A 72,089-nucleotide genomic window follows, 5' to 3' on the forward strand; every position below is an offset into this window, starting at 1 on the left:
CATTCAACTAACAGAGTTCAACCTTACTTTTGATTGAGCCGTTCTGAAACCCTCTTTCTGTAGAAACTGCAATTGCACATTCTGAGCGCTTAGAGGCCTATATTGGGAAAAAGAATATCTTCAAATAAAAACTACACAGAAGCATTCTGTGAAACTTCTTTCTGATCTGTGCATTCAGCTAACAGATTTAAACCATACTTTTGAATGAGCAGTTCTGAACACTATTTCTGTACAAAATGCAAGTGGACATTCGGAGCGCTAAGAGGGTAATAGTGGAAAAAGAAATATATTCAAATATAAACTACACAGAAGCATTCTGTGAAACTTCTTTCTGTTCTGTGCATTCAACTAACAGAGTTGAACCATACTTTTCATTGAGCTGTTCTGAAACACTCTTTCTGTAGAAACAGCAATTGGACATTCTGAGCGATAAGAGGCCTATATTGGGAAAAAGAATATCTTCAAATAAAAACTACACAGAAGCATTCTGTGAAACTTCTTTCTGATCTGTGCATTCGGCTAACAGAGTTAAACCATACTTTTGATTGAGCAGTTCAGAAACCCTTTTTCTGTAGAAAATGCAAGTAGACATTCGGAGCGGTAAGTTTGTAATACTGGAAAAAGGAATATCTCCAAATAAAAACTACACAGAAGTATTCTCTGAAACTTCTTTCTGTTCTCTGCGTTCAACTAACAGAGTTGAGCCTTACTTTTGAAGGAGCAGTTCTGAAACACTCTTTCTGTAGAAACTGCAAGTGGACATTCGGGGCGCTAAGAGGGTAATAGTGGAAAAAGGAATATCTTCAAATATAAACTACACAGAAGCATTCTCTGAAACTTCTTTCTGTTCCATGCATTCAACTAACAGAGTTGAACCTTACTTTTGATTGAGCAGTTCTGAAACACTCTTTCTGTAGATACTGCAATTGGACATTCTGAGCGCTAAGAGCCCTATATTGGAAAAAGGAATATCTTCAAATAAAAACTACACAGAAGCATTCTGTGAAACTTCTCTCTGATCTGTGCATTCAACTAACAGAGTTAAAATATACTTTTGATTGAGCAGTTCTGAACACTCTTTCTGTAGAAAATGCAAGTGGACATTCGGAGCGCTAAGATGGTAATAGTGGAAAAAGGAATATATTCAAATATAAACTACACAGAAGCATTCTGTGAAACTTCTTTGTGTTCTGTGCATTCAACTAACAGAGTTGAACCTTAATTTTGATTGAGCCATAGTGAAACCCTCTTTCTGTAGAAAATACAAGTGTACATTCGGAGTGCTAAGAGGGTAATAGTGGAAAAAGGAATATATTCAAATATAAACTACACAGAAGCATTCTCTGAAACTTCTTTCTGTTCTGTGCAATCAACTAACAGAGTTGAGCCTTACTTTTGAAGGAGCACTTCAGAAACACTCTTTCTGTAGAAACTGCAAGTGGACATTCAGAGTGCTAAGAGGGTAATAGTGGAAAAAGGAATATCTTCAACTAAATACTACACAGAAACATTCTGTGAAACTTCTTTGTGATCTGTGCATTCAGATAACAGAGTTAAACCATACTTTTGATTGAGCAGTTCTGACACACTCTTTCTGTAGAAAATGCAAGTGGACATTCAGAGCGCTAAGAGGGTAATAGTGGAAAGAGGAATACCTTCAAATATAAACTACACAGAAGGATTCTCTGAAAGTTCTTTCTGTTCCTTGCATTCAACTAACAGTGTTGAACCTTACTTTTGAGGGAGCAGTTCTGAAACACTCTTTCTGTAGGAAGTGCAATTGGACATTCGGAGCGCTAAGATGGTAGTAGTGGAAAAAGGAATATCTCCAAATAAAAAGTACACAGCAGCATTCTCTGAAACTTCTTTCTGTTTTCTGCATTCATCTGACAGAGTTCAGCCTTACTTTTGAAGGAGAAGTTCTGAAACACTCTTTCTGTGGAAAATGCAAGTGGACATTCGGAGTGCTAAGAGGGTAATAGTGGAAAAAGGAATATATTCAATTATAAACTACACAGAAGCATTCTGTGAAACTACTTTGTCTTCTGTGCATTCTACTAAAAGAGTTGAACCTTACTTTTGATTCAGCCGTTCTGAAACACTCTTTCTGTAGAAACTGCAGTTGGATATTCGGAGCGCTAAGAGGCCTATATTGGAAAAAGGACTATCTTCAAATAAAAACTACACAGAAGCATTCTGTGAAACTTCTTTCTGATCTGTGCATTCAGCTAACAGAGTTAAACCATACTTTTGATTGAGCAGTTCTGAAACACTCTTTCTGTAGAAAATGCAAGTGGACATTTGGCGCGCTAAGAGGGTAATGTTGGAAAAAGGAATATCTTCAAATATAAACTACACAGAAGCATTCTCTGAAACTTCTTTCTCTTCTGTGCATTCCACTAACAGATTTGAACCTTACTTTTGATTGAGCAGTTCTGAAACCCTCTTTCTGTACATACTGCAATTGGACATTCTGAGCGCTAAGAGTCCTATATTGGAAAAAGGAATATCTTCAAATAAAAACTACAGAGAAGCATTCTGTGAAACTTCTTTCTGATCTGTGCATTCAACTAACACAGTTAAATCATAGTATTGATTGAGCAGTTCTGAACACCCTTTCTGTAGAAAATGCAACTGGACATTCGGAGCGCTAAGAGGGTAATAGTGGAAAAAGGAATATATTCAAATATAAACTACACAGAAGCATTCTGTGAAACTTCATTCTGTTCTGTGCATTCAACTAACAGAGTTGAACCTTACTTTTTATTGAGCCGTTCTGAAACACACTTTCTGTAGAAACTGCAGTTGGACATTCTGAACGCTAAGAGGCCTATATTGGGAAAAAGAATATCTTCAAATAAAAACTACACAGAAGCATTCTGTGAAACATCTTTCTGATCTGTGCTTTCGGCTAACAGAGTTAAACCATACTTTTGATAGAGCAGTTATGAAACACTCTTTGTGTAGAAAATGCAAGTGGACATTCGGAGCGCTTAGATTGTAATAGTGGAAAAAGGAATATCTCCAAATAAAAACTACACAGAAGCATTCTCTGAAACTTCTTTCCGTTCTCTGCATTCAACTAACAGAGTTGAGCCTTACCTTTGAAGGAGCAGTTCTGAAACACTCTTTCTGTAGAAACTGCAAGCGGACATTCGGAACGCTAAGAGGGTTATAGTGGAAAAAGGAATATCTACATGTAAATACTACACAGAAGCATTCTGTGAAACTTCTTTCTGTTCTGTGCTTTCAACTAAAATAGTTGAACCTTACTTTTGATTGAGCCGTTCTGATACACTCTTTCTGTAGAAACTGCAATCGGATATTCAGAGCGCTAAGAGGCCCATATTGGGAAAAAGAATATCTTCAAATAAAAACTACACAGAAGCATTCTGTGAAACTTCTTTCTGATCTGTGCATTCAGCTAACAGAGTTAAACCATACTTTTGATTGAGCAGTTCGGAAACACTCTTTCTGTAGAAAATGCAAGTGGAGATTCGGAGCGCTAAGAGGGTAATAGTGGAAAAAGGAATATCTTCAAATATAAACTGCACAGAAGCATTCTCTGAAACTTCTTTCTGTTCTGTGCATTCGAGTAACAGTGTTGAACCTTACTTTTGATTGAGCAGTTCTGAAACACTCTTTCTGTAGATACTGCAATTGGACATTCTGAGCTCTAAGAGTCCTATATTGGAAAAAGGAGTATCTCCAAATAAAAACTACACAGAAGCATTCTCTGAAACTTCTTTCTGATCTCTGCATTCAACTAACGGAGTTGAGCCTGACTTTTGAAGGAGCACTTCAGAAACACTCTTTCTGTAGATACTGCAAGTGGACATTCAGAGAGCTTAGAGGGTAATAGTGGAAAAAGGAATATCTTCAAGTAAATACTACACAGAAACATTCTGTGAAACTTCTTTCTGTTCTGTGCATTCAACTAAAAGAGTTGTACCTTACTTTTGATTGAGCCATTCTGAAACACTCTTTCTGTAGAAACTGCAATTGGATATTTGGAGCGCTAAGATGCCTATATTGGAAAAAGGACTATCTTCAAATACAAACCACACAGAAGCATTCTGTGAAACTTCTTTGTGATCTGTGCATTCGGATAACAGAGTTAAACCATACTTTTGATTGAGCAGTTCTGACACACTCTTTCTGTAGAAAATGCAAGTAGACATTCAGAGCGCTAAGAGGGTAATAGTGGAGAGAGGAATATCTTCAAATATAAACTACACAGAAGGATTCTCTGAAAGTTCTTTCTGTTCCGTGCATTCAACTAACAGTGTTGAACCTTACTTTTGAGGGAGCAGTTCTGAAACACTCTTTCTGTAGCAAATGCAATTGGACATTCGGAGCGCTAAGATGGTAATAATGGAAAAAGGAATATCTCCAAATAAAAAGTACACAGCAGCATTCTCTGAAACTTCTTTCTGTTCTCTGCATTCAACTAACAGAGTTCAGCCTTACTTTTGAAGGAGCAGTTCTGAAATACTCTTTCTGTAGAAATTGCAAGTGGACATTCGGAGTGCTAAGAGGGTAATAGTGGAAAAAGGAATATCTTCAAATATAAACTACACAGAAGCATTCTGTGAAACTTCTTTGTGTTCTGTGCATTCTACTAAAAGAGTTGAACCTTACTTTTGATTCAGCCGTTCTGAAACACTCTTTCTGTAGAAACTGCAGTTGGATATTCGGAGCGCTAAGAGGCCTATATTGGAAAAAGGACTATCTTCAAATAAAAACTACACAGAAGCATTCTGCGAAAATTTTTCTGATCTGTGCATTCAACTAACAGTGTTAAACCATACTTTTGATTGAGCAGTTCTGAACACTCTTTCTGTAGAAAATGCAAGTGCACATTCGGAGCGCTAAGAGGGTAATTGTGGAAAAAGGAATATCTTCAAATAAATACTACACAGAACCATCCTGTGAAACTGCTTTCTGTTCTGTGCATTCAACTAAAAGAGTTGAACCTTACTTTTGATTGAGCCGTTGTGAAACACTCTTCCTGTAGAAACTGCAATTGGATTTTAGGAGCGCTAAGATGCCTATATTGGATAAAGGACTATCTTCAAATAAAAACCACACAGAAGCATTCTGTGAAACTTCTTTCTCATCTGTGCATTCAGATAACAGCGTTAAACCATACTTTTGATAGAGCAGTTCTGACACACTCTTTCTGTAGAAAACGCAAGTGGACATTCAGAGCGCTAAGAGGGTAATAGTGGAAAAAGGAATATCTTCAAATATAAACTACACAGAAGCATTCTCTGAAACTTCTTTCTGTTCCGTGCATTCAACTAACAGTGTTGAACCTTACTTTTGATGGAGCAGTTCTGAATCACTCTTTCTGTTGATACTGCAAATGGACATTCTGAGCGCTAAGAGTCCTATATTGGAAAAAGGAATATCTTCAAATAAAAATTACACAGAAGCATTCTGTGAAACTTTTTTCTGATCTGTGCATTCAATTAACGGAGTTAAAACATACTTTTGATTGAGCAGTTCTGAACACTCTTTCTGTAGAAAATGCAAGTGGACAGTCGGGTCGCTAAGAGGGTAATAGTGGAAAAAGGAATATATTCAAATATAAACTACAAAGACTAATTCTCTGAAACTTCTTTCTGTTCCGTACATTCAACTAACAGATTTGAACCTTACTTTTGATTGAGCAGTTCTGAAAAACTCTTTCTGTAGATACTGCAATTGGACATTCTGAGCGCTAAGAGTCCTATATTGGAGAAAGGAATACCTTCAAATAAAAACTACACGGAAGCATTCTGTCAAACTTCTTTCTGATGTGTGCATTCAACTAACAGGGTTAAACCATACTTTTGATAGAGGAGTTCTGAACACTCCTTTTGTAGAAAATTCAAGTGGACTTTAGGAGAGCTAAACGGGTAATAGTGGAAAAAGGAATATATTCAAATATAAACTACACAGAAGCGTTCTGTGAAACTTCTTTTGTTCTGTGCATTCAACTAACAGAGTTCAACCTTACTTTTGATTGAGCCGTTCTGAAACCCTCTTTCTGTAGAAACTGCAATTGCACATTCTGAGCGCTTAGAGGCCTATATTGGGAAAAATAATATCTTCAAATAAAAACTACGCAGAAGCATTCTGTGAAACTTCTTTCTGATCTGTGCATTCAGCTAACAGAGTTAAACCATACTTTTGATTGAGCAATTCTGAAACACTCTTTCTGTAGAAAATACAAGTGGACATTCAGAGCGCTAAGAGGGTAATAGTGGAAAAAGGAATATCTTCAAATATAAACTACACAGAAGCATTCTGTGTAACTTCTTTCTGTTCTGTGCATTCAACTAACAGAGTTGAACCTTACTTTTCATTGAAACACTCTTTCTGTAGAAACTGCAATTGGACATTCTGAGCGCTTTTAGGCCTATATTGGGAAAAAGAATATCTTCATATAAAAACTACACAGAAGCATTCTGTGGAACTTCTTTCTGATCTGTGCATTCAGCTAACAGAGTTAAACCATACTTTTGATTGAGCAGTTCTGAAACACTCTTTCTGTAGAAAATTCAAGTGGACATTCGGAGCGCTAAGTGGGTAATAGTGGAAAATGGAACATCTTCAAATATAAACTACACAGAAGCATTGTATGAAACTACTTTCTGTTCTGTGCATTCAAGTAACAGAGTTGAACCTTAGTTTTGATTGAGTCGTTCTGAAAAACTCTTTCTGTAGAAACTGCAATTGGACATTCTGAGCGCTAATAGGCCTATATTGGGAAAAAGAATATCTTCAAATAAAAACTACACAGAAGCATTCTGTGAAACTTATTTCTGATATGTGCATTCAGCTAACAGAGTTAAACCATACTTTTGATTGAGCAGTTCTGAACACTCTTTCTGTTGAAAATGCAAGTGGACATTCTGAGCGCTAAGAGGGTAATACTGGAAAAAGGAATATATTCAAACATAAACTACACAGAAGCATTCTGTGAAACTTCTTTTTGTTCTGTGCATTCAACTAACTGATTTGAATCTTACTTTTGATTGAGCCGTTCTGAAACACTCTTTCTGTAGAAACTGCAATTGGACATTCTGCGCGCTAAGAGGCCTATATTGGGCGAAAGAATATCTTCAAATAAAAACTACACAGAAGCATTCTGTGAAACTTATTTCTGATCTGTGCATTCAACTAACAGAGTTTAAGCATACTTTTGATTGAGCAGTTATGAAACACGCTTTCTGTAGAAAATGCAAGTTGACATTCGGAGCGCTAAGATTGTAATAGTGGAAAAAGGAATATCTCCAAATAAAAACTACAAAGCATCATTCTCTGAAACTCCTTTCTGTTCTCTGCATTCAACTAACAGAGTTGAGCCTTGCTTTTGAAGGAGGAGTTCTGAAACACTCTTTCTGTAGAAAATGCAAGTGGACATTCGGAGCGGTAAGAGGGTAATAGTGGAAAAAGGAATATCTTCAACTAAATACTACACAGAAGCATTCTGTGAAACTTCTTTCTGTTCTGCGCATTCAACTAAAAGTGTTGAACCTTACTTTTGATTGAGCCGTTCTGAAACACACTTTCTATAGAAAATGCAAGTGGACATTCGGAGCGCTAAGAGGGTAATAGTGGAAAAAGGAATATATTCAAATATAAACTACACAGATGCATTCTCTGAAACTTCTTTCTGTTCGGTGCATTCAACTAACAGTGTTGAGCATTACTTTTGATGGAGCATTTCCCAAACACTCTTTCTGTAGATACTGCAATTGGACATTCTGAACGCCAAGAGTCCTATAGTGGAAAAAGGATTATCTTCAAATAAAAACTCCACAGAAGAATTTTGTGAAACTACTTTCTGATCTGTGCATTCAACTAACAGACTTAAACTATACTTTTGATTGAGCAGTTTTGAACTCTCTTTCTGTAGAAAATGCAACTGGACATTTGGAGCGCTAAGAGGGTAGTAGTGGAAAAAGGAATATATTCAAATATAAACTACACAGAAGCATTCTCTGAAACTTGTTTCTGTTCCATGAATTCAACAAACAGTGTTGAAACTTCCTTTTGATGGAGCAGTTCCCAAACTCTCTTTCTGTAGATACTGCAATTGGTCATTCTGAACACTGAGAGTCGTATATTGGAAAAAGGAATATCTTCAAATGAAAACTACACAGAAGCATTCTGTGAAACTTCTTTCTGATCTGTGCATTCAGCTAACAGAGTTAAACCATACTTTTGATTGAGCAGTTCTGAAAAACTCTTTCTGTAGAAAATGCAACTGGACATTCGGAGCGCTAACTGGGTAATAATGGAAAAAGAAATATCTTCAAATATAAACTACACAGAAGCATTGTATGAAACTTCTTTATCTTGTGTGCATTCAACGAACAGAGTTGAACCTTACTTTTGATTGAGCCGTTCTGAAACACTCTTTCTGTAGAAACTGCAATTGGACATTCTGAGCGCTAAGAGGCCTATATTGGGAAAAAGAATATCTTCAAATAAAAACTACACAGAAGCATTCTGTGAAAGTTCTTTCTGATCTGTGCATTCCGCTAACAGAGTTAAACCATACTTTTGATTGAGCAGTTCAGAAACACCTTTTCTGTAGAAAAAGCAAGTGGACATTCGGATCGCTAAGATTGTAATAGTGGAAAAAGGAATATTTCCAAATAAAAACTACACAGAAGCATTCTCTGAAACTTCTTTCTGTTCTCTGCATTCAAATAACAGAGTTGAGCCTTACTTTTGAAGGAGCAGTTCTGAAACACTCTTTCTGTAGAAACTGCAAGTGGACATTCGGGGCGCTAAGAGGGTAATAGTGGAAAAATGAATATCTACAACTAAATACTACATGGAAGCATTCTGTGAAACTTCTTTCTCTTCTGTGCATTCAACTAAAAGAGTTGAACCTTACTTTTGATTAAGCCGTTCTGAAACACTCTTTCTGTAGAGACTGCAAGTGGATATTCGGAGCGCTAAGAGGCCTATATTGGAAAAAGGACTATCTTCAAATAAAAACCACACAGAAGCATTCTGTGAAACTTCTTTCTGATCTGTGCATTCAGCTAACAGAGTTAAACCATACTTTTGATTGAGCAATTCTGAAACACTCTTTCTGTAGAAAATGCAAGTGGACATTCGGAGCGCTAAGAGGGTAATAGTGGAAAAAGGAATATCTTCAAATATAAACTACACAGAAGCATTCTCTGAAACTTCTTTCATTTCCGTGCATTCAACTAACAGTGTTGAACCTTACTTTTGATGGAACAGATCTGAAACACTCTTTCTGTAGATACTGCAATTGAACATTCTGAACGCTAATAGTCCTATATTCTAAAAAGGAATATCTTCAAATAAAAACTACACAGAAGCATTCTGTGAAACTTCTTTCTGTTCTCTGCATTCAACTAACAGAGTTGAGCCTTACTTTTGAAGGAGCAGTTCTGAAACACTCTTTCCGTAGAAAATGCAAGTGGACATTCGGAGTTCTAAGATGGTAATAGTGGAAAATGGAATATCTCCAAATAAAAACTACACAGAAGCATTCTCTGAAACTTTTATCTGTTCTCTGCATTCAACTAACAGAGTTGAGCCTTACTTTTGAAGGAGCAGTTCTAAAACACTCTTTTTGTAGAAAATGCAAGTGGACATTCGGCGCGCTAAGTGGGTAATAGTGGAAAAAGGAATATCTTCAAATATAAACTACACAGAAGCATTCTCTGAAACTTCTTTCTGTTCCGTACATTCAACTAACAGAGTTGAACCTTACTTTTGATTGAGCTGTTCTGAAACACTCTTTCTGTATATACTGCAATTGGAAATTCTGAGCGCTAAGGGTCCTATATTGGAAAAAGGAATATCTTCAAATAAAAACTGCACAGAAGCATTCTGTGAAACTTCTTTCTGATCTGTGCATTCATATAACACAGTTAAACAACACTTTTGATTGAGCTGTTCTGAACACTCTTTCTGTAGAAAATGCAAGTGGACATTCGGAGCGCTAAGAGGGTAATAGTGGAAAAATGAATATATTCAAATATAGACTACACAGAAGCATTCTGTGAAACTTCTTTCTGTTCTGTGCATTCAAGTAACAGTGTTGAACCTTACATTTGATTGAGCAGTTCTGAAACACTCTTTCTGTGGAAACTGCAAGTGGACATTCGGATCGCTAAGAGGCCTAGAGTGGAAAAAGGAATATCTCCAAATAAAAACTACACAGAAGCATTCTCTGAAACTTCCTTCTGATCTGTGCATTCAACTAACAGAGTTAAACCATACTTTTGATTGAGCAGTTCTGAAACACTCTTTCTGTAGAAACTGCAAGTGGACATTCGGACTGCTAAGAGGCCTGTAGTGGAGAAAGGAATATCTCCAAATGAAAACTACACAGAAGCATTCTCTGAAACTTCTTTCTGTTCTCTGCATTCAACTAACACAGTTGAGCCTTACTTTTGATTCAGCAGTTCTGAAACACTCTTTCTGTAGAAACTGCAAGTGGACATTCGGAGCGCTAAGAGGCGTAAAGTGGAAAAACAAATATCTTCAAATAAAACTAGACAGAAGCATTCTGTGAAACTTCTTTCTGTTCTGTGCATTCAACTAACAGAGTTGAACCTTACTTTTGATTGAGCCATTCGGAAACACTTTTTCTGTAGAAACTGCAATTGGACATTCAGAGCGCTAAGAGGCCTATATTGGATAAAGGAATATCTACAAATAAAAACTACACCGAAGCATTCTGTGAAACTGTTTTCTGATCTGTGCATTCAACTAACAGAGTTACACCATAGTTTGATTGAGCAGTTCTGAAAGAGTCTTTCAGTAGAAAATGGAAGTGGACATTTGGAGCGCTAAGAGGGTAATTGTGGAAAAAGGAGTATCTTCAAATATAAACTACACAGAAGCATTCTGTGAAACTTCTTTCTGTTCTGTGCATTCAACTAGCAGATTTGAACCTTACTTTTGATTGAGCAGTTCGGAAACACTCTTTCTGTAGAAACTGCAAGTGGACATTCGGAGCGCTAAGAGGCGTAAAGTGGAAAAACAAATATCTTCAAATAAAACTAGACAGAAGCATTCTGTGAAACTTCTTTCTGTTCTGTGTATTCAACAAACAGAGTTGAACCTTACTTTTGATTGAGCCATTCGGAAACACTCTTTCTCTAGAAACTGCAATTGGACATTCGGAGCGCTAAGAGGCCTATATTGGAAAAAGGAATATCTTGAAATAAAAACTACACAGAAGCATTCTGTGAAACTCTTTTCTGATTTCTGCATTCAACTAACAGAGTTACACCATACTTTTGATTGAGCAGTTCTGCAACCGTCTTTCAGTAGAAAATGCAAGTGGACATTCAGAGCGCTAAGTGGGTAATTGTGGAAAAAGGAATATCTTCAAATATAAACTACACAGAAGCATTCTGTGAAACTTCTTCCTGTTCTGTGCATTCAACTAACAGAGTTGAATCTTACTTTTGATTGAGCAGTTCTGAAACACTCTTTCTGTAGAAACTGCAAGTGGACATTCGGAGCGCTAAGAGGCCTAGAGTGGAAAAAGGAATATCTTCAAATAAAAACGACACAGAAGCATTCTGTGAAACTTCATTTTGTTCTGTGCATTCAACTAACAGAGTTGAACCTTACCTTTGATTGAGCAGTTCTGAAACACTCTTTATGTAGAAACTGCAAGTGGACATTCGGACCGCTAATTGGCCTGTAGTGGAGAAAGGAATATCTCCAAATAAAAACTACACAGAAGCATTCTCTGAAACTTCTTTCTGTTCTCTGCATTCAACTAACACAGTTGAGCCTTACTTTTGATTCAGCAGTTCTGAAACACTCTTTCTGTAGAAACTGCAATTGGACATTCGGAGGGCTAAGTGGCGTAAAGTGCAAAAACAAATATCTTCAAATAAACTAGACAGAAGCATTCTGTGAAACTTCTTTCTGTTCTGTGCATTCAACTAACAGAGTTGAAGCTTACTTTTGATTGAGCCGTTCGGAAGCACTCTTTCTGAAGAAACTGCAAGTGGACATTTGGAGCGTTAAGAGGCCTATACTGGAAAAAGGAATATCTACACATAAAAACTACACAGAAGCATTCTGTGAAACTTCTTTCTGATCTGTGCATTCAACTAACAGAGTTAAACCATACTTTTGATTGAGCAGTTCTGAAACACTCTTTCTGTAGAAAATGCAGGTGGATATTTGAGCGTTAAGAGGCCTATAATGGAAAAAGGAATATCTTCATATATAAACTACACAGAAGCATTCTCTGAAACTTCTTTCTGTTCTCTGCATTCAACTAACAGAGTTGAGCCTTACTTTTGAAGGAGCAGCTCTGAAACACTCTTTCTGTAGAAACTGCAAGTGGACATTCGGAGCGCTAAGTGGCGTATAGTGGAAAAACAAATATCTTCAAATAAAACTACACAGAAACATTCTGTGAAACTTCTTTCTGTTCCGTGCATTCAACTAATGGAATTGAACCTTACTTTTGATTGAGCCGTTCTGAAACACTCTTTCTTTAGAGACTGCAAGTGGACTTTCGGAGCGCTAAGAGGCCTATAGTGTAAAAACGAATGTCTTCAATTAAATACTACACAGAAGCATTCTGTGAAACCTCTTTCTGTTCTGTGCATTCAACTAACAGAGTTGAATCTTACTTTTTATTGAGCAGTTCTGAAACATTCTTTCTTTAGAAAGTGCAAGTGGACATTCGGAGCGCTAAGAGGATAATAGTGGAAAAAGGAATATCTTCAAATATAAACTACACAGAAGCATTCTGTGAAACTTCTTTCCGTTCTGTGCATTCAACCAACAGAGTTGAACCTTACTTTTGATTCAGCAGTTCTGAAACACTCTTTCTGTGGAAACTGCAAGTGGACATTCGGAGCGCTAAGAGGCGTATATTGGAAAAAGTAATATCTCCAAATAAAAACTACACGGAAGCATTCTGTGTAACTTCATTTTGTTCTGTGCATTCAACTAACAGAGTTGGATCTTACTTTTGATTGAGCTGTTCTGAAACGCTCTTTCTGTAGAAACTGCAATTTGACATTCGGGGCGCTAAGAGGGCTATATTGGAAAGAGGAATATCTTCAAATAAAAACTACACAGAAGCATTCTGTGAAACTTCTTTCTGATCTTTGCATTCAACTAACAGAGTTAAAAAATACATTTGCTTGAGCAGTTCTGAAACACTCTTTCTGTAGGAAATGCAAGTGGACATTCGGAGTGCTGAGAGGGTAATAGTGGAAAAAGGAATATCTTCAAATATAAACTACACAGAGGCATTCTGTGAAACTTCTTTCTGTTCTGTGCATTCAACTTTCAGAGTTGAACCTTACTTTTGATTGAGCAGTTCTGAAACACTCTTTCTACAGAAACTGCAAGTGGAAATTCGGAGCGCTAAGAGACCAATAGTGGAAAAAGGAATATCTTTAAATAAACACTACACAGAAACATTCTGTGAAACTTCTTTCTGTTCTGTGCATTCAACTAACAGAGTTCAACTTTACTTTTGATTGAGGAGTTGTCAAACACTCTTTCTGTAGAAACTGGAATTGGACATTCGGAGCAATATAACATGAATATATTTTCACTTTAAGCATGGGAGTATAAGAGTAAGGGAACATGCCTGCAATTCCGCAAGGTTTGATTTTATCTTACATGTAGTTCGTTATCCAGTCAGTAAGTGTTTGTTGTACTCGATCCTGTGCCAAGTGCTGGGAATTGAGGTATGAGGACAAAGTTGTAGAAACTCGGCCTATTGAGATTCTATTCAAAAGACTGTCCTCAGTATAAGTTAGTAATCACATAAATAGACGAGATATTGACATATTATAATATATGGTATGAAGAAAAATCAGATTGATGATTTTTAAAAGAGGTTGAAGGTAAAGTGAGATAAGGTGGGATCAAGAAAGTCCTGTTTGAGGAAATTAATCTCAGGCCTGAAAGAGGAGAAGATGACAAGAGATTTCCAGGCAACCAGAAGAACACATGACAAGGCCTTCTAACAGGAGAATGTTCAGCGTGTATGAGTAATAGAAGTCCATGGTGGCCGGAGCATATTAAGTGAGGGATACATGACATGAGGTTATACACCCATTTAGAGTTACGGGGTCCGAATATGGGGTGTGAGCTTTGTTGCACCAGTATTGGGAAGCTTCTGCAAGATTTTTCTAGGGCAATGACCTGATGTTATTCCTTTCCTGTTTTCTTTTTCTTTTTCTTTTTTTGGTGATTACTTTCTTTGCTTTCTAGAGAACAGATGGTAGAAGGGGGAAGTGGAAATATGCAGACACATTAGGGATCCATCAAAATATTGAACTGAACTGATGGGTTTGGCCGTGGTTTGACCTAGAGTGGTTATTATAGAGAATGAGCAGAATGGATGCATTAGAGAGATTTCTCAAGTTTGATATGGTTGAGCTACAGATTGGATACAGGTAGGAAGATGGTAAAGGAAGGGATGACATCAGGTATACTTCGAGTTTGGTGTTGACAAGCAGGGTGCATGGTAGAGCCGCTTATGAGAAGGCTTCAGGAGAAAAAGGAGACTTGGAAACTATTCAGAAAGGTCAGAGACTGTGTTCTGAATCTCATGGTAGAAACAGGAAGGATTCTATTGTATATAGTAACAGGAAGAAGAATGCAAATGCAACTTTTTTGACCAGCTTTACAGAGTTCAGCCAAACAAGCCATACCTAGTTCAACCTCATGTTAGAGATGAGCAAACTGAACTTCAGAACCTGTAAACAACCTGTCAGAATCAAAAACGAGCCAGAAGAATATTTCGCCCATTACATGATACTTTGTTTATTTAAATAGTTATAATTATTTTAGATATTTTACTTTCTTGATTTTATTATTAAGCACAAATAACGTACTTCAAGTTTATCTCTATTTTCCACTTTTCTTATTTTATCATAATTTCAGGTAAAAATCAATCAAAAAATTATATTGAAATTGAAATACTGAATTTTATACTAAAGACAAGGCATCCAAATGAAAATGAAATTTTCCAGGTGAAAATTTCCAAATCATAAATATGTAGGGACAAAAAACTTTATTTATAAAGAAAAAGATAATTCTAATTAATTGATGATTCAAAGGTTTACAACTTTAAAAGTAAATATTATCTTTGAAGTAAAGTCCATTTAAATTATTTATGCAGCCAAAGTTTTAGTAATTGTATATGTATATCATGTAAACTTTTTCGAGAAAAATGGAATTGGAAATGTTAGAGTATTATGCGGAAAAAATCACCTAAAGGAAAAAATTATCTCCTCATGAAGGATTACTTTAGCCACTTTGACAGGTGTAGGTAAAAGAACACTAAATGCACATCAATATGATTAGGAGATGCGCGCTTAGAAATACGTTATCATTGAAAAGAGAATTGTATTATCAGGTTTGCAGGGGCCCTTCTTATCCTTCATATTTATGTAACTTTGTCATCTATAGAAAGATTATGGGAATCTTAAAAATAGCTGATAGTTAAGAAACATCACCATAACACTGTGCTGAATGCATAATAAAACATTTCCCTTCTCTCTAAAAGCCTTCTAAAATTATGTACCATAATCAGTATGGCCAGCAGAGGGTCATTTCCATGTTCAAGTTCCTCTGTTTCTCGAGGGTGAGAATCCTTCTATAGTCTTCTGAGGGTGACACTGTAGTATTTTCTTAGCTTGATTATTTTTACCTATTTTTTCCGATCCTTTCCTTTGTATATTTACATTTTACATATTGAAAGTTATTTTTTCAAATATTTTATATGCAAGTTTACAAAGTACAACGACTGTACATTAAAATAACTTATTTATGCCATATGGAAGTTTAAATATAATTTTACAATATCTAATATTGATTGTTTAGTTTCTAATCATTGATACTTGACATGATTTTTCCCAGCATACCTCAAAATATTCTTCAAAATCCTGCGAATTAATTCCTGTAACACTTCTGAGGTGTATTAATAAGCTAGAGATGTAAAGAAGATTTGCAGAGAAAATTAGGTTCCCAAATTAGAAATTTTGTCCCACTATCGACTAGAAACCTCTTGAAATGATCAAAAACAATAATAATGCATGTCATAGAGGAAAACCAATAAGCCTGCTGCAGCATGACTACCTCTGTGACCTCAGACAAGTTACGTGTGGGTCCCTACTTCTGTGACCTCAGACAAGTTACGTGTGGGTCCGCACTTATTTTCTTCATCTCTAATAAATATTTGACAAATCTCATTTTCAAAAGTCTTTTAAGGCCTTTCCACCTTTTTTTTTTGAGATGGAGTTTTGCTCTCATTGCCCAGGCTGCAGTGCAATGTCATGGTCTCGGCTCACACAACCTCCGACTCCCGGGTTCATGTGATTCTCCTGCCTCCACCTCCTGAGTAGCTGGGATTACAGGTGGGCAACACAACGCCCAGCAAATTTTTTTTATTTTTAGTAGAGATGGGGTTTCACCATGTTGGTCAGGCTGGTCTTGAACTCCCGACCTCAGGTGATCTGCACGCCTCGGCCTCCCAAAGTGCTGGGATTACAGGCATGAGCAACCGCGGCCTGTGAGGGCTTTCTACTTTTAAGATGTCAGGACGTATAGCCTGGGAGGTAAATGGCAGTATATATATACATATATATATATATATGTATATATATATACACACACACACACACACTGTATATATATACATATATATGGTATATTATACTATATATACATATATACTGAATATTATACTCTATATATACATATCTACTGTATATTATACTGTATATATATATATACACATACACACATACACACATGAGACAGAGAGAAGAGATAGACAATTTCATGTGAAAATATAAACTGTTAACATAAAATTTTGCTTCTCTGAGGAATATTTAGCATTGTTCTCAATCTTCTCTGCAGAATTTAAGCATTTTTCTCAGAACTCACCAGATAGAATGAGGGAGGGGCCATATGATAGGAGCCAGAGATGAAGGGAGAACAATAGAGAGGGTGCTTTGGGAAAAATAGTACAGTAAGGCTAGGGAATACTTCTCTCCAACAAAAAGACCAAGGTCACAGCTATATCTCTTCAGAAGCCAAACTTTCTTTTAAAATGTCAATTTCCATCTTGCTTCGCAGACATTCCATTCATTGCTGGATTTCAAATAAAGCCTTTCCATGTGCAACCTTTCTATAGAAAAAGAGAGATATGGGGGACAGTACAGTCTAAGAAGTGATTAAGAATATGTAGTGGACTTTCCCAGACTGTAAATCTTTACATATATCTGAGCCTAATGAGGTGATTTATTGTGCTATAATGCACAGTGAACTATACAGATGCTTCTTTTTGATCATGCTGCAGAATGGAACTAAATACTAAATACCAAATAGCACTCCCATGATTCTTATAGATGTCATTCATATGGCATATTTATGCTTTTTTATATAGCAATTCTTATTCTTAGCTCTTAGGCAATTACGGAATCTTTTTTGTCATTTTAATAATCATGCTCCATTTGAGTTATGCAAGGTAGAAATTCTAAGTAGAAAATCTTGTTTTTATTGAACGTTTTTAGTAAACATTTTGGAAAAAGTCTGTTTTTTGATGCTACTTCTGCACGCTTTCTCAACATGATATTACTTGGTATTGTCCTTATTAACCATAGTACACCATATTCTGCAAATATTAGAGAGGGTTAAAAATCAGTCATGTATAAGTAAAGTTAATGAAATAGAAAGGAAACCACATTTAGGAAATGGAAGGCAGAAGCAAATGTATTAACCGTGAGTTAGAAACGGTTTAGTCTTTGGAATGAAGCAGCAAGAGTTTAAAAATCTGGTTTGTGATTCACTAGCTTTGTGACCTTGGAGAATTACTTCAGATTTCTGAGTATCAGTTTAGTAGGTGATATCAATTGCAACTTCGCAGAATTATCACAAGTATTAAATAAAGGACTTAGTATCTGGGAGAGCATAGAAAATTACTAATAGTTACATTTTTGTTAATATTACCGTTATTATTATCATACGTATAGTATTTTCTTTCACTGACAATGCATTTAGGACATAAGGAGAACTATAGAACAGTGCTTCTCCAACTTAAATGCAGAGCATGAATCACCTGGAGTTTTGTCAAAATGCGAATTCTGACTCAGTAGTCCTGCAAACTAAGGAACTCTTGGTAATGCTGGTGCTGCTAGTTCACCAACAGACCACACGTTTTGCAACAGCTATATAGAATGTCCTGTTTCTTTTTTTAATCACAAAACATGGCAAGCTCTAAAATAAAGCAGAATAACAGATTTAAATGTTAATACTCATGTCCTCAATTTATAATTTCTCCCTCCCTAACAACGGTATAATTCTGATTAAAAATTAGCAAAGAAAAAAATGGAAATTAATCTTCCTATGTTTATTCTTTTAACAAATTCTGTGTGATTACTACTGGGTTACTTGCTGTAGGAAATAGAAAAATTGCTTTGACATAGATCCTCAAGAATCTGTCCCACTACAAGCTTATTTTTGTAGGAAGCTAAAAGATTTATATAAATAACCGTAATTAAAGAGACAAATGAAGAAGTGCAATGAAAGACGTAGGGAAAGTGCTAGAGGAGTTCGGGGTGGAGGAAAATTATCCTAAAATAATATCTATGCGTAACATTATGCTATCTTCCCTAACCAGCGCTTGACCAGATTGTCACAGTGAACTTTGGTCCTTTCTTATATCTTAGTTTTGGTTCCCACATCCTTCTGTTTGGGGAAGTTCTTGTTTTCCTCATGTAATGACAACACTTAAACAATGTATACTAGATAAAAGGAACTATATTGCTTGCTTTATTTACATAGTTAATTTAATTTGCACAATGATCTATGAAGTAATCAGCATTATTTCCTTCATTTTACGTATGAGAAAATGGAGAATCAGCGACATTGAATCATCTCAAGTTTCTAAAATATCCACTCTCACCAGGCTGTTTACCCTGCTTTTGTCTGTATGCTGCTATAACAAAATGCCACAGATTGAGTAATTCATAAAAAACAGAAATGTATTTCTCACAGTTCTGGGGCTGAGAAGTCCGAAATCAAGGCAGCGGAGATTTGGCAGTTGGTCCCGAGGTGGCACCTTCTTGCTTCGTCTTCACGCGACAAAAGTGGGCAAAAACGGACAATGTAACGACATGGCAGAAGAGACTGAGGAGCCCGGCATTCCTCTAAAGCATCTTTTACGAGGACGTTTATCTCATTCATGAGGGTGGATCCTTCTTCACTTAATCAAAAGCCCCATCTCTTGATGTCATTGTCCTGGGATTTTAGTTTCAACATACAAACTTTGGATGGGCACATAGGTTCAAATGATAGCACCCTCCAAATTATAATGCCTCTCTCATGCCTGTTCTCCTTGAAGTACCCTCTGGTTTTGCTCTCTTCATTCTTGCCATCACAGTTAACCCTTCAGTTCCATTTCTTTAAGTAATCTCTAAATTTGTAAGATGGTTCCATCTTTTTTTTTTGTATATGGCAGTCTCTCAAACATATTTGTCATATGAACTAAGCAGGTAAATATGTAAATGCCTGCTAAATTTTAGTGAATGATATAATGGCCTAAAGATGTATCTACCCTTCAGCCAAATATATTTACTTTTAGTAGCAATCTCCTGTCATATACAAAGTCACGACTCTAGGGGTAAACATTTTAGCCTGTGGGTAAGATGTAAAGCAGTGGTATGTTATAGTGACAACTCACTGTCATAGCACTGGGACATGCTCCTCTATCTGCTACAAATTGAATCAACAAAATATATATGATTTTGTGAGATTTAAATGTATGCTCCTTTTAGTAAAATAAAAGTATGGGAAAACTTTACGGAGTAGATTTAATAGAAATGTTTTCCTGAGTTATCTGCCTTCTTTATTTTTATGTTATGCTTTAAGTCTATGGTCAATGTATAGAGCTATGATTGATGTGCTTTTCCAATTCTGTTCAGATCAGACAGGTTAATTTTCTTCTTTTAAATCTTCTTGAATTTTGTCTAACACTTTTTGTTCCAATTTCTTACTAGATTATACTCCCTTCCCTAACTGCTTCATGATTACTTATACACAAACAATATTATGATATTGACACATTGAATTCATTTTAGGTGATGATTTTGGTCATAAACATGAGCAGGTTGTGAACTGTTTCAGCCATCCCAGGGCATGGCTGTGAGTCCCTTGTCTAATGTTTCAAAAAAATCTTGAATTTGTGATGATGCTGTGATGGTCCCTCAGATATTCTTACACACATCTTTGCCCCTTGTTCCCTATAACTTTCCTCTTCTGATAAAAAAGCAAACACTGCCAAGCTCAAATGGAATTACATTTGGATGCAAGTGTCACTATGCGATGGTTGCCAATAAAAGTACACAAGGAATTTTATTATGGTGAATTAAAGGCAAACAGACTTCAGAGAAATGAGCACGAACATGAAAATGGCGCATGGTATGCGGATCTCACTGGAAAGTCATTCGGTATACAATGTTTTCACTAGAAAAATCCATTAGCTTTAGCTAGAAATTGAAATTACTTTGTAGGAAATCAGAATAAAATATGTGAAAACATTATATTCTGTGCAAGATTAATACCACGCATGGTGTTGAAAGATTTGTGGTCTTGCTTCGACGATGCTAAAAGGTCAGAAACCACAAAGATGCATATGTGTTGTCGTTTGCACAGTTACTAATTTTTCTCATTATTTCCATAATGCGATGTGCTGTTTCAACAGAGAAACCCTCTGGAGAGTGGCTTGCACTGTTTTCAGGCAGCTCTTTTGCTTTCATGTTTTGGCCTTGGCCAGGGAATTCAGACAGACTTTTCATTTATTTTCGACAAGAATGTATTCATTTATTGTTTTAAATAATAATAAATAGATTTTAAAATTACTGTACATTACTGCACTTTAAACTCCATGAGGTCAAGGACTCTAAAGTCTGGACATCATTGTATACCCTACATCTTGCACAAGGTTTAGAAAAAATGGCATGGACACCTATTTTTTGAATCAATAAATGAATACATAAAAGAATTCCAAACTCTAGTCCAAGGTTTTAGATTAATAATGTATTAAAATGCGTAAAATTTATAGACAAAACTATTCTTATTTAGAAGTTTATTCTTTAGTTGGAGAGATAAAATATATGCACATAAAAGCTTAAGGAAAAATAATAAGGGTTTTGAAGTACTTACTATGTGAAAAATTTAGCATAAACCTTACATCCATTTATTTAACACATTTTATACGTTGCATTATTTATATATAGTGCTGATTGGTAGAATTCATATGTGAACGGAACTATGAAAATTTTGAGGATAAGCACTAGAAACACAGAATAAATAGAGTGTTAACATGCAAAACACAGAAATACTTAAATTGACTAGGTGAAAGAAAAGATTTCTGGTTCCATGTACACTGATTATTGAGGGATGAGTATGACATTATTATGCCAGAATCAATAAATATTTTAAATAGGGAGAAAACTATAATTATATATCTTTGTGTTCAACAGGAGTAGCAGTATTGATAAAGTAGAAGTTTGTTATACCTTTTTTATAGTCTTTTAAAGTTGTTTATATATAAAATCTACTCTTAGTTAATTAATGGTTGATGTTCATTTAAGTGTTTTAAAATTTTTGACCTCTGAATTGCCTTGTACATATGGAGAAATAAAGCTTGCCTAGCATAATTTCTTGAGTGGAGAATGAATGATCTGGATAGATTTGTTGACAATAAATATGTCTGTACTTATTTTATTAATTCTTTAATCTTCATGAAGAAAAATATAAAAGTCATATTCTAGTATTTTATAGCATGGAAAAAATGTCTTATCCTTTTCCTAAGGAAAAATACATCATGACACAAAAGTAAAGTTAATTAAATTACTTACTTTATTAATTAACTCTCTATTATTTCTATGGGTTGAAGTAAATTTGATACTCAATGCTATTTAATCTAATTCTAAAAGCTTGAATGAGTAATGATTTTTTCATGTAAGGTTAGTTGAAATAAATTATCATTGATTTTCAGATTTAATATTAATTAGCTATTGCATATTCTTAATGGGAAATAAGTGTTTAAAAAGCCCTTTTTGGTTGCAAAAAGACCACGCCCATTGTAGACTTCTTAGAATACATCACATCTGGCCTCTTTTTTAGAGTGGGGAATTCAACTCATAAGTGGCTGGACATTGATTCTGAACATTTTGAACATTATTTGCCTGTCTTCACTCATACTGGTTGCTGTTCTTTGATAAGTAATCACCATGTTTAGCATGCACTTGAACTATTGTTACTTAGGGTGCTTGACTATTTACAAGTCTCACTAGGATTCTAGGTATTCATTAGTCTCGTGGTGTGTATTTGCTGATGGTCCTATTATCTTTGTTGGTTCAGTTACACAGTACCATCCAAGATGCTGCAACACATTATACACAGGGTATGGGTTGTGGGAGCTACAGATTTCAGTTATTATTTAGGCTCAGAAACTTAGAATCTCTGCAAGGTTGGACATGTTCCTTAGTCTTGTTTTAAGACCGTCTTGTTTTAAAAGTTAGTCCCAAATTCTTAAAATGTAGAATAGGGGTGCTAGTAGTGCTCACAGAATTGTAGTAAAGATCAGCTGGGAAAAAAGAGCCTATTAAACAGAGCCTGGTATTTAATAAGTATCAGCTGCCTTCAATTCGGAATCTGTGTTGTCATGATTAGAAGATTGCTGGTTTATTTTACAGATCTGTAAGTATAGCCAAAATATGTCAAAATAACAACCAGAAAGAATCATATACCGTCCCTTGAACATTTCATCCCTAGAATCTAGCCAGATTAGCATGTCTATACTGGCAATACTGTTAACACAGATTGTGCTCAAACCCCTCATTGACTTTTCAGCACCTGTAAATTACTGGAGATTTAGGAAGAAGTCTGGGGTTATGGCTTAGTTAAGCTGAGTGGCCAGAAAGTGTGAGATGCTGGATGCCTCCCTCAGTTCATTTCTCCAGCGGCCGCACCAGGCGTGTCCATAGCTCCGCTCCCGGGAGCTCGTCTCCGGCGTGGGGCGTGTGCGCACCCCTGGCCGGGCGGAGCCTGGAGCCTGCTCATTAGCATCGCGGGCAGCTCGTGCGCCCGCAGGAGGGAGGCGGAAGCACAGCCCTGCGCCGCCAGCAGGAGGAGGGAGCGCGGCGGCTGCAGGCAGGGGAGGGAGAGGAAAGAACGGAGGGACGGTTCCCGGACAGAGCGGGAGGAATCGGGGAGCGGCCGGTCCGGGGGGAGCTCCTCCGCTGCTCTGCGCTCGTTATTCACAGGACGCGGCGGCGCTTCCCGGTGCCGCTTCCCAGTCCCCTGGGTGGAGGCTGCCGTCTAAACCTGACTCCAGGTGAGTTCCCCAAAGAGGTGAACCGAGGGGTCTCGAACCAGAGACGTGGAACTGGCGAGGCTGCTCGGCTCCCCAAGCCCTGCTGCCTTGACATTTCCCGATTCACGGGAGGTTTTGGGGGCGGCTGCACAGGCTGGAGGGGCGGATGGGCGGTTGCGATCCTCAGCCGGCGTGGGGGCGTTCGGGAGGAATTAGCTTCAGTGAACGGGGTTTTAGGAGATGTCCCCAAGGCACGCGCTATGTATGCGTTTCTAGACGAGCTTTTGAGATAGAAATTTGGCTTCCCGGATGCCCGTTTTGGCCTTCTGTCCTTCCTTTTGCTTGCCTCATGCCCAATTTTCCAAGCCGAGGAAAGGACTGGAAGGGCGTGGAAGTAGGAGGTCTGGGCACGGCATGCGGCAGGGCAGCCCTGGTCTCCGAGTTTGGGGGTGGGGTGTGGGACTCTTTTCCTTTCAGCCTAATTTACCAGGGGAAAACCCGCAGAGCACCTTGAGGTGCCTTTGCTCCGCACCCTCCATAAGCTTATTAGAGGGAACTTGAGGCTCGCTAGACAGCCTGTGACAGGTGACGGCAATTTAGCTTAAAAGCCATGTTGGTTCACTTCGTCTCCTCTTTATCCTTTGTTGCAAAATTGATACCTTTTTGGATTTCTTTAACAGCACAAAGTTTAAGTGGCCGGCTGACAGGAAATATTTCTTTTGAAAATGCTATGAGAAAAGTGATGAGTTAACGTTGAGAGAAAGGCAACTTTATTTTCTTGGAAGAACTTTGGGGAAAGAGATTGATAGAGAAATTCTGGGCATGAAATTATGGACATTTCCCACAGAACTTCCATCATTTATTTATTTTTTTACATTTCCTTCATTTTTTTAATCGTGTGTGTGTGTGTGTGTGTGTGTATCAGAGAGACAAAATTCCTTGGAGGTATTAGGACTTTATTTGGTTCAGAAGTTTCTTTCTTACTAATAGCACTAATTTTTGATCGTCATGATTGTAAGAATTTACTAAGTGTTTTGCTTTTAGGTGTTTTGGGTCTGTTTTTTTAAAAAATTCAATACTTACTTTGTGGGCCTTGCTGAATACCTGTCAATAAAATCGGTGGGCATACAGTTAGTCACATGACCCCTGTGGATTTAATAGCAGGTAAGTATACAAATGATAAGTTTAGGAAATAAATGTCAGAATCAACATTTAGGTGTGAAATTGAAATATCTTTCAAATATTTACCAAATTCTCTTTTAGGATCCAATGTCATTTTATGGTCAAGAGAGCTTAAAGGTTTCTCAGATTGAGATATATGTATCTACTTTGTTAATCCAAATGTAATGTTTTATTTTGTTCTTTCTTTCATGACTGTTTGAATTCAACAAATAAAACTTGCATATTTAATGTAAGGTTCTTTCACATATATTACTTCTCCAATTTTTAATATAAATTTAAGGAGAAAAGCAATATTAATTCCATTTTGTAGATGAAGAGACTGTGTCACAGAAGTATTACTCTACCTACATTTCTGTAATTATTATGTTATAAACTTAGAAATTACATATTATACTGGAACATATAAAATATATGAATGTTATAAACCATAAGAATTCAGACCTATGCTATTTAACTTCAAGTTTAGTTCTTTACCCAAACAATTGCATGACTACATTGAGACTACTGAAGTAATTATATATGAATATGCTATATGAAATAATAGTAAAAACATTTCTTATTTTTCTCGTTTCTCTTTGATATAAAATATACTATAAGTTTATGGAGTTATATTCCATATTTAGATGCTCCTAACTTCCAAATAACACCTAAACTCCTAAAAACTGACCTGTGTCCTTCTTAATAGAAGTGGCTTGACAGGGAGACTCAATTTTTACTAAGAATATTCTTGGGATAATTTATGTCTTATAATCAAATAAAGACAGGCCACATTTAGTTGTATTTTTAAACCACTTAGTGTGAAGTTGCAACGCAGACATAACTTGCTTTCAGGCTACACTGCCAGCTTTGCAGTGAATAGTCTTTAAGATTCCGTGGAAACATTGGCAGATATAGCTAATGTATATCTGATGTAGGATTTATGAGAAAAAGAGAGGTAGAAACTGAATGCTCTTATATTTCATATGTGACCACATTCATAAATCTTTATTGATAAGTACTTTGTTGTCTGACACGGGCTGATACAAATAGGCTTCTTCAAGAGTTGAGGAAGAAAACAAAATCCCTATAATACAGCCTTTTTCCTCCTTTTCTTTCTTAAGCGGTAATAGTTGATCCTAGCTTTTGTGTGTCTATGCATGCTCAATACAGTTAGGGGTATAAGGAGAAGTTAAGCAAGAATATTGAATGCTAGCTAGGAAACTTTTTGGAGTCTCAAATACTTTGGAACGATTTTTCACATTATATACATAAAATTCATAGTTACATTTGGGAACTAAGTATATTATACACAACATTGCATCTGATTACAGGATTCCCTGTACATTTATAGCTCAGGTATTCTGGAAAGAGTCAAGATAATTAGTTTTATGGCTCTTGCCCATGTGACCTGTTTCTTTCTGGTCCTGATATTAAAAGGATGACTTAAATTTTCTGGAATGTCAAAATTTTCTCTTCCCTCGGATCCTACAAAATACTTCAAGCAGTGTATGTGTGATACTCGCTGTCATTCCAACATTTCCAATCCTCCTGAGAATGCTAAACAATGCCCTAGATTTCTTCCTTTGTAATTCTTTCAGATAGAGGGTTAGCTGAGTTAGGAAGAAAGGAGAGAGGGAGAGAAGAAGAGAGATGACATTTTATCCCTCAGGAAAGAACAAGACCAATTGTATTCCTAATTTAGAAATATTATTCTACAAACATTCCTGAACAAGAGGGCTTTGCATATACATTAAAGCAGAATACCTAGTCAAATTCTAGTTGTGCCATGTAGTGAGATGGAAGTAAGATGAGCAGGCCGAGATCATTTTTGTTGGAGAACTGAGACCACATGAAATAGGTAACAGAGTTACCCCAACTGGGGGGCAAGAGGACTTGAAAGTTTCCTCCATAAATTTGCAGTTAGTACAGGGCTGCTCCAGTGATCAGAGTCATGAATGCCCTAGAGTGTCTGTATAACCCTGTACACAGGCTGAGACAGCTCTAACGGCCCAGAAAAGCCTCTGGACAGAATCACTGCACCCTTGGACATTGTCCGACCGCATGTATGAGAATAGTGAGTGCTGAGGAGTTGTGGGTAGCTCGGTACAACTCTTGCTAAAGGAGTGTCATCAACATTCATTGCTGAAAGTGAATTTTTTCATTCACATATGTGATGCCTATTAGGTCATGCTTTCTTGGATACAAATTTGTACAAGATATGAATTAATTTTTGAACATCCTTTCTTAAAAGTACCATGTTCATATAGTTGCTCATTTTAATATGAGTAGTTCAGATGGGACATAATACAGTAAGGAGATGATTGAACATCCTAAGATCTAGTGTATATACCTTTATTCATGATGAGATTCATCCCCTGTCCCCCTTTGTAGTGACACTGATGGCATAAGGGAGTATTAGATGAAATTTAATGCAGAAAACAATGGGATATATGAATGGTAGATATGGTTGACAACCACCATTTTCACTGAAGTTGTTTCAAAGCAAAGAAATTTGGGATAAATTCATTTTATTTGCTCCTGAAGGGTAATTAGGAATCAGTAGGAATTGTGAAGAGGCTGTAGTGTTGACATTAAGAGAAGTTTTGATCCTTAAAATAGGATATATTACACAAGAGTGAACAAACCGAGGATACTGAACAAATATTCTGTCATAAGTAAGTGATGGATTATTCGGACTTGTTGAACTATGATTTTAAATGTATTATTTAAATATTTAAATATTATTAAAACCTTAAATAATATTTAAATATTATAAAAGTTGTAGAAAATTATGTTTTCAATACAAATATAGACTTATAAGCTATATTGTAGATATGGGAGTAAACAATGCAATTTTTTTTAACTGAGTGAAAAATTTAGTTTTTTAAAATTCCAAATGGAGCTAACAGCTTAGTGTGATACACATTTTGAATTTCAAAATTTGTAACCAAATAGGACAAATGTGTTGAACTGTACTTTTCTTGAAGAACCGTGATAAGAATGAGCGGTGAAAAAATTACAGCATACTTACCAGGGATCAAATACTTGCTTAGGGTTAATAAGAAAAATCTCAGCAAACGCTAGAAATGAGGTACACGATCTATCAGAGACCCATGATTAAAGTGGTATCTTGTTAGGTATATGAGCTTGAAAAGAAACGGCATAGCTTCACTTTACCTCAGTTGCTTCTTTTGTAAAACGGGGAGACTAAGAGTGTGGTAACTCAAAATCCTTTGTTAATGATTTGCTTCTTAGAACAGTGCCAGGTCCAATTAGGATGAGATTGCTATTTTTATTATTGATATTTGCCCTAGTTCTGCCTTTTATTGACTGTGTGAAACTGGTGAAGATCCCTTTCTGAAGCTTTGTTTCTTACCTACAAGCTGGGAATAGAATACCTGCTATGAAGAGTGGTTGTTAGTACTTTAGAAAGGCTGGATATTTGTTTATATAAGGGGCTCAGCGCATGGTAGAAATTTGATAGCATTTTTTGCTTGCCCTCCCATGTATTACTGTGGAGACATCCCACATATTATGTCCAAGTTTTTATTTTCCCCTCAAATGCAATGTCAAGCACAAAACATTCCCATCTCCCAATTCTCTTCTGATGTTCTACAACCATTAAAGTATAGAAAACTAGAATGAGTGTTTTTATAACTTTTTGCCGTACTTAAGCATGTGGAGAGAAGAGCGCTAGATCACAGGACACACTTTGATAGGAAAAGGGAAATATTTACACCGCAAACAACTTTCTCCTCATGCTTAACAATTTTATGCTGTCATTCTGTCAGCACCAAGTGAGATTTTTCTCTTTAAATAGTTTTCTATTTGTGGTATGATAATTCATGTATGGAGTTCATGTAATTAACATAAATATAATGGATGGTTGGGAAGTGGTTTATTTTTACCAAGAGGAAAAAATTTGTACACGATTTTTAAAAATATTGCTTTGAAAATATTTAAAATTAATTTTGATTCAGTTGGCAGAAGATAGCGTCACAAACTCACTGCTAGTGGTATTCTTGAGAAGTAATGTTTGAATTTTCTAGGTATTGTCCCCAGACTGGCTTAAAAGAATTTAATTTTAGATGTAAATTTTCTGCTTAACATGGAAGATTTTTCCCTGAAAATATTAGCTTCATCAGATACACAGTTGCTTAGGGGTAGCTGCATGGAATTATGGGAAGGGTGAAATAGAAAAAAATTTTCATGTCTAAGTTATACATACTGGTGTAATCATATTGATTGGATGATAATGATAATTACAGCAATAATGTGATTGAAAGGGTAAGCAAGTAACATATACTACAGTTACTAATATAATCCTGTGATTGAGTTTACCACTTCGTTTCCCTTTTCTGGAATCCCTTAAGTTTGTCACTATTGCACTTTATTTCCTTTGCTTATTGTAGTGGTGTATTAGTTGTATTACTGCTGCTATAACAAATTACCACACATTTACATAACTTAACACATATTTATTGTCTTGCAGTTTCAAAGGTCAGAAGTCCAAAATCACTTTAATTAGGCTAAGTCAATGTGTCTGCAGTGTGGGTTCCTTCTCGAGGTGCTGAGGGGAGAATCCATTCTCTTAAATTTTCTGCTTCTGGTGGCACCTGTCTTCATTGTCTTTTCCCCATTCCTCCATTTTCAAGGTGCGTTGCTTTTATTTCTGTTTCTGTCTCCGCGCTGTCTCCTCCTTTAACTTTGAGTCCTTCTCTCCACTTCATCTAAGGACTCCTGTGATTACTTCGGACTCACATGGATGATCTGGGATAATCACCTTCTCTCCAGATCCTTAAATGAATCGTATCTACAAGTCCTTTGGCTGTGTAAGGCAGCACATTCCCAGGGCCTGGAGATTAGGTGAAGAACATCTTTTGGGACTATTATGCAGCCTATCACAAGTGGTAATAACACTTTTATGCCTTGAGACCCTGAAATTAATGTACTTGCTTACGCATGGAAAAACAATGTATCTGTGGGGGTAACAGTTTATTTTTGAACCATTAGAAGGTATTGATGGGGAAGTTTCATCTGACAACAGATACTGATAAATTAAATACCCTTAGATTTGTCAAAACTAGCTTTAATAAAATATAAGTAAAAGTATTTGCACTGCTAGGGTCAAAAATATTAATTAAACCCATTATTTATCAAGGCCAAGTCCTGGATTAGTTAGGTTTAAATTAACATAGAACATTATCTTCCATAGTGCTTAATTGTGAAGCTTAGTTCTTGTTGACAAAATCTCATCCATATAAGAAAGCATCGAAAGGTTGGTGTTTTTTTAACCTTTGCAGAATATAACTTTTCAAAGGGATGTTAGACAGTAGTTCCATCATAATTGATGCAGTTCACAAACATTCATTGTGAATATTTTATCTCATGAGTTATATCTATGACACTAATCATAGACTTCTAGAAGAAATTTAGCAATGGTCATGTCAGCCTTTCAAATCTTTCTGTAACCTAGAAGACGATCATTGCATAAGATAGATTCATTTTCCCCTTTATTCTATTGTTGCCAGAGAGAACTTGAAATGCCCTGCTCAAATTAATTTAATGCAAATGAATTCTTGCTGCCTCACAAGTAGTTTGTCCTTCATTTTTCTTAAAATTATATTGAAAATGGATGTGACATGCTTTACTGGTTGTTGTGCAGGAAGCATTGTCCTTCCTGAAAGCTCCCTCATTTGTCAAAATGAAGCCATTAAGAGTAAAGTAAATTATATTATCTGATCATAGTATCACAATTGACCTTAAAACAATAAATTTTATAATCAGTGCAAATTGCTGAATAGTGTTTGCAGTGTTAGAAATTTCAAAGGAAACCCTGGTTGAGATACAGAGCTGCTATAATCATTTTTAAAATCTTTGTTTTTCTTTTACTTTGGAACAGTAGTGCAGTAAGTACTTTTGCCTTATTGTTCTCTCTGCCTTCCAGAAACCCTCATTCAAATATTCTAAGTTTTTAAGTCTTTTTCATTTCTTTTAATATTGTAACATTTAACAATGTCAAAGAAAGTATAATTTTTCTGGAAATCAAGCTAAAAATAAAGAGAAGCCGATGTAAATGAACATCAAATTAACAAGATTGATTAGGAAAACTAATTTTTGAAAAGGGCCCAAAATCCCTTTGCACATAAATGCAAAAGAATTTAGTGAAAGAAGGTGAAACTGGAGTAAAGAACTCTATGGATGCGTAAGTAACTCTTAATGAGAATGAGTAACGTACATGCATATCTTTAGCTCCCAGTTTCAGAGATACAGTAGTTGTACAACAAATGGTCCTTTCCTGCTGTTAAGGAAGCCTCTCCTCCTCCAGCCATGCCATTCCTCAGAGCAAGCTCTTCCACTGAGTTTTCAGCAACCATAAGTAAGAAGGATGGTACGATAGGCTGCGTGTACATATGGCCCTCATTAGCAGGCCAACTGTTCCTTTTGCCCACCCACATCACTGGGGACATATGGCGTTACTTTGACTGTTGAAACAAGTGTGTGTGGACATATCTTGGTATGAGTAAAAGACTGTTGATTGCCTTTCTCTTGTCGCTCGTGCAACCGTCTCCTTGTGGAGATCCTATTATCCATAACACTAGATTTGAGGATGATAAATGACGTTGTTATTATTAACTGAATTTGCCTCTCTAGTTTGATCACAAAACCAGCGAATGTTTGCTTATGGAACATGTAAAGCTTATAGAAGATGGAAAGCTTACAGAAAGAAATGATGGCTTTTCTAAGCATAAGAGTCAGGTCTTTTTCAATCAAAAACTAACTCATTCAAAAATTCAAGAGTTATGTAAAACCAGAACAGCAGAGGTTTCAGAAATGCTATTGAGATCATTTATTATAAAATAGCCATTAATGAAATGTAATAGTGAGTCTGTTGTTGTGACTATGTGGAGAAATGAATGAGAAAATATAAGATAGGCTGGAATGAAGAGAGTCATCTGATCCCAGCATAATTCATTTTATATAGTTCACAGTATTGTAACTTTAAAAAATTATGAATTTTTTCAATACTGTGAATTCTGAATTTGCAATATGAGGCTTTTCAATCCTTGCAACAAGTGTGTATTTTTCAGTGGTTCTAGAATTATCGGGGCTTTCGAGCTGCTTCTGATAAGAAGGCAAGGCTAGAGGACTCGTGTTGAGGTGGCATTTGCACAGGACTTTAGATAACATACATCGATGATGTAGAGAGAAGAGCGGGTGATGTTGCTGTGGATTATACGGGAAAGGCACCTTTTGCTCCCTCTGCTGACCTATTTGTGTAATCAGCTGTGTAGCATATTTCTTGTAGAATTACATAGTAATTTCACACACTACATTAAGAAAATCTGAACAATTTTTACTAAACTCATGTTTTCTAAATATTAAGTAAATAAAACCAATATTTGGCTAGGTAACATTTATAAAAACAGGATTTCTAGATAGACGATGATAAATTTTCATCTATATCTATAGAGCTGATAAATTTTCAAAACCCTTTGAATATTACTTGTATTACAAAGTCTCGTTTCAGTTTCAGTGCCATGGCACATTGATTAATCACCACTAAAGCGGTACATGAAATATTTGGCAATATAGGTATTTGGTAATGGTGATTGATGCACAGAATACGGCACCATTATTATGCACTGGCCTTGAGAACTTTAGTTTTCATCTTCGTTCACCTGATAGAGAACAAACTAACAGCTTTTTTCTTTCACCTTGCTGGAGAATAAACTAACAACTTCAAATTATCTGATCCATCCAAAAACTTATTTCCTTGAAACTCACTGATTTATTTATTATTTCGTGGGGATCACTATTATTTGCTGTAGTAAAATATCAAATGATCGATGTTTTATACCAACATGGCAGCTCATATGGTAGGCAACAGAATGAAAACAAACAGGTTTACTACCAAGAATTATACTATACTGCTTTTATTGACAGAAAAAGCATACAGATAATTTTATTCAGAGATTTTATGTGAATTATTTTGATAAGTGTACACATATATTTATAAGTGACCTTTCTTTGTCAAGTGTGGGCCCACACACGTATTCATACTAAATCAATCTTAGAGATCTTATCCAAAGATTGAATTTCTTAAACTGACGGTTCCAAATATGTATAATTTATGGCAAAAAAGTCACAAAATGGCAATACAAGGAGGCATAAAAGTGAAGATAAAGGGGGAGATGATGGTTAAAAACACCTGTAAATGAATAATTGATTTTGATTTAAATTCTCTTTAGTTCTTAGCTGATGAAATGAATATCAATGAAATTATTATGCAAAACACCTCTATTTGTTGTATATGCATGTACATATATGTGTTACAAATACAAAACTGATAGGATATTATTTAACATATATTCACACTCATAATGTGCATATATGTACATAATGAAAATGAGTGCTTGTTTTATATGTATGTATACACACACATACACATATTGCATACTTTCATTTTTTAAAATTTTACTTTAAGTTCTGGGATACATGTGCTGAACATGCAGGTTTGTTACATAGGTATACTTGTGCCATGGTAATTTGCTGCACCCATCAACCCGTCATCTAGGTTTTAAGCTCCACATGCATTAGCTATTTGTCCTAATGCTCTCCCTCCCCTTTCCCCCCACCCACCTACAGACCCCAGTGTGTGATGTTCCTCTCCCTGTGTCAACATGTTCTCATTGTTCAGCACCCACTTATGAGTGAGAACATGCAGTGTTTGGTTTTCTGTTCCTGTGTTAGTTTGCTGAGGATGATGGTTTCCAGCTTCATCCATATCCCTGCAAAGGACGTGAACTCATCCTTTTTTATGGCTGTGTAGTATTCCATGGTGAATATGTGCCACATTTTCTTCATCCAGTGTATCATTGATGGGCATTATGTTGGTTCCAAGTCTTTGCTATTGTAAATAGTGCCATGATAAACATATGTGTACATGTTTCTTTAGAGTAGAATGATTTATAATCCTTTGGTATATACCCAGTAATGGGATTGCTGGGTCAAATGGCATTTCTGGTTTTATATCCTTGAGGAATCACCACATTGTATTCCACAGTGGTTGAACTATTTTACAAGCCCACCAACAGTGTAAAAGTGTTCCTATTTCTCTGCATCTTCTCCAGCATCTGCTGTTTCCAGAATTTTTAATGATCACCATTCTAACTGGTGTGAGATGGTATGTCATTGTGGTTTTGATTTGCATTTCTCTAATGACCAGTGATAATGAGCTTTTTTCATATGTTTATTGGCCACATACATGTCTTCTTTTGAGGAGTGTCTGTTCATATCCTTTGCCCACTTTTTGATGGGGTTGTTTTTTGTTTTTTTTCTTGTAAATTTGTTAAGTTCCTTCTAGATTCTGGATATTAGACCTTTGTCAGATGGATAGATTGCAAAAATTTTCTCATATTTTGTAGGTTGCCTGTTCACTCTTGTGATAGTTTATTTTACTGAGCAGAAGCTCTTTAGTTTGATTAGATTCCATCTGTCAATTTTGGCTGTTGTTTCAAGTACTGTTGGTGATTTAGTCATGAAGTCTTTGCCCACACCTATGTCCTGAATCATATTGCCTAGGTTTTCTTCTAGGGTTTTTATAGTTTTAGGTTTTACATTCATGTTTTTAATCCACCTTGAGTTAATTCTTTTATAAGGTATAATGAAGGGGTCCAGTTTCTCTTTTCTGCATATGGCTAGCCAGTTTTCCCAGCGCCATTTATTACATAGGGAATCCTTTCCCCATTGCTTGCTTTTGTCAGGTTTGTTGAAGATCAGATTGTTGTAGATGTGTGGTGTTATTTCTGAGGCCTCTATTCTGTTTCATTGGTCTATATATCTGTTTTGGTATTAGCACCATGCTGTTTTGGTTACTTTAGCTTTGTAATATAGTTTGAAGTCAGGCAGCGTCATGCCTCCAGCTTTGTTCTTTTTGCTTAGGTTAGCCTTGGCTCCACAGGCTCTTTTTTGCTTCCATATGAAATTTAACATAGTTTTTTTCTAGTTCTGTGAAGAAAGTCAATGGTAGCTTGATGGGAATAGCATTGAATCTATAAATTACTTTGGGCAATATGGCCATTTTCATGATATTGAGTCTTCCTATCCATGAGGATGGAGTGTTTCTCTATATGTTTGTGTCCTGTCATTTCCTTGAGCTCTGGTTTGTAGTTCTCCTTGAAGAGGTCCTTCACATCCCTTGTAGGTTGTATTCCTAGGTATTTTGTTTTCTTTATAGCAATTGTGAATGGGAGTTTACTAATGATTTGGCTCTCTGCTTGTCTATTATTGGTATATAAGAATGATTGTGATTTTTGCACATTAATTTTATATCCTGAGACTTTGCCAAAGTTGCTTATCAGGTTAAGGAATTTTTGGGCTGAGGTGGTGGCGTTTTGTAAATATACAATCATGTCATCTGCAGACAGAGACAATTTGATTTCCTCTCTTCCTATTTGCATGCTTTTATTTCTTTCTCTTACTCGATTTCCCTGGCCAGAACTTCTAATAATATGTTGATAAGAGTGGGGAGAGAGGGCATCCTTCTCTTGGGCCAGTTTTCAAAGGGAATGCTTCCAGCTTTTGGCCATTTGGCATGATATTAGCTATGCATTTGTCATAAATAGCTCTTATTTTTGTGAGATATGTTCCATCAATACCTAGTTTATTGAGAGTTTTTAGTCTGAGGGGTGTTGAATTTTATTGAAGGCCTTTTCTGCATCTATTGAGATAATCATGTGGTTTTTGTCATTGGTTCTGTTTATGTGATGGATTATGTTTATTGATTTGCATATGTTGAACCAGCCTTGCATGCCAGGCATGAAGCCAACTTGATCGTGGTGGATAAGCTTTTTGATGTGCTGCTGGATTCTCTTGCCAGTATTTTATTCAGGATTTTCGCATCGATGTTCATCAGTGATATTGGCCTGAAATTTTCTTTTTCTATTGGGTCTCTGCCAGGTTTTGGAATCAGAGTGATGCTGGCCTCATAAAATGAGTTAGGGAGGAGTCCTTCTTTTTCTATTGTTCAGAATAGTTTCAGAAGGAATGGTACCAGCTCCTCTTTGTACCTCTGGTAGAACTCGGCTGTGAATACATCTGGTCCTGGGCTTTTTTTGGTTGGTAGGCTAGTAATTACTGACTCAATTTCAGAACTTGTTATTGGTCTATTCAGGGATTTGACTTCTTCCTGGTTTAGTCTTGGGAGGGTGTATGTGTCCAGGAATTTATCCATTTCTTCTAGATTTTCTAGTTTATTTGTGTAGAGGTGTTTACAGTATTCTCTAATAATAGTTTGTATTTCTGTGGGATCAGTGGTGATATCCCCTTTATCGTTTTTTAATGTGTCTATTTGATCTTTCTCTCTTTTCTTCCTTGTTAGTCTGGCTACCGGTCTATCTATTTTGTTAATCTTTTCAAAAAACCCACTCCTAGATTCATTGATTTTTTTTTGAAGGTTTTTTTGTGTTTCTCTCCCATTCGGTTCTGCTGTGATCTTAGTTATTTCTTGTCTTATACTAGGTTTTTAATGTGTTTTCCATTGCTTCTTTTGATTGTGATGTTAGGGTGTCTATTTTAGATCTTTCCCACTTTCTCATGTGGACATTTAATGCTGTAAATTTCCCTCTAAACACTGTTTTACCTGTATCCCAGAGATTCTGATATGTTGTGTCTTTGTTCTCATTGGTTTCAAAGAACTTATTTATTTCTGCCTTAATTTTGCTATTTACCCAGTAGTCATTCAGAAGCAGGTTGTTCAGTTTCCATGTAGTTGTGCAGTTTTGAGTGAGCTTCTTAATTCTGAGTTCTAATTTGATTACACTGTGGTTTGAGAGATTGTTTGTTATGATTTTCATTCTTTTGCATTTGCTGAGGAGTGTTTTACTTCCAATTATGTGGTTGATTTTAGAATAAGTGCTATGTGGTGCTGAGAAGAATGTATATTCTGTTGATTTGGGGTGGAGATTTCTGTAGGTATCTAATAGGTCCACTTGGACCAGAGCTGAGTTCAAGTCTGAATATCCTTGTTAATTTCCTTTCTTGTTGATCTCTCTAATATTGATAGTGGGTTGTGAAAGTTTCCCACTATTATTGTGTGGGAGTCTAAGTCTCCTCGTAGGTCTCTAGGAACTCGTTTTATGAATCCTGGTGCTCCTGTATTTGGCATATATATATATTTAGGATAGTGAGCTCTTCTTGTTGCATTGATCCCTTTACCACTATGTAATGCCCTTCTTTGTCCTTTTTTATCCTTGTTGGTTTAAAGTCTGTTTTATTAGAGACTAGGATTGCAACTCCTGCTTTTTTTTTCTTTCTTTCCATTTGCTTGGTAAATATTCCTCCATCCCTTTATTTTGAGCCTATGTGTGTCCTTGCAAGTGAGATGTGTCTCCTGAATACAGCACACCTGTGGGTATTGACTCTTTATCCAATTTGCCAGTGTATGTCTTTTAATTGGGGCATTTAGCTCATTTATATTTACCGTTAATATTGTTATGTGTGAATTTGATCCTGTCATCATGATGCTAGCTGGTTATTCTGCACATTAGTTGAAGCAGTTTCTTCCTAGTTTCATTGGTTTTTATATTTTGGTGTGTTTTTGCAGTGTCTGGTACTGGTTTTTCCTTTCCATGTTTAGTGCTTCCTTTAGGAGCTCTTGGAAGGCAGGTCTGATGGTGACTAAATCTGTCAGCATCTGCTTGTCTGTAAAGGATTTTATTTCTCATTCACTTATGAAGCTTAGTTTGGTTGGTTATGAAATTCCATATGTACATCATGGAAACGAGTGCATGTGATACACACACACACACACGCACACACATTGCATACTTTCATTTTTGTGTCCATTTCTTTTCTGATTTTATCAGCAGCCAACTAAAGAAAATAGAAAAAAAATTGGTAATTCGATCTTTCATGTTCTGCATCTTCCAGCTTCACAACTTATAGTTTTCTATTTTTATTGTTATTGTGATCAGAATGAAAAAGTATACAATAGAATCAGAATCAGGTCAGAATCAACAAATATACTATAATGTTTGCACATGCTTTCAATGCAGTTTGTCTCTGCAAAGGGTGTGTGTGTTTCTATGCACATGTGCATGTACACAAGTGTGTAAATAAGTGTTTTATTCATGATGGAGAAAGGCTGGTCAAAATGATTCTGAATGAGATAGCACCACTACAGCAGATAATTAGGTCTCTAGCAATAAAACAAGTTATTAAACATGTTTCTAAGCATCTACTCCGTATCTGGCACAATGTTAAGTAGTGTAAATATAATCATTAGCAAAATTCAGCTTCTACCCTCAATGGTATATGTGTAGAACAAATTGGTAAAGCTGGAGTACATTTCAGGGCCAAAAACCGTTTCTGTGTAGTTCCCACTTCATCAAGACCATGTTGGATACCTCTCATACACTTAAGCCATAGGGAAGCAATTATTCCATCCATCCTTTTACAGGGTAGTGGTGGGGAAGTAGAGCTGACTGTCATGCCTGAATTCACATAAATTCATAATTAAATAATTTCATGTTACATAATCTCGATAAACCTAAAATCCAATATATGATAAAGATAGTGTTTCAAATCAGTGGATAAGTGATAAACAGTTCATAAAATGGTGTTCAGATAATTGGCTATATGTATTTTATAGTTGCACAAAGGTATAATATGTCATTAATAAATATTAATTCCATAGTGGATGTCAAATACACTTTTTCAAAATATAAAGAAAAAATACCATAGACAAATATCACTTGCAACATTACGGTTAAAATTAAATATCCAAACATAGCCCTAACCAATAACAGAAAATTAAAAAAAAAATTTATGGATTGGAATTTGTTAAAATATAAAACTTTTCTTTTTCAGAGGATACCATGAATATGTGTAAAAAGCAAATATCAAATCAGCAACAAGTGCTTGCAATTCACTTGACATATTTAAAATATGAGTAGTTCCAACAAATCATAAATAAATGATTAGTAGTCCAATAAAAAAAAGACAAAGTACATTGACAGGAGACTGTATGAAACTCATGAACACTAAATGTATTAGATTCTCTATTGTTAAACAAAATGCAAAAACAATAGAGAACATTATTAATATGGAGTTATTATTTAACAAAATTATTTTATCCATGTTATAGGTAAATATATATATCCAAAAACCCTTGTTTTCTCTGAAAGTTGTCACTTATGAGTCTATTTTGAAAATGTTTAAAGAATAATAATTAATTAACTTTAATAAATAGGTACTCCTATTGAGAAAACAGACATTTCCATAATTTTTCTTCTGTTTCTAATCTAGTAGATGGTAGGAAAATAATGACAATTGCATGTTCATACCTGGAGAATATGCATTCCATTTCTTTTAAACTTTTGCATTCTCAAAACTCTATTGATACCTCAAAGCATACCCTTTGCTGCTGAAAACAGCCTTTCAAGTATAAAGACACACACATCACTTTCCTTAAATCTTATATAAGGCAAGGGCCTAGATGCCTATCAGAAAATGTATTTCAAGAATGCTTTTTTAGTAGTTCCTGTGGCCTTATCTTATATAGGAAGTTTTTTTTTTTAAACATACACACAGTATTTGATGCACATTTTTATTGGAAAGAGCTTTTATTTCCTTAAACGTTTTGTTGTCTAAGTGTGAAAAGTATCCTGCAGTGGAATTTAGTGGCACAGATGCTTATTGTGATAGATGAGATGAACTTGCTTCCCTAAGCATGCATGGGCATGAAATGCATCTGGCTTCTGTACATAAAAGTCAGTTATGTTCCCAAATGTGTCTCTGCATTTACACAGACGTTTAGGGGCAGACACCCTACTGTTCCCTCAAAAGGCGGCTCTGCTTAATTATGAAGTTCAAGTTAGACCAGAAGTGGGAAAATACTAAATTCCACATTGCAGACAGAGCCTGAGCAGGTGATGTCACCACTGCATTCTAAGGTGGCAAGTCCTCAGAGAAGTCACTTATCACCTTACCATGGAGAAAAATAACCGTGTCCAGAACACAAGAGGATGCTTTAAGGTAGCGTACAATCAAGTGTGCAAACCTGTGCAATACATACCAGATGAAATCCAGTTCAGAGGCTCAGGAAAACAAACAAATGAGGATATGATTTAAAAAATAGGACTTAATATAAACAGTCGTGAGAGTAAAACTATTGCTAAGCACATAGGAAACATAAACCAGGCTTTCAGGAAGGAGTTTGGCACCTGTGTGCAGTGGTAGGAGGTGTAATGTGCAGAAATCCGGCCTTTTGTGGCATAGCAACTAAAGTTCCTTTTCTATTGTCCAGACAACCTTAAATATTCCTTTATGCAGTACTATTTTAAAAAGGCCATCTACTGTGCACAATGTGTGAGCATCAAGGACATGAAATTTATCTGGAATATACCAAAACTTTAATCAATAGACTAGGACCAAAGCTTTTAAAAACAGGTTTTCGTAGATAAATCATTATAAGTTATTATTTCCTCGCCATAGGTAAGGCATGATAGATAACTTTACTTTTTCTCAGTCACTTAGTGTGTAGGTAGAATAATGACCCTTAGCAGGATGACCTTTTGAATGTGTTGTTAGGCAGCATGGGAGCATTATGGTTAGAGGTGGAATTAAGATTGCTAATCACCTCACCTTAAACTGGAGCGATTATCCTGAATTATCTAGGTGGGCCCACTGTAGTCACAAAGAACCTTCAGACAGGAAGACGGAGAGACCAGAGTGAGCAGAAGAGCTTGGGGAAACTGGAGCCGAGGCTGAAGTGATGTGCTGTGTCCAAGATGTGCAGAGGCCAAGAGCTCAGGGATACATGTGACCCCTCAAACCCGGTGAATTCTCTCCTGGAATCTCCAGACAAAATATAGACTTGATGATAACTTGATTTTGGCACACTAAGACCCATTTTGGACTTCTGACTCCCAGAAGTATAAAGAAAATAATGTGTTGTTTTAAGCCTCTGAGTTTATGTTAATTTACTGTAACAGCAGTAAGAAACTAACACAGTAAGACGGCTTTTATTTTTATGTGATGTATAGAATTAAATTGGATATTCTAGGAAATATTGGAAATTTATTGATTTATTTTTTTGTCTGAGCTGGAGTCTGGCTCTGTCTCCCAGGCTGGAGTGCAGGGGCGCGATCTCGGCTCACTGCAAGCTCTGCCTCCCGGGCTCCCGCCATTCTCCTGCCTCAACCTCCCGAGTAGCTGGGACTACAGGCGCCGCCACCACGCCGGCTAATTTTCTGTATTTTTAGTAGAGACGGGGTTTCACCGTGGTCTCGATCTCCTGACCTCGTGATCCGCCCGCCTCGGCCTCCCAAAGTGCTGGGATTACAAGCGTGAGCCACCGCGCCAGGCCAGGAATTTATTTTCTTAATATAGTTCTTCATATTAGAATAATGAGAACCATCGAGTAATGAAGTGTTCTATTTTGTGAAGGATGATTATATAAACAGTACGAAGGTTAAAAACAGGGCAGGGCCGGCTGGGCACAATGGCTCATTCATGTAATCCCAGCACTTTGGGAGGCTGGGGCAGGTGGATCTCTTGAGCCCAGGAGTCTCAGATCAGCCTGGGCAACATGTGAAACCCCATCTCCACAAAAATACAAAAACCAGGCAGACGTTGTGGCGGCGCCTGTGGTCCCAGCCACTCAGGAGGCTGCGGTGGAAGGATCGGAGCCCGGCAGGTGCAGGCTGCGGTGGACCGTGATTATGCCACTGCGCTCCAGTCCGGGTGACAGAGTGAGACCCTGTCTCCATTAAATAAATAGACAAATAAATATATATATAAGTAAAAGAGGATGGTGTCTTTTGAAGGCTATTAAAGTCGTCTAAGTGTCCTCTGATTATATGAGGCTGGGATGGTGCATGGAAGGTTGTGTTGAATAACCTGATACTGTCTCTGAAACTATAGAAGCATTAGTAATTTTAGCCTGAGAGTGCTATAATCTGGGATAATTTGGTCCGATACTTCCAGGGAGGGTTGAAGTTTTGAGATAGCTGGAGTTATTTCAGTTGAAGACCAGAATATGAGGCAACTGGATACTCAATTATAATTCAATTTCTACTCTTTATATAAGGTAGAAATGGGTAACATATGGGACACTGTGTTAAAAGTAATGCAGCCATAGTGTAGTGGTAGAAGCAGATGAAAAGTACTACAATAGTCGTATAGATGAGGTACTGGAAAGAAGCAGAGTTGAAAAATTGGAGATAAATGTCAGTTTTCCAGAGCCATGGGATGAAAACCAAACAGGATTACAACAGATTCAATTCACTCAAGATGTCTAACTTGGTAATAGGTCAGAAAACTAAATTTGTCGTATTTTCTTAAAAGTACACAAAAATGTTCCTTTTGATAAAACACGTGTAGTGAACCTTCGGATTTGATTTTTCTTTATGTTCTGTAAACTGCTCACAGTAAAACAGAAAAAAAGTCTGACAAATATGATGGTCCTTAAATCTTGTAGGAGTATGATGCTTCTCCAAAGAATAGAGGTTTTGCTAGGAAGGCCCTAAGCAAGGAATCAAATTTCCTTTTGCAAGAAATAAAATTCTCAAAAGTTCCCTGCACCTTGAAAAGGCTCTGGTTGAAATTAATAGCACAACGTTATTTATTTAAATTTTAACTTCTAAGTTCAGGGGTACAAGTGTAGGTTTGTTACAGAGGTAAGCTTGTGCCATGGGGTTGGTTGTACAGTTTATTTCATCACCCAGGTATTAAGCCTAATATCCATTAGTTGTTTTTCCTGATCCTCATAGCAAATATTACCCCCATAAAGTTTTATGGTTACTTTTTTTCTTATCTTCTGATTAATGCCATTAGATTCACCAATTGAAATTATTTTTCAGTAGTTTAATTCCCTCTAGAAGGTTTAAAAAATGTTTCCGAATTTCCTAAGTCTTCTTTCTTTGTTAGTCTTCTGAAAAGCTATATTCAATAGAATTCATGTGCTTAGGTACAGTTTCACTAAAAGCGTATCTTCAACATTTGACCTGTTTAAAACTTCTTAAGGTGTTAAGGAACATTAGGTTTCAGAGTTTATGGCATTTGATTAGTCTGAATAAATCTTGGCATCAAATTGAATTCAGCAAAAGTAACAGTGATAAATCAGAGAGCAATATTTGAAATGTCTCCATGAAACATTTTAAAACAATTTTTAAGTTCACTAATTTGAGTCATTACACTTGGCCCTAATATAGTAGATTTTAAGTGAAGCTCAGTCGAACCTGGCAGATATCATATACAAACTTTTAATAGTCCTAACAATTCCTGTACCTCATTTGGAAAAAGATTATTTCCAGAGCATCAGTGCTTTGACCAGAAAGGCATTTATTATTCTGTAACACTTTTCTTGAGAAATTAGCATGATTCATTATTTGAGTACGCTCTCTCAGATAAGATTCTAATATTTGGGTGTGAATAAAACTTCAGGGCATTGAAAGCAGCTGGAAGATAGACAATAGGGCGATCATCCTCTCTTGTCATTCTCTATCAAGGTCCTCTATAATTATTGGCCTAAACAGCTATAACTTTATGGTGAAAACAAACCGCTTGGATATAGCGTTAAAGGTTGAAATAATGAATTATACATAAATCTATTTAGTTCAGTTATATTCTGTTGAATTGGGAGAACATCGAATTTTTAAATTTCTCTGCATTTCTTGAAGTTAGGAATAAAAGCTGAGGTGCGGTCTCGTGAAATAATGAGGTCTAGAATAATTTCTGTTAAATTGACTTTTTAGCAGGATAAGTCTACTAAAATCAATATGAATGGAACCTTCAATGTACCACTGAAGATAATTAATCTTTGAGAGGTTAAGTAACCATTACAAGGTAATTTACCTAATTAGCAACTAAACCAACCAAATTTTAGATTTCTTAACTTTAAGACTATTGCTCACATAGTCACGTAAAGTATATCTTCCACATAGTCACAGGCAATCACAAGCTAACACGAGCAGTTAGCACAAAATATATGTTCCACACAGAAAGCAGAACAAAAAAAGACACTTTAAAAATACTTTTCCCTTTTCCAAATTCATATTTAAAAAGTTTCTTGTGGAATTTCCCAAATGCCAGCATGGCCACATATAATACAGATTGATACTCAGACCTCTAATGAGAAACAGTTAGAATTATGCTAAACAAGGAACATTCTATATTGATTTAACAAATTCTCCTCTTTCCACTTATAGTTTCTCATAAAATGTAACATGTTTGTCTCGTGTGGAGTCTGTATAGAAAAAGTGTGATAACTGAAGATATATACACACAGGTGTATGTATGTCTGTGTTCCTGTGTATTATAGCCTTTCTTTAATGGTTTTCTCTTTATATATATATATGTATATATATATATATACTTTAAGTTCTAGGACACATGTGCACAACGTGCAGGTTTGTTACATATGTATACATGTGCCATGTTGGTGTGCTGCACCCAGTAACTCATCATTTACATTAGGTATATCTCCAAATGCTGTCCCTCCCCCTCACCCCACCCCATGACAGGCCCCGGAGTGTGATGTTCCCCTTCCTGGGTCCATGTGTTCTCATTGTTCAATTCACACCTATGAGTGAGAACATGCAGCGTTTGTTTTTTTTTGTCCTTGTGATAGTTTGCTGAGAATTATGGTTTCCAGCTTCATCCATGTGTCTACAAAGGACATGAACTCATCCTTTTTTATGGCTGCATAGTATTCCATGGTGTATATGTGCCACATTTTCTTTTTTTTTTCTTTTTTTTATTATACTTTAGGTTTTAGGGTACATATGCACAATGTGCAGGTTTGTTACATATGTATCCAGCCACATTTTCTTAATCCAGTCTATCATCGTTGGACGTTTGGGTTGGTTCCAAGTCTTTGCTATTGTGAATAGTGCCACAATAAACATACGTGTGCATGTGTCTTTATAGTAGCATGACTTATAATCCTTTGGGTATATATACATATATATATAAAAAAACTATATATATATATTTTGGGGACGGAGTTTCTCTCTGTCACCCAGCTGGAGTGCAGTGGCGCGATCTCGGCTCACTGCAAGCTCCGCCTCCCGGGTTCACACCATTCTCCTGCCTCAGCCTCCAGAGTAGCTGGGACTACAGGTGCCCGCCACCATGCCCGGCTAATTTTTTGCATTTTTAGTACAGACGGGGTTTCACCGTGTTAGCCAGGATGGTCTCGATCTCCTGACCTCCTGATCCACCTTCCTCGGCCTCCCAAAGTGCTGGGATTACAGGCATGAACCACTGCGCCTGGTCTCTATTTAAGTTAGCTCTGTCCAGGACAAACCAGCATTTCAATGATACAAACTGTTTTTGCAAAAAGCAGGTATACACCTATCCATCGTGCAGACATTATGTCTACTTATTTCTCTCTAAATAGATCTTTCATTTTAACAAGTACTTCACCTTCACAAAATTTAGTTGAGTCAGTGAACTCTTATCCAGATGCTATATGTTTGCCAGATTATCAAGAATTAAGCCTCACAGATAGGCTGTTTCCATTTCCTTTAACAAAGTTTATGAGTCCTGGGTTTCTTCTTGATTTCTTGCCAGTGGCATATAATGATGACTCAGCCAAGTCAGTTCCCAGAGTTGGACTCTTTTTTTTCTTATACACAGGAAACTTCTTTTCCAAGAATACTTGTTCCAGTAGCTCACAATCTTCATAGTTGATGATTATAGAATGATCTATGTACTTTCAATGTACCTTCAAAAATGAGATCTGCAGCTGGATAAGACGTGTGTGTGTGTGTGTGTGTGTGTGTCTTAGTAGACTTAAACAGTTCATTGAATAAGAAGCCTAGTTGATAGTGTAAGGAGAGAGTTAGAAGAACAGGGAATTATTTGGTTTAAGGAATTGTGAAGAAAGGTGCTATGCCATTAAAATTTTTCTATACTTTTGTGTTAAATCTTAATTTTTTGCAGAATTTACTAAGCTGCAGGAAACTGTCAAAATTGACTGTTGCTAAGTTCCATATTGCTTCGTAACTATCTTAAAACAAAAGTTGGTTGATACCAAAGTACAATTGTTCCTCTAGCTTTCATAAATTGAGACAGGTTTTTTTCTCACCCTCCACATACCTATGGCTGGAAGCCGAGGTGGTTGTTCTTGGTTCCCGTTACAACTTCTAGACTGTTAATTTCTTCGCTCCTTGCAAATCAGACTGTTTCTTTGAAACTCAAACCCCTTGGAAATATCAGCCATGCCCCTTTGGTATTACCATCATCAACAGACCTCCCTCCTGGGCACTCTGGTCTTTTTTTTTTTTTTTTTTTGAGATGGAGTCTTGCTCTGTCACCCATGCTGGAGTGTAATGGTGTGATCTCGGCTCACTGCAACCTCCTCCTCCCGGTTTCAAGTGATTCTCCTGCCTCAGGTTCCTGAGTAACTGGGATTACAGTTGCATACCACCACACCCAGCTAATTTTTGTGTTTTTGGTAGAGACGGGGTTTTGCCATGTTGGCCAGGCTGGTCTCGAACTCCTGACCTCAGGTGATCTGCCTGCCTCAGTCCCCCAAAGTGCTGGGATTACAGGCATGATCCACTGCACCTGGCCTCTTGTCATTTATTTAAGGCTTTAGATCTTTTGCTCAATATCATCTTCAGGCAAGTTCAGCCATCATTTTAGTGGCTCAGCTTTCACGTGATAGGACCAGTACAAACCTCGGTTCCCCGTTTTTTGACATCTTTATTTCCATTACTTTTTTTCTTTCCTCCACTTTATTGTCATCAAATCTGAAACATTTTCTATAAGGGTATATACCACCAGGATCTAGATGCAAATATTCTGCCTCCTGGACATCACTCCTTGCCAGCTCATTGGCCCAGATGTCCTAATTCCTACAACCCTTCATTTTCACTGAGACTCTCCTTAGGACACAGCTGCTGCTGCTCCCTCACGATCCATCCGTCCTCTCTTGCTTTCAGTTTCCACGTTTTCCTCCTCAAATGCCATAGTTCATTTTTAGCATTCCCTTGCAACTACCCTGAGCTTCATTTTCCCACAATTTATTTGTTTCTGTTTCTCTTCCCAAATTTTAAATATTGATGTTTCTAAGGGTTCTGTCCTAATTGCTCTTCTTTTCTCTCCACACACATACTCTCTCTAAGCTCTAAACACTACTAAACAGCTCATAATTTCCAGTCTTAGAGTTTGGCCCAGACCTTTATTCTGGGAGTTGATGATTTACATGACAATAGCACTCGAATAATTCAGAGGTAACATGTCCTGGTTTCCCACATGTCAGTAAGTGGCACTGCCAGCCATGCTAGACGCTTATAAGTCATTTTTGGCCCTTCCTCAATATTCTGACAATATCCAATTCAACATTCATTTAAAAAATATTTTGGTTCCAAATGCATCTGTAATTTCCTCCACCTCTTTTGATTTCCAATGTCCCCAGCCTAGCCAGAGCCACATATTTTCTTACCTACGCTTATTTTCTTAGGTCATCCTTAGTCAACCTACTTGAATTCTTAATCTCCTACACCCTGTTAGCTACAGAGAAACCAAAGTGATCTCTTAACATGTCTTTCAGTTACCAACTCTCCCACTTTTCTGGTGTACTTGGACTAAGATTTATGTTCCTCATCATTACTAATGAAGACCTGTACTGTTTCACATATCCTTCTCTTTCAGCGACGTCTCACATTAGTCTTTCTCCCTTCTGTACTTCATCCAGATTCCTACTTTTCAGTTTTTCATTTCATCCAATTCACAGGTTTCTTCTTCATGCCAAGATCTTGCTCATATATTAGGGTCCATGAACACAGGGGGTTTTTCCTAAAAGACGAATCTTTCTGTAGTGTATGAAAAGCTAACTCTTTTTATTCTCAGGTCTTACCTTAAATATTCTCACTTGAAAGAAGTGGTTAGAATCTGTATAATCCAAATTAATATTTCTTTTTTTTCTTTTTCTTTTGAGACAGGGTCTTGCTGTGTCACCCAGGCTGGAGTGCAGTGGCACAATCTTGTCTCACTGAAACCTCTGCCTCCTGGGTTCAAGCAGTTTTCCTTTTTCAGACTCCTGAGTAGCTGGGACTACAAGCGCACACCACTACACCCGGCTAACTTTTTTATTTTTAGTAGAGATGGGGTTTTGCCATGTTGATCAGACAGGTCTGAAACTCCTGGACTGAAGTGATCCATCCGCCTTGGCCTCCCAAAATGCTGGGATTACAGGCATAAGCCACCACGCCCAGCCCAAATTAATATATCTATATATAAAAATTATATGTATGAATCCTATATAATCTGAATTAAGATTGTATCTAATATTCGCCCCAAAACACTTGTTGGATATTCAGTCCCTTGCTTCACTTTGCATGTGAACACATTTTGTAATAATCTCTTCTCTTTGCTCAGTTGGGTTTCTGTGCCTGTCTTCGTCTTCAGAATTGAAACCCTGGGAGTACAGGACTGTGGCTTTCTTATTCACCACTGCAGCTCCGTAACTAAGAGAGCATCTGATACATATGTGTGAAGGGAATTGGTTAAATATAGACCACTAGGTCCAGTGGAGTCCACAGCCTATTCACTTCATGTAGTTTCCAAGAAACAAATGCTTCTCAACATATATTAATGAATGAGATATGGGCCAGGATATCTGGTCTGGCTGGAGATAGCTTAACTTTGAGTTCACTTGAGAGGGTATCAGTGTGAGCAGGGATGCTTTCACTCACTTCAAGAATTGCATGGTGTTTAGGGGGAAGAATCACCCTGCTTCTCTGGAGAGACATGAGGGCTCTGTGGCTCCTGTGGGCTCTCAAACTGTTGGAAGATGACTGCTAAACCTGAGTTTTCAGGTCTCCTAGTTATATTCATTTAAACTTATAGATGATTTGTCACTATTTTAAGTTGTTTTTCACTGAAAATTCAGTCTGAATATAGAGCCTTATTTCATTCAGAACAGAAAGAATGGGTTACGGTGAAATCTGTTTATCTCTAATTTTTAAGTAAGTACAATTTTATAAACCAGTTATTCCTAACTTGAGAGGCCTGGAGGATTTATTACAACGTGTATTTCAGGGCCACATCTGCAGAAGTTTTGATACAACATTTCCTTACTAATCCCCCTGACAGCACATTTTAGCAGGCATCCTGTGTTATTGAGAAGCAGAACGTTTATGCACCACACTTTGGGAGAGAGAAGTGCATGTTATGTTACCATTTAAAGATGCCTGGTTCTTGTGGGTCAAATTGGCAAATGATTTATCTGAACGAATGGCAGAGTGGAATTTTAATACTTTAGGGTTTTCAGGAATCTTAGAGCTGTTTTCATTTGTCTCATACATAGAGCCTGAACCTTGAAGACATTAATGAATTTGTCACAGAAATTAAATTGGGCCAAAATTTACATTTCCAACCCATGTCTGTGCTCTTCATTCTAAAGCACAATGGCCTAGAGTCATATTTTAACCTCTTTTATCTTATTAAAAAATAAAATAAAATAAATAATTGTAAATACATGCATGTATTATACCTATATATACAATTTATATACATTACAATATTAATTTGAACTACACATGACATCACTAGTAAAGGCCAGTTACAGTTTAGACTGAGATAAGCCCTGTGAGAATTTACTAAGGTCAAAAAGACTCCTTTTAATAGTGACTCAGTGGCACCTACTCTAAGGACAAAGGCTCCAGTATGTATCCTAATCTAAGTTATTACTGAATGTGAGTCCTGTGATAGCTTCTAATGAAAATTTTCCATTGAAAAAAATCAATGTTAATAACAGGAACTCGAGAGCTGTAATGGGTTCTGCTGTGTTTTTTGGGCTTAGACTGTGTGCTATAATATGCTAAGAAGAGGAGTTGATGACCTGTGAGCTCTGGTCACTTCCTGATCTCATTTGATTCTTTGGTCTTTAGTTTTAAAAGGGTGATCAGAGGGGTTGCTTTATAATGGAGAAGTTGAACAAAAGGTCCATCAACCTGCAGGCTCACTGTCACAGCGCAAGTTTCACTGGATAAGCATTTCAGTAAAGAGGACTATTGCCAACAGCAGTACTTGCAAGGAAGCTTTGTTCCAGAGAGGATTTTTTTTTTTAAGGAAGCTGCTAGAAAAACTGACACTACAAGCTAACTAGAGTCACTCTTTCTAGATATCAATGAAATTGTAAGTCTGAAGACATTACTTACCTAGATACAGAAATGGACTTTAAGAACCAACTTTATACATACCTAATATACCTAGGCTTATTGATCAACTTGGCTGGCTGGGGAAGAATAAAACCATCTAGAATATCCACATGATGAGAGAAAGCATTCGGGGAGGGCAGACAGATACTTGATGCTGGCCACAGATAGAACCCAGAGACGCTCTGTGATTGAAGATTTTCTAATACCTGGAAGCTTCGATGTGCTCTTATAACGTGTTCTAAAGCCCTTTAATTCAAGACTACCCTTCCTAGTTGGTACCTGTAGATGTAATGCATCTCCTAAGGTATTACTCTAGGCTCCATCGGACAGAACAACTACCTGGAGGTAGGTGGTGGAGCCTCCGGACTGCACGACACATTTCACAGTGCTGTTTACTCCAAAACACTGGCCTAATTGAACTAATGTAGCTATTGGGTAAGACGAGAAGTAATATACGAACATTCTTAAAGTCAGTTCTCTTTTCCCGTGTGATCTTAAACATTTGAAAGACCAAGATGAACACTATTGAATAGAATTGTGTTTACATCGTCATAACTAATCTGAAAGGCTAAGTTTTACCTCTTTCACTGCACATCCAATCTATTTTATGGGCAGAAGAGCACAATGGGCTCAGCTATCCAGGCTTTAGGAGTTATTTTAATCTTTAAAGAACAATAGACACAAGTAAAAGTACATACATAAAGTAGGTATTTTATATTTAATTTGTATTTTCATATGCATGAAAACGGTGTTCCAAAAAAAGATTAGAGAAGTCCATGTCATGTCTTTCTGGTTAATGTTACTTTATTTTTTAGTTCATCTACCATACTGCTTACAAGTTACTTGTTTTTTTTTCATGGAAAATTTTTTTTAAATGAATTGATTTTACTTTTCATCAGCACAATTGTTGACTAATACCAAAGTTAGTTAGAAGGTTATGATTTTTATATTTATAGAATGGCAGGGGCAGCATTTAGATAATACATCATAGTAACTTGACATTTATGAAATATTAGTTTTCCATAAACATGAACTCCGAGAGGAAGGTTACATTTTTTTAAATTATAATAACATTTTGAAAACCATCTGTCCTTTAAAATGTTACTAAAATATATATTGGAACTGGTGTTTCAGATTCCAGTCTTTCCTGAAGAGTGTTTTGAGATTTTTTTCAAATACTGCCTCAGTTCTATATAAAATAGTAAAAATTCTACCTTGTAAAATGACTACTGGATGTAGGTAAGAAGTAGTTAAGGAAATATTACATAAAAGTAGATTTGCAAAGGTAATTTGCTGGAGGATTATTTACACTTTGATGAGTGGATCTGGCTATTTTGATACTAAGTGAAAGTGGTTCCACTGGAATTAGAAGGGAATAGAGATCTGAAAGCAGGAGTGAAAAGAATGTGTGTAAGCCGGGCACGGTGGCTCATGCCTGACCTCAGGTGAGTCGCCCACCTCAGCCTCCCAAAGTGCTGGGATGACACGCTTGTTAAGTGGTACTCTAATTAATCAGTAACTTAAACCTCAAAAGAGATTCATTATGTACACAAAATTAATCTTGTGTAATCAAGTGTATAAGTAAAATTAATTGAAGAAATCAAAAAACGCACGGTGGCTGACACCTGTAAACTCAGTGCTTTCGGAAGTCTAGGTGGGAGGATCCCTTGACCTAAGGAGGCTGAGACCAGTCAAGCAACACGGTGGGACCCATCTCTGTAAAACAATTAGCCAGGGATGGTGGTGCGTGCCTGTAGTCCGAGCTACTTGAGAGGCCGAGGCAAAAGTATCGCTTGAGCCTAGGACTTGGAGTCTGCAGTGAGCTATGATCACACCACTGACTCCAGCCAGAGCAACAGAGGGAGACAATGAGAACACGTGGACACAGGAAGGGGAACATCACACTCTGGGGACTGTTGTGGGGTGGGGGGAGGGGGCAGGGACAGCATTAGGAGATATACCTAATGCTAAATGACGAGTTGATGGGTGCAGCACACCAACATGGCACATGGATACATATGTAACAAACCTGCACGTTGTGCACATGTACCCCAAAACTCAAAGTATAATAATAAATAATAAATCACAAAACACTTGTAATTCCAAATCCAGATATAAAAACCACAGGAATACTTATATAAACACACGTTATACACAGATATAGTATATGTATGATAAAATATACTTGTATGTTCAACTTGGGAAAAGTTGATGATTTTAGAAACTAATAATTCTATTGCCTTGTGCTCTAATGATTTTCAATTTGAAGATGTATTTGGGATCAAATACATGAGGCTCCATATACAAGACATCTTTCTTTCCCCTCTTCTCAGCATCATTTTATGGCTGATTATTGGACTACAACTGGGAGATCTAGAACTAAATTCCTGCTTAGTGTTTACTTGTTCAGAGCATATTCTTTGAAATCGTCCTGTTTTGCCTCAGTCTCCACAGTGGTACCTACTAACCTCATGACTAGGGGATCGTGTAGCATTTCTCTAAGGCTTGTTTTCTTAGCTGTGAAGTGGTAAATTTTGGAAGTGCTTTGTTCATAGGATTTCTGTGGAAACTGAATTGGGTAAAGAATGTAAGGCATTTAGCACAGTCAAATAACCTGGATTACAGTAACTTTTCAAGGAGTGTTTATTAGTACTTAAACTGTCATTGTCATCAAAATTCTGTTTTTACATATGAACTTAGAAATGTCATTGTAACCTTCTCAACTCATTTGGTCATTTAAAATGGAGAGGTTGAGTTAGGTGTTTCTTAAATTTCTCTTTAGCTCTGATACTATGAGTCTGACGTTAAGTAATGCAAAGTTGGTAATTAAATCTTCCCCTTTCGTGATGTAGGAGAAAGGCATAAAAAATTTCTGGGTGACTGAATTCCCTTGCAAGTTTATTAGAATTGTAATTACGTAGCATTTTGAATAAAGCGTTCATTCTGGAAATCATTAAGTTTACTTTTCTTAACTCCGTATTTTGTCAACTGTGGAAAAATTGGGATTTAGGAGTAACCTCTGATTTAAAATTCCACCTACTAACCATTTAAATTGTAGTCTTGTAATTTCCTAACTTTGGTCTTGAAGGTGTTTTTCATTCTTACGCGTTCTTATACTGTATTATGTATTTATGCGACATAAAATGTATAGTTTTAACGATTGCACATGTTTACATATGAAAGGTGTAGTTTTGAACTTATCATTATTAAATTTGCTAGTTTTGCTTCACTATTCATTTTGGACACTTATCCATATTAGTACATGCAACTCAAGTTTATTCTTTTGAGCTACTGTATATCATTCAAATGTATGAATAAATAACCTTGCTTTGGTGGACATTTAAGTATTTTCATGTATCAGTATGAAAAGCAGTTTCAAAATGAACATTCAAATATACATTGTCATATATGTGTATAATATTTGTATATATGAAGGTTCCTGTCGGTCACATATCTGAAATCAAAATTACAAGTGTTTTGTACCTTCTAGAATTAATTTTACTCTCAATTTTAAGTAAACAAGATTAGTTTTTGCACATGATGCACCTCTTTATTCAGTTAAAATTACTGACATAATTAGAATACCACTTAAAACTTGAGAATATTTTCAAGGGTATTTATGCAAAACTTACATAAATGTGTTGAAAAGTCCTTTTGTATATATGTAGAGATTACATGGTATGTTAAATTCATCAATTTGCCTAAATATCAAGTTATACTTAAGTAGTGTCCATACACCATGTTTTTGCTTGACTGAACCCCAATATGTATATCGGGAGTACTTTTTAACATTCATAGGTTAAGTGGCCTGTTTTGGAAAATGATATTAAAAATGGAATTCAGATGAATGCTTACAGATTAAGATGAATGAGCTTTCGTATTAATCATCAACATGACAACCCTAAAGGGAAGCATGATTTTCAAATGTACCTCCTTGTAGGCAGGATAATTCAGAAATGCACAGTGCATATTAGATATGGGATTTGAGTCATAGTGTATTTCTCTAAGAATGTAATTTATTGTACTTTCACATCCACCCCACTGAATATGCAGAGTTTAAGATGCAATGGCCAGAAGACATGAGCGTGTCACTAGAAGGATGTGGACGTGGGCTCCGGGGCTGTTGATGATGACGGTGGTCTTTTGGGGTCATCAGGGGAATGGACAAGGCCAAGGTAAGTGCAAGGATTTTCCAATTCTTTGCGAGTTGGATGCGGATTTCGCTTTGTGATGAAATTATGTTGAGTCTTTGGTTTGATGTTTAAGCAATTTGTTACAATCTTCCGTCAGGTTTTTGTTACAGGGTATTGTAATATCTCTGCAACAGTTAAATTGAAATAGAATTAGGTGTGAGTAAATGCATCAAAATTGAAGCCATCTTTCTGAAATTGGCTTTTCTCTGTTGTAATTGGTGATATGTATATATATGTGAGGTATTATGAGACCATATATATGCGTGTGTCTCTGTTGTAGTTGGTGATATGTATATATATGTGAGGTATTACGAGGCCATATATATGCGTGTGTGTGGGTTTTGGGTGGGTGGGTGTGCCTGTGAGTTTGTGTGTGTGGTATTTTACAGGAACACGTAGCATATAAAGTTGTTGTGATTTTGAAGAAAAGTTTTTGGATGTTTGTCTCTTTAGGGTTTTTATGTTTTTGGATGTTTGTCTCTTTAGGGTTTTTATGTTTTACATTTTAAAATTTCAAGAACCTATTCTTAAAGGATGTGATGTTCTTTAGAAATTAAATGAAAAATGTGACGTTTCTCGTTCTTCTGCCAAGTGTATTTAGGGGAAATTAATGAGAGAGTGGAGCTGCAAGGTTGTGGCATGCTGAAATGTCCGTTGGAGAGTAGAAAAGGCCCATAGATTTTGTAATAAGGCTTTCAATACTGATTTGATCAATAGCTGTATGGAGTGGTTTGTGCCAAATCTAGTATCTGTGAATGTATTTTGTGATAAGTATTGTATTATTTTTGGAGGTGTGTTGCCTGCTCAGATACAAATTGCAATTCTGTATTTTATGTGATAAAACATCCTGACACCCCTGAAATTTTTTTTCCTTTCGGGGCAAGTATATTCGGCATTGATTTTCTGCATTTTCAAGGCTTGAAATGAAATCTGTGGGCAGGAAGTTTACAGAGTTATTTCAAGGGGTAGGTATATTTCTCCAGATAAAATTGAAAGTGTGCAGTGTTATTATATAATTGTGATGAAGTTCAGCTTTGCTAGTTTGAAGTATCTAATAAAGTTTAACACTTTTTAAAAGATCCTTCAAAAACAGCAGTTTTCTTGCCATTTGTAATATTGTTCAATGAAGTTTTGAAATGAAATAGATATTTTTCAAAACCACAAATGCATCTGTGCCTTTGTATATGAACAGTTGTGTATACATGTAAGCAGATAATACATTTTGTTAATTAAGATCAGCTTTGATTTTAGTTTTTCTTTCCTGTCATTCAGAATTTGTATTTGCATCTAATAGAATTCTCATTTTTCTTTTTTTGTGATAAAACTAATGTAAAATATATTCAATACACATAGTAGTTTTTTTCACCAAAGGTCTAAAACAGGAATATGTAGACAGTAGCTACGTTGGATTTCTGTGGCTATAAGAGTTGTCTATTTCTCTGGTAATGTGTAGAATTACTAAAATGCAGCATGACAACTGTTTCTCTGTAATAGTGATCCAACATGACATGTAGTATTACACAGGGTTGCTAATACCTTCCTCTGACCATCATTTCCAGTAATTGTGGCTTGTTTTAGATGAGGAATAGGTTATTAGATATTTAAAATATTTGATAAAAATAGGTATCTTCTCTCTTATTTACCCAAACCCTTTTATTTACTCAATATTGATGGCTCAAGTATTCTATCTTTCGCTAGGGACCATCATTTATTAAAAAATGGCCTGAAATCAATTCCAAGTCTACCTGTAGTGAAGCTTCTAGAAGGAAATGCAAGTTAAGTAATTTGTTTTCTTTCTAAAAGGATAAATTAAAATAGACAATGATTCAATCAACAAAACAACTTAATAGAAAACATAATGGAATGCTTTGATATTACGATTCAGGGAATTTTGCTTCCTTTGTGGTAGCTAGATTGAGTGAAGGAGATTGCTTAGGTATAATGAGCAAATCTTTTAATTGCAAGTATAACCCAAGCTGCATATCATGATTTAGCTCAATAAGCCTCATTAAATATTAAATATTACCTTTTAACTTTTATGCAATTAAGCAGAATTTAAAAATAAAAGTTTTAAAAATTAAAGTTTTTATTACTAAGTATCTTTTAAAATACAAATCTCACAGCTCCCTATTGTCAAGAAAAGAACACATGAAAATTTATAAATAAGGTTTTATCTCTATTAAGTTTACAGTCTTGCAGTAAATATTGGTTATTGGGACCCACCATGTCCATGATTATGAATAAGTATCAATGAAGTATGACTCTTGCAGCAAATATGCATGCAAATGTTTTAAGATTATTTTCACATTATTTCACATAATTTCTTAAGCATAATAGGATAAGTAAATTATACTTTCTACACAAGCTCTTCATATTTATGAATAGACCATGTTCTAAATGTTTCAGTCATTGGGGAATCCCAATGTCATATTTATGAGTGGACCATGTTCTAAATGTTTCAGTCATTGGGGAATCCCAATGTCATATTTATGAATGGACCATGTTCTAAATGTTGCAGTCATTGGGGAATCCCAGTGTCATATTTATGAATGGACCATGCTCTAAGTGTTTCAGTCATTGGGGAATCCCAGTGTCATATTTATGAATGGACCATGTTCTAAATGTTTCAGTCATTGGGGAATCCCAGCGTCATATTTATGAATGGACCATGTTCTAAATGTTTCAGTCATTGGGGAATCCCAGTGTCGTATTTATGAATGGGCCGTGTTCTAAATGTTTCAGTCATTGGGGAATCCCAGTGTCGTATTTATGAATGGACCGTGTTCAAAAGGTTTCAGTCATTGGGAAATCCCAATGTCATATTTATGAATGGACCATGTTCTAAATGTTTCAGTCATTGGGGAATCTTCCTAGAGAAACCGTGTGAGAAATTGTAGCTAAGCTCAAAAACGGAAGACAAAAATCGATTTAACGAAGAATGTAGATTAATGTCATAGTATTATCGTGACTGTGTGCAACCACTACTTATAAACAATGATATAAGAAACGCAGTCTGAAATCTGAATTCTAAATAGGAATGTAGGGCCATTATCCCTCTGGGAACCTTAGGGTCAAAATAAGAGAAAAGGGATGAATGGTGGGTTGGAAGTAAGTCAGTGATCCTTCTCAATTTTTTTTATCTGTCAAGAAAAGCATCGGATTGAGGACATCCATTTTCCTACTTCTGAGTTACAGAATAATAGGTACTTATCCTGAATATGACATTCCCTGACGTGGACTCTGTGTCTTTGCTGCTTAGGTGGTGTGTGCATGAGAAAGTGCTTAACATCTGAAAACGGAGGCAATCCTTAGAGAAAGATATATATGAATTTTAAAAGGAAATATACCTACGATGGAAATAAAACAAATAGCATAAATATCTAGCTGTATTTTGTCTTTTTGGTAACTATTACAATATATACATTTTCAAACAACTAAGTTCAGCACTGACTTTGGGAGAATCTAGATAAAACTGAACTGACATATAATAAGCATTGGTGTAATTAATAGCACAGCGGGCAGAACCATGGGGGTATTTCCTGAGGAAGAGGGACTATAGAGAGGCAAAAGAAAACCCAGCTCATTCTGGGGAGTGCCAGGAGCAGTTATTATATTCAGAACTGAGAACTTATTTCTAACTCACCAACCCATAGTTCTGGCTGAAGTGCAGTGGTGCAGTCATAGCTCATTCACAGCCCCAAACTCCTGGGTTCATATGGTCCTCTCATCTCAGCCTCCTGGTAACTGTGACCACAGGTGTGCACTACTCTGTCCAGCCAGTTTATTTTATATTTTATTTTCATTTCATTTGTAAAGACTGGGTCTTGCTATGTTGCCCAGGCAGGTCACGAACTCCTATCTTCAAGCAGTCCTCTAAACTAGGCCTCCCAATGTACTGAGATTACAGGCATGAGCCATTGCACCTGGATCAAAAATATTTCTGTCTTAATGGCTTTAACAAAGAAGTGCCATTTTGGGGATATATACAATGGTGTGCTGTTTGGGAGTGACACAAAAATAATTATAAGAAGAGTGGAACGAATATGTCAGTATGTTTTCAAAAGCAAGTTAGCCCAAGTTTTTAAACAAGCATAATTTTAGAGTTTTTGTAACTAACTTAGGGTTTAAATGTAGCAAAAATTTTAAACATTATCATGAATACACAGAAAATTTTAATCAATTTGGTTTCCACAATGAATTTACATGCTTAAATTCCTAATTTCAATTTGCTGCTAGATATGAGAAAGTTTGAAATTTTGAAGAAGCAAGTGATGCTTACAAATGTAGCAAACTTAAATTTTGAGGACAATTTAATTTAACTTCCATTTTTATGACCAGATTTTGGGTCAGCTGTTAAGCATTCAAAAAATAAAATCTGATAATATCTGGCAATTCCAATTTTCAGTTTTATTGATCTTCACCATGAAATAATATATAAGGTAAGGGGCAAAATTTTGGAAAAGCAGATCACTTTGTTGTCCTATTTAGCAGGTTCTCAAATTATGCCATCTTGGAATCATTACAAGTAATTATACGAAGACAATATCTTGTGTTTTGTATTTCATTGTTACACATCCAAGTGTTCTCTAGAGATATCAGAGAAAACCCACTCAAGAAGGGAAGGTTAGATAAACAGCCCTCTCTCTCTCTCTCTGTCTTTGCCTCCATTTGGTTCCTTATATTCATTTCTCAGTGCATTTCAAAGTTAATTTTATTGTTCCCTTCATTTTCTCTTTCATTCCAGAAGTTTAAGTGATTGCATAATTCTTTTGACAGCTGAAGGTAGTATCCGACTTTGAATGAAAGGTTTACAGCTACGGCTTTTCAATTAGAAAATCTCAGATCATGTGATCTATGAGTTTTAATATCTTAGGATCATGACCAGTAAGGAATAATCACTTTGAAAAACCTTGATGCTACCTAGAGTTTGTGTTTTGTGAGGTTGCTTGGTAAATTATTTTCATTTGATAATTGAATATTGCTTCAAGAGAGGTGAGCTCAGACATTTGGCAATGAATATTGAATGTGCATTCCAAGAGACATGACCTTAAATTATCATCAAGCTAAGTAGTAGTGAAATTGAACTCTGCTGTATAATAGAAGTCAGTGTTTCTTACATCTTTATGATATATAAGTATTTTTACATTGTGGTAGATAATAATTTGTATGGGGACATTAAATTGAATTTAATTTATCCCATGGCAGAATTATGTAACATAGGTCATTTTAGTTTTTGATTTAAGCATCTTAAAATTATACATGCAAATATTGAACACATAAAACCCACATGAATACACACTGCCAAACATTTGAAATCCTAACAGTCATTTCCAACAGCTTTTTCCTACAAAAGAAGTCAGCTATTCTTAGAGATGACATGCATTCCCATAGCTTGAGAGGTGCACACTATAAGGTAAACAGAGAAAGGATTACAGCAGTTTAAGAATACCAGCGGATTTAGTTTAAAGACAATAGACTTTTGAATTACTTGTCTTCAAAATTTGGTTTCTTGAGAAAATTATCTGTGTAGATTAATCATGCATTTCAGATACTTTCCGGACATCTGAATGTTGTTTTCTTAAAAGTAGCCAGCAAGCCTTTTTATGCAGTCTGCATGGGAGATAGTAAGAGATGTGTATGCTGTATATCTACTAGTAGAGATTGGTTTTTGAGTGCTTCCTTAAAAAATTATTTTTTCTGAAGAAAGGGATTTCTTTTTTATAATTTAGATTAGATGATTTTAAATGTTTTTAGGATTTAACCTCTCTGATCATCAGGGTCATTGCCATGGAAAAAATGCAAGTCATAGCATATTTCATTTTTATAAGGAAAGAAGTTGATAATTTAGACTTTTTTCTTTTACTAAATTGAATTACATCATTCAATATTTGGATGGCATTAATTCACAATAGTAACAAAAAAAATCTTACTATTCAACATAATAAAGTATGATTTCCTTCACATTTAACTTAATTTGTTCTTTAAAACATCTCCTAATGAAGGTTTTCTCATCCTCTGAAGCTGAATTTATTTAGGAAAAAATATTTTAAACACCATCCCAAGTGATATAACTATTTTTATTGAGCTTTGATGTTCTATTTGAACATATTTGAAGACTGTACAATCACTCAATTTAGAATTAAGATTTTATTTGGAGATTTTGGTTCTATTTGAAATCTGTTGTGGAATTAAACATGAAGAATACGTCAATTTACTAGATGTCATTGTCTATGACACATTTTAGTCTTATCTTTCTGCCTATATGTAAAGAGGAATAGAAATAATTGGTATAAACAGGAAAAAAGAAGTAAAGTGGCAGGATCAGATGTGAGAAATATATAAGCTAAGATACTCTTTTTTTGTTTGTTTGTTTTTTGTTTTTGTGAGACAGAGTCTTGCTCTGTTGCCCAGGCTGGAGTGCAGTGACACAATCTTGGCTCACTGCGGCCTCCAACTCCCAGGCTCAATGGTTCTCCTGCCTCAGCATCCTGCGTAGCTGGGATTACAGGTACGCATCACCACACCCGGCTAATTTTTGGATTTTTAGTAGAGACTAGGTTTGACCATGTTGGCTAGGCTAGTCTCAAACTCCTGACTTCAGTTGATCCGCCCACTTCAGCCTCCCAAAGTGCTGGGATTTCAAGTGTGAGCCACCAGGGCCAGCCTAAGCTAAGATATTCTAGAAGCTAATAATAGTAAAATATAATGTAAATTGTTTAAAATTAATCTCTATATGAAATTTTTTCTAGGACTTTCCTGCCAGAAAAGTAGGAATAGAATGGCAAAAGGAACGAGGTTCCTTCTACAAGCAGGCACACATCCTATTTCACTTTATCCTGTGATCAGTCTCATAACCATCTCCTGGTGTGAAGTGCTAAAACTGTGCTTTAAGTATAACTTAAGTCCTTTATGTACAAACTTAAGTATGAGAGCCTGAACCTTGGAAACGAAGAGATTCCAAAAAGCCTTATGTGTGAGACTGGGTGCCACAGATCTTGGCAGAAATTACTGCTTATTCTTAATTCTTACTGTTCCTTTCTAACACTTCAACTTATAATGTCAATATCTACCTCAGCCTAAAGACAAGCTCTAGAATCACTCGTGTTGCTTATTACATTTCTTTTAAAAATCTCATGAATTACACATGAATTTCAAAGTTGCCAACTGAGATTCCAAGGACTTAAAAAAAAAACCTGGCACCTTTCCATTATAAAGGCTGTACGCAGTCTTCATAGTGTTTTTCTTTTTTTTTTTTTTTTTTTTTTGAGACGAAGTCTCGCTCTGTCGCCCAGGCTGGAGTGCAGTGGCGCAATCTCGGCTCACTGTAAGCTCCACCTCCCGGGTTTACGCCATTCTCCTGCCTCAGCCTCTCCAAGTAGCTGGGACTACAGGCGCCTGCCACCACGCCCGGCTAATTTTTTGTATTTTTTTTTTTTAGTTGAGATGGGGTTTCACCGTGGTCTCGATCTCCTGACCTCGTGATTCACCGGCCTCGGCCTCCCAAAGAGCTGGGATTACAAGCGTGAGCCACCGCGCCCAGCCCATATTGTTTTTCTTTAAGGGACGTGCCTCATCCATCAGCAACTTTTCTTCCTTAAATCATTATATCTTGCCTAAAAAGGTTTTCTCAAAAGTTAGGAAGCACTAAGATTTGCAGATTGTTATATCACATCTTAATCTACGTGTCAACTTTAGCATTATCAAAGCATGAACTGTTCTGGGATTTCATAGTTAATTATGTTTGTCACAATAACTGGGATGAAATTGTTTTTCTTCTGATGATTTTGGACTTGCTTTTCTTATGGTAACTTCTGATGCTTTTTTGTAAGATCTTCCTCTCTTTTCTCCATCTGGTTATCTTCTTACCTTCTGTCCTTTAACTCAGATGTCACCCACACTGTGTGTCTTTCTGGATTGCTTCTTATTTAACTGTTGCTTCTCATAGTTTGCATACCTCCTCCTATACCACACTATCGATATTTCTCAAACTGCACTATATGCTGGGTTGTGTCTTTATTTATTTATAAGCTCCTTGATAATTCGGACTATATATTTGTATATTCAAAAAATACTTATGAAATGTTTACTTTGGGTCAGGAATTATTGAGTGAAGGGAATTGACCAAAACTCTGCCATCATGAAGCTCGCATTCTAACTTAGGGAGACAGATAACAGACAATGAGCCACATAAATATGCAAAGTATTGTAAGTTAGATGGTGAAAAGTAATCCTGGATGGGGATCAGATAATTTTCAAAGGGTAATTTTTAACTGGGTAGTCAAGAAAGGCCGCACAGAGAAGATGGCAATTGGAAGAACAAGGTGGTGAGAACTGCTGATTCTGGAGCAAACACACAATTTGGAGTAGTAGAAGATTCCAGAAGTAACAGAATAGAGGCGAAGAAGTGGGAATTGTGTGGAGTCTTACTTCCTGTTGTAATGACCTTGGCTGTGCTTTGAAGTGAGGTGGAAAGTTGGTAGGGACCTTAGTTTTCTTTTTAATAATTCATTATGAATTTTGAACGGTCACTATTAAAGACTCAATAATTTTGCTTTATTACTCTTGCAATTGACTACAAAATAGTGTATTGAAGAAATGTTAAATTCTAATTTAAACTGATTGAAATAGGTTTTTATCTTTTTATATTTCTCATCACTGAATATCTCGTTTTTAATTAATTTGAACGCATTCTAGGATAGTGAGCCAATGCAACTTAGCATAATGCATAACTTATTATTCATCAGATTAGGTATTAAACTGAAGATGCTAATTAGGAAAGTAACTTGTTCTGTTGGGTGATTTTGATAAAGCTACTTTCAAATGATTATCACATCCATTGATATCATATTAAGTTGTGTTTCTGGAAACCAAATTTAGGCAGTGGTAATGAGTTAATATCTCTAAGTGGATACCTTTCTCTAAGTGGAAAAACCTACTGGCTTCAAGTCTTGGGAACTAGGACTTACCGGAAATGTGTGTGTTTGTTTTGTTTCCTGGTGTAATTGTCTTCTCGGAAAGATGGTGTTTCCTTTTCAATAGGAAAAAATTGATCCTATGCTGCTTTAATGCTTTGCTTTCGTCAAAATAGTGTTTTCTTAGGAAAATTAACCTATCATAATATAATGAAAAGAGAAATGCTGAAGACACAAAATGATGTCCATGTTAATATTGAGTAGGAAGCATCAAGGGACATGAGAAGAGGGAAGCAAAGAGAAGGAGAAGAGAAATATATAGTGTAACAAAAATTAGTAAAAAGGATTAGCATATACATGTAGTCAATAAGTCAATAAATGGCTGTTTATAGAAAGCCTACCAGGCACTAGGGGATATAGCAGTGAAGAAGGCAAAGACACAGTTGGCTATACTGTAGTGAGGAGGGAAAGAGGACGAAGACATACAAATACCTAAACAAAGCAATGGTGTGAAGGGCTATAAGGTCCACTACTACGAAGAAGATTACATGTGATAACATGGCTGAGTGAAACCGGCAAGTAGGAAGGCACTGATCTGGCTGTAGGTATTTCAGAGCATTTTTCTCTCTGAGGAGGTGATATTTCATTTGAGAGTTGAGTGAAGACAAATAGGAAGGTACTTTGAAGATCTGCGGTGCTCTGAGCAGAAAGAAGGGCAGATATAAAGATTCTGTAATTTAAAAAGAGAGCTTGATAGTTTCTTACAAAGAAAAGAAGGCCGATTTGGCTGGAATGTCCATGAAGGAAGAGCATGGAGAGAGATTACATGAGTGTTCTCAGGGACCAAATCTAGATCTTATATCAAAGTGTGAATATAAATTAACTACATTGAAAAGTGTATGATGGATGTGTGATACGATGAGTTTAGCTCTTAAGAGGGTGTACTATTGTGGAAGGGTACAGTAGTGAAGGAAGGGGGTTCATTTAGCTGACTATTGCACCTGTCCAGTTGAAGGATGATGGTGGTTGGGATTATGAGTGTAGCAATAAAGTTGGAGAAAATCAGTTGAGATTGGAAGTTGATTTGAAGATGATTAAATTTACTGAGCAAGAATTATATCAAGGTATTTGGATTTAGGGACATGGGGGATTATGGTCACTTTTAGTGATATGGCAAAGTCTTGATGACATGAGGCAGTTTGCAAGTGACAGAGGTGTGGGTAGGTGCATATGTGTGATTGATTTTACATTTTTTAATCTTAAATTAAGACGCTAGTTAGAATCCAAGTGGAGACATCAAGTAGGCACTGACAAGTCGACTTGGCTAGAGATGTGAGTTAGACCATCGTAGCCTATAGATCATGCCTAAAGTCATGAATCTAGGTGAGGGGTTGGCAAACAATTATAGCCCATGAGCCAGATCTGGTCTGCCGCCTGTTTTTGTATGGCTCATGAGTTATAAGTACGTGTGGCATTTATAAGTCTAAAATGTAAAATACAGGGAAATTTTTCAGCAGGGAAAGTTCCATAAATTTGCCTCTTGGCAACACAAAGCCTGCAATATTTACTATCTGGCTCTTTGTCAAAAATGTTGCTGACTCGTGATCTGGATGAAACCCTGTGAGGAGAGAGTGTTGATAGAAGAGAGAGAAGCACCATAGTGGAAATTAAAATTATGTAAACTGAAGAGTGTAGGGTAGAGAATTTAAGGCTGAGTATAACAGTAAGAGATTAAAATAACAGTAAATTCATTATCAGCATGATCAATGAAACCTTTGGGGGCAAAGAGGAACTATCTTCATCAGACCTTTCACTCACTCATAGAAAGATCTTAGGCAGGAAATATAACTTGTTTGAAGATCTGAGATAAGGCTAATGTAGTTTGGACAAAGAAAGCCAATGGGAGGATGACATTACGTCTGGCCAAGGATTTAGGGAAGAGCCAAATACTTCAGGCTTTTTAAAGTGATCTTTAGATAAAGAGGAGGTCATCAAGGCATTCCGAAGTTGGAAGATCAAATCACATCTGATGGGAAAAAATCTGGCTGTATGTGCATCTAGGATGTAAGGAAGCCAACATGGATGTGAAGTTAAAATTGTCCATTGCAGATAATAAAATGAAGGCCCCAGGTAGCCTTTGCAAGGGCAGATTTGGTACAAAATCCTTATTGGAATGGGCTTAAGCAGTAACGGGAATACGGATCTATCTGTTGTGTTTAGTGGAATTTTATGTCTTTTTGTTGTGTATGATATATAGATGGTCAAAATAAGGAACTTCTACATTTTCGGTTTTTGTTTTATTTTAATTGAGGTTTGAATTAAAAATAAGAAACTTTTATTTTCAAACTTAGAGACTGTGTTTAAAAAGTATAGAGTAGGGCTAGAAAAAAAAACATAAAACTCTCCTGATGAGGAGAGTGCTAATCATGACTCTAATAATAATAAAATACTTTTCTGATAATTTTTTGTGTGTTTCATTATTTATATATGTATGGGAAGTTGTACCCTAGCCACATGCCAATTCACCTGGTGAACTTGCTCTTCAACGTGGCACAAATATTTCCTTCTATCTTTAGCCTTCCGGGGTTTCTCACATGGACTATTGGCTCTTCCTACTTGAACCTGCTGGTAGTACCCTGTAGGAGACATGCTACTCCATGACAACAGGCACCACGCTGTAGGGGAATTACCACACCTGTCAATCACTATCTCTAGAATGTGGCCTTTCATGAGCCCTGAGATTTCATACTGTTTCTCTGAGCTGTAGCAATATTTATATTGAAAAAATAAACATGTTCTTCTATCTTTAATATTTTATATCTTATAATTTGAATATCCCATTTTCATTATACTACTTAGCTGCTAAGTTATGTTATAAAAACAAGTTTTAATTATCTGCAAACACCTTCAAATCTAATCCTTACCGGTGAAGACTGATGTCTGGTTAACATCTGTTAGGACATTTATTTCCATACAGTATTTATAGCGCCTTTTTGTTATTGATTGGTATGATAAATGTGTAACTCTTACACAAAGACAAAATTTTTAGATTTTTGTATTTAAAATACTGGTTATCAAAAGAAAAACCCAGATGTTATTTGTTTATGTTTCTGCTTGAGGTACTGAATCTATTTCAAGTCATATTTCTCAGTATTGATATACTTAATTTTGCTGAAATAATAACACACTAACTTTAGCTACTTTTTTTCTCAGTGTATCTCCTTGTCGCTCACCATTTCCGCCTCATTTCACTTCTCATCTTTATTTCTTTTTCTTTGGTCTTCTTTTACTTTAGGGATTCTTTCAATTTAGAAGTGTTCTTGTTTTCTGTTAATTACTATTCTTCTTGGATGTACACAGTTATCCTTTTCCATTTCATTTGTGAATTCATCTCAGAGGCATTTTGTATGTGCCTTTTACTCATAGCTTCTCAGAAGTCCCTTTCGAGGTTACCGATTTAACATGTCATGTACTATAAGGTTTGCATGGCATGGTGGCAGCTGACTTTGGTCTTTACAAGGATTGAAATGTTCACTCAACATGGATTGGTAGAATTTATTTTTTCCTTAAACATTTCATCGCCTTGTAAACAAACAAAAGCAAACCCAAGACTCAAAACTGACATTACTATTGGTGCCCCTGGAAATAGCTACCTTCTCACTAAAGTAGATTTTGTCATCCAACTTTATGTGTTGTTGAACACACATGGTGCTGTATGAGCACTCACTCACTAGTCTAGAAAACATTGCTGTGACCAGTTACCAGAAAAATAAATTCAGATTGCTCTTCACCTTCCACAGATGACCCTTCTGAAAGCCATTTGAATTCATTATAAATTATAGTTATATTAGTGTGACTTTAATTCACTTGTAATCTGAACTTTATGTGCAATGCATTTTTTCCCGTGTTTAATCATTTTTGAATGCTAAATCATTTGCAAACAAATGGCTTGTCCTTGAGAAAGAATTTAAGGCTGAAAGTACATTAAGTGCCATCTGGGTATCTGTGTCAATGGTTTTGTCACTACAAATGTGTGTGTGTGTGCATATCACCTACTTTATCACATTTATTTGATAAAATTGATATGCAATCTCTAAATCATTGTGTCTCCAACTTGTGTTATGCCACAAATACAAATTTTTGTCCTAAAGTTGATGGTACCCTTTGTAAAACTAGAAGTTCTCATTTGTGCAAAGGAAGGAAAAATAAAACAAGAAACAAATTCAATAAAAAAATTAAAGGTCAGATTTCTTTTATAGCTGCTGAATTCCTTTCTTTCCTGTCCATCATCCTCACATTCCCAAATCTCAACAAAGTTAAGAAATTAAAACACACATCATGAGATCATATGTTCACCTTGTTCAGGAACTGAAGGATTACATATACAAGACTATACCTTAATAAGTAGAGGGAGAAATATGAAGATATGAATAGAATATGAAAATTTATTATAATGCAGTTGTATTCTAAAGTGTTTCCTAGGCAGGCTAAGAGTATGTTGCCAGGAAATTTTAAGAGACCCACTCTATTATATAGAAGAGGATGTGTGTAGATCTCTTAATTCTGAAATGTTTAGAACTGAGTACAACAGGTCTTTGAATAACGACGTTTCATTCAATGTCATTTCATTATGATGTTGATGAGAAAAAACAAATTGATTCCAATTGGGGTTCACTGTCTGTGTAGAGCTTATGTATTCTCCCCATGTCTGCATTGATATTCTCTGGATGCTCCAGTTTCCTCTCACTTCCCAAGGCTGTGCATGTGAGGTTGATTGACGTGTCTATGTGGTCCCAGTCTGAGTAACTGTGGGTATGTGTGAGTGCACCTGCAATGCGACGGCACCCTGTCCAGGGCTGGTTCCCACATTGCGTCCTGAGCTGACAGGATAGGCTGCGGTCAACTGCAACCCTAAACTGAAATAAGTAGGTAAATAATGATTTTACTAGCTTTTATTAATCTTAAACGTATGAATAGCTGAAATTTATTTCAGCATTTAATATTAGAAGTGTTTTGATCTTTATTTACAAGTTTGTTGACGTTTTAGTTACCAAAGCCATAGAAGCTGAACTCTTTTGATGTCAACCTATGGTAAAATGGGTTTCGCTGACTGTATTTTTGTACCAATTAACCATCCCCAATTTATCCCTCCGTATGCGTGTATCAAAACATCACGTGACCATAAATATATATACCTATGTCCAGTTTTCAAGCACCTGTCAATGATGTTAAGTGAAGACTTATTGTAGTCCTTTTTTGGCATAACGAAAATGTGTGTGTTTTGTTCAAGATTGGAAAAGTTCTTTGTGTAAAGAACTAGACAGTAAATATTATAGGCTTTGCTGGCCATATGTAGTCTCTGTCTCTCCTTCATCTACTCATTCTTCTTCTCCCCTTCCTTCTCCTTCTTTAAACACTTCCAAAATGCCAAAACAATTTTTAGCTCTCAGCCATATGAAGCAAGCCATTGATTAAATTTGGCTTGTAGGCCCATAAGGTGTGAATTCCTTTACATCATCAGAATGCCGCATATATATGAAATGTTATCTATGAGAAATTAATGGGGCTCCCAGCAGAGAGAAATTAGCCTAAGTTAAGTTTGGGCTTTGGAATTCAGGGGAATGCCATGCACAAAAATGCTCTGCTTTTAAAACTAGTTACTAACAGTCCATTTCTGATATCAGAAATACATGAAAACTACCAATTGAACGGACATTATTCACTACTTTAGTGCTGCTACTCCTGTGTGGTGGAAAAAGAATCCAGAAAGTTTTCCTTTCCATTTGAACATTCATGCAATAAAAATTTCCAAATCTTTTTTTGAACAAATTTTTATCTTATAGCTCTCTTGTGTACTTTATAAGTACGTTTTGCTGCTTATTCTCAGTAACTGTATTGAAACAATCTGTTTTCCTTTATCAATCAAAATAAAATAAGAAATTTAGCTTAATACTAATATTAAGCTGAAGTGCAAGATATATGAAAAAGAGAGAAAAGAAGCAGGATAAACTGACCTTTTGATAACTGCAGAGGACAGCAGATCAAAGACTGGACTTTAACGTCTGACATTTTCAGAATCTATCACAGTAAGTCCACTGGGTCCAGAAATAGGTTTTAATCCTAGATTGAAATGACAATGCTGTCATGACATTGAGTTTGATGGAAAAAGTGAAGTTAAAGTTTTTCTCAATATTTTTTTAAAATCAATGATTGATTTAACTATAAAATGGACTGATTCTGAAGAACTCATTCTGACGTTGGAGGTGAAAATGCTTTTACTCTAATCATTAAAATCAATTTCTCTAGATATCTGACTTTATTCTGCTTTATAACATAAAGAATGAAACTATATTTATTAATGAAGTGTAATCTAGCAAAGTGGCATAAGCATAATTATGAGTCACTTACTAAAGTTGTGTGTTTTTTTCCATTGCATGAAAACCCTGCCTTGTTTTAATTTTTATTGACTCTTTAAAAGCAATTTTAGGTTTGTAGAAAGAAGTGAATAAGCATTCACACGTCATCCTCAGCCTCTACCCCAATTTCCCCGATTTTTAACATCTTGCAATAGTGTGGTACATTTGTTATAGTTGATGAGTCAATATTGGTACATTACTATTGACTAAAGTATGTAGTTTGTATTAGAGTTTACTCCTTGTCTTATGAATTCTATAGGTTTTGTCAAATGTGTAATGACAAATAATCCTCATTACAGTGTCATACAGAATAATGGATTCACTCTCCTAAAATTCTTCCTTGCTCCATCCGTTCATCGTTTCCTCTACTAATTTATGTAGAAGATAAATTAGTAGATTGAGTTGATGGTTATAGCAGTTTAAAGCACAGATAGAAAACTAGATTGACCTGCCTACCCAGACTGTGCTTCTCACTCTCACTGTGCCCTTTCTTAACCTTTGGAAATGCTTTTATTCATATATAAAATAGGCTATAACTTCATATAGTTGTATTACAAAAAGTTAATGCACAGAAAAAGACTTGTGCTAGGTATATGGTTTCTTCTCAGTTAAATGGAAGCCATTGCGTGTGTTTGTCAATAGAATTCGTCATACTTTATCTCACATATCTTTACGTCATTGTTGGCACATGACATGTTTAGACTGCACAAATCTCCTCCAAATCCCTAATAGCCACTGATCTCTTTACTGTCTCCATAGTTTGGCTTTCTCCAGAAGGTCATGTAGTTGAATCATACGGTATGTAGACTTTTCAGACTGGCTTCTTTCACTTGGCAATATGCATTTAAAGGTTCCTGTGTGTCTTCTGTAGCTTGACAGAATACTATTCCATTGCCTGGATATACCACAGTTTATTTTTCCATTCACTTCCTGAAGGACATTTCGATTTTAGTGATCATGAATAAGGCTCCTGTAACATTCATGGGAAGAAGGCTTTTGTGTGCATGTAAGTTTTCAAATCCTTTAAGTAAATACCGGGAATGTAATTGCTGGGTTGTGTGGTAGGAGTATGTTTAGTTTTATAAGAAACTGCCAAACTGACTGCCAAAGTAGCTGTACTATTCTGCATTCTCACAAGCAATGAATAAAAGTTCCTGTTTCTCCTCACATTTGCCAGCTTTTGGTATCATCAGACTTTTGGATATTGGTCATTTTAATAGTCATGTAATAATATCTCACGGTTGCTGTGACTTGCAGTTCCCTAATGATACATGACTAGTAACTTCAAAATCCCCATTTGACAGCTGTATTTAGACCTTTGGACTATTTTTTAAATGAGTTGTTTTCTTTCTTATTTTCGAGTTCTCTGTATACTTTAAATACCAGTAATTTATCTGATATGTTTTGAAAATGTTTTGAATATGTTTTGAAAAAATTTTCTCTCAACCTGTGGCTTTTGTTTTCATTCTAAGCACAGTTTTAATAACAAAAGTCTTTAATTTTAATGATGCTCAATTTCTCAATTTTTTCTTTGTCTAACCCAATAAATCAGAAAGCTTTTTATCATTTCACATGACTTAATATTCAGGCAAGGTCTATATAGGCCCCTTTCAAACAGTCATAAAGTTTAGAAGCTCTGACCTCACAAACAATAACAACGACAACATAGAAACAAAAATGACAGCTTTTGATGTTGTCTCAGTAATTTCTCAATTCAAGAACAGATTACTGAGCTTTATAAGCAATACGTATAGATATCAATTTCACAGTAAAATACCTTATGATATTTATCAAATCACCTTAGTTTTGGTCACTTATTACTATTAGACTAAAATGTAATTTGTCAGACATGAGAAATCCTTTGGAGTATTTTTTAGAGAACCAAGTATTTGTTTTAGCCTTTTCAGTTCTTCTCTTGCTGTTTCTCCAGTATAGTCATTCCAATTGTCTCTATAGATGTATTAATACCAGGTACATAGTAAACACAATTATCTCCCACGTGTACCCCAACCCCCTTCCCTGTTCATGCAGTGAACATAAAGGAAGCAGGTCAAAAGGAAGCAGGTCATGTACCCTGTGATGTGCTGGGTTGTAAGGAAAGGTACACAATTAATGTACCATGTCTGAGTTTTCTTCTTCTCTGTATTTGTTCCATTTAATGCATGTATGTTTTTTATTCCTTAGGCCTCTCCAGTCCTAACACACTCAGGGATACTTGATACAGCTATAAGGCTGTGTCTTTATCAGGTACCTTTGGGTTACCCCCGGCCAGGGGTGGGAAATAGAGGAAGTGAATGTCTGTATCCTCATTAAGTATCACACAGAGCAGAAACATAAAGAAGCCTGTGCCATGAATGGGTCTCTTCTTTCTCCAAAAACCACCTACCCCTTCAACTCCCACTGCTTAAAGGAAAATCTTGTATTAGTCTCCCCATTTTCTCCTCAAACTTGCTTTAGCAAAGCAGTTCCTAAACCTCTGTTAATGTATGTCCCCACCCCTAACTCAACACACAGTCTCATGTCACATCACAGAAAAGAAGTTCAAAACAAAACAAAACAAAGCCACAGTCTTATAAGAAAAATAGGTAAGTTTTACAAAAGTTGTGTACTGTATCTCTGCTTTGAATTTTGTCATTGGCCAAGGATAGTAAAACTCTTGGAAAAGTATAAAACAGGAACTTACGTAATATGTTTTACCCAAGATTTTTCAAACATTTTTGGAAGGATACTTATTAACATCTTGCAGAGGTAATGTTACATGAAAAACTTAGCATAAGACCAATCAGGTATTCTATGCAATAATGCAGATATATGAAAAAATAATATAATGAAATAAATGACTTTTCAAAAGGTAT

General features: G+C 36.1%; 1 long non-coding RNA gene across 1 annotated transcript; it reads left to right on the plus strand.

The window, feature by feature from the left end:
• The first annotated feature begins 23,269 nt into the window (after window positions 1-23,269).
• Window positions 23,270-57,207, plus strand: LOC134736741 (uncharacterized). The gene is made up of 3 exons (XR_010120981.1): window positions 23,270-23,395; window positions 53,767-53,888; window positions 57,166-57,207. It is a non-coding gene; the product is annotated as an uncharacterized lncRNA (long non-coding RNA).
• The last annotated feature ends 14,882 nt before the right edge of the window (window positions 57,208-72,089 follow it).

This window comes from Symphalangus syndactylus, chromosome 5 (assembly GCF_028878055.3).
Source record: "Symphalangus syndactylus isolate Jambi chromosome 5, NHGRI_mSymSyn1-v2.1_pri, whole genome shotgun sequence".
NCBI lineage: Eukaryota > Metazoa > Chordata > Mammalia > Primates > Hylobatidae > Symphalangus > Symphalangus syndactylus.